Source organism: Myotis daubentonii, chromosome 11, assembly GCF_963259705.1.
Source record: "Myotis daubentonii chromosome 11, mMyoDau2.1, whole genome shotgun sequence".
Lineage (NCBI taxonomy): Eukaryota > Metazoa > Chordata > Mammalia > Chiroptera > Vespertilionidae > Myotis > Myotis daubentonii.
In genome coordinates this window covers 13,093,169-13,165,257 of record NC_081850.1, presented here as the reverse complement: position 1 = coordinate 13,165,257, position 72,089 = coordinate 13,093,169, and positions in this window count along the sequence as shown.

Below are 72,089 nucleotides of genomic sequence, written 5' to 3'. Positions count from 1 at the left end.
AAGGGGACAGAGTGGGTCTCTGGTGTGCAATCACTAGGGAATATGTGTTAGAAAGAATTTTCAGGCATGACAGCTAGATCCACAATATCCAGTGGTATTGCCAAGTCTCTAGGATAAAAGAGTCTATGTTCTGCCAACTGTAAACTAATCCCCTAAAATGTATTGAAATATCTAAAGTTTTCAATCAGCGATCAGCAATTCCCCCAAACAAATGTATTCTACATGATATTGTATTTCCCATAAGCATTTATTTAATTACGCATTTTCATGGATATACCTACAGCAAAATAATGGCTTATATTTTAATAGCTGTTACTTCATAAGGTCTTTGATATGGCTTCTATTTATTGAACACGTACTAGGTGCCAGAAAGAATTTTATGTGCTTTCCATCTATTATTTCTTATTTCAGTGGAATCTTGCAGCAACCTCATGGTACAAGTAACAGAAAAGGGAAACGAAAGTCAAATTTCTTGAGTTGTGTACCAGTTAGCTGTGAAGGAAGGATTAGCACTATTTTCACTAAAGTATATCATCAGCCAGGGCAGGGTATTTCATATAGGAAGCCTACTACAGATTTTCATTTCATAGCAAAGGTGAATGGGGAAATTACAGCGCAGATTTCTTGTTAGCTTTTCTATAACTTTCAATTTCTTTGAAACACTGTTATCTCTGTAACTAGTCAAGGCTTACAGAACTCTTTTCAAAAGCAGTGAAAGTATAAAGACAATTTCTTCACTTTGATTTTCTGTGTGAGGGAAGGCAATTATGACCCTTTTCTAAATGCCAGTTTAAACTTGAGGGTCTTGCCCTCGGCCTATGTTAATTCTTTGGCTCCTCACCTGTCACATGACAGCAGAAATAGTAGAGCTTAGAGTTAAATCGCTCTTGTTCCACTTATTAGCTTTGAGACCCTGGATAAGGTTTTAATTTCTCTGAACTCTGTTTTAAACAACGGTACTGCGAAGACAGTACTTACCTCCTCCAGCTGTGTGTTGACCTATTGACTAATATAATGTAAATACTATCATAGGACATTAATAGTAACACATTTGAGTTCCCTATTGTACCCAACCCTCTTACGGGTCCATAACATAATCATTGCAAAACCATGAAAAAAGTTGTCTTTGAATCTCAAACTTATGTATTGGGTTGTAAACCTTCATAATTTTGTTTATACACACACTTCTCATCACATTTTCCACAGGCAAACATATTAAGAAGCATTTCATCCTACCATAACATGAAGTGACTTCAATGTGGATGCTGCAACTTCATGTGCGTTACTTCACATATAAGGGTTCTACATCTTGAGAGCATCTCCAAAGGATTCCCTAAATGAAATAGAACAAAAGTGCTTGTGAACATGGGAGAAAACTTAGCTTCTTCCAATAGTGCTTATCTCAAGGTCCTTATGTCATTTTCCATCTGGCTGCTTTTGATCTGATTCTGAAAAAATAATCCCAAATGTATTTCCAGGTGGCAGATTCACAACCCCATCCAATGTATGACATCCATCCTTGATGGCACTATTGCTAGCATTTTCAGATTATTAATTTCATTATATTTGCTTTTCTAAACCAATGGGTATTCTTAAATAGATATTAGAAAGCAATAAGTAGGGTATAAAACAACTTCCACATCAAACTGAATACTTTCAGTTAATCAATGATTTAAAGCCTTTAGATGAAGAAAAAAAGTACAAGAGCAATCAAGTTACAGCAAGCGTGTCCAAGAAAAATAATTTGAATGTTATAACTTGTCTCTTTTTAAGATGTTGTGGATGTCATTTTAAAAGATTAATGCATAAAATAAAGCCATGGTATGATATTGAAACATATTTATTTATTGCCTTTAATAACTTTATTATGAAAAACATATAATATAGTAGCCTTGACAATTTAGCAAATGGAAACCTCATTCATGAATTTACCAGGTATTATGCTCTGTTGCAAAAGTGTAGTGATATTTAGATATCTCTCTCTCTCTCTCTCTCTCTCTCTCTCTCTCTCTCTCTCTCTCACACACACACACACACACACACACACACACACACACACACACTTTAAAGTCAAAATTATTGAAATAAATTACACGGAAATCACATAAAATACAATGAAATCACATTTTTTTCACCAGCCCAAGTCTCTTCTTTTAATAGCTATGTTGGTTTCTTTACAACGTAAGCCTTTAAAATAGATAGATAGATAGATAGATAGATAGATAGATAGATAGATAGATAGATAGATGATAGATAGATAGATGATAGATGATAGATAGATAGAATGTTGGTTGTGTGAATCACACTAATAAAAATACTGAAACCTGATTGTGTGAAACATCTCAAGCTTAAGGAGGCATGTTATAGGGATCCATTTTAAATTAGTCACTCAAGAACAAATTTCATCATTTTATTCTGGTGGCTTTCTGGATTTCTAATTCTACAAAAATAGTTATTACAATTGTGCTGGATGTCACAAGTGAGTCTCCCCAAAAAACTAGATATGAAAATGAGTCCACATGGTCCATCCAATAATACTCACATCTCAAGTCCTCTTGCTAATTTACTTCAGGTACATTCCTTGAACAAAGAAGTCCATTCTAATTTGCCTCTCAATAGGAGTTAGCTAAGAATTTTGACAGTGTTTAAGCTATTGGTTCATAGCCCCAAACCCAGCTTCTATATTCTGCACTGAGATTGCAGGGCTGGGTTGCTGCAGGCATTTCTCTTTGCCAGCTGACTTCCTGTTAGGTTCTGCAGTGGGGGCACCACCCAGAGGCTGGTTTGGGGGAGGCAGGATGCAAGGAGGGCGGAGCTTATTCCCTCACATGTATTTGCTGGCAGTGTTGTTTCCACAATCATCCTTTATCCTGGCAGCAAAAATTAGTCTGTCTACAGATTTTCCAAGTCCTTCCAGAACCGGCTCATTCTGCCCTCTCAGAGTTGCCAGCAATAGGCTGTTTGCATCCCTTCCTGAGAGTTCTTGAGTTTGAGCTCCCTAAGGCCTCTCCACTGAGCTCCTGAGTTACCAACACTGGCTGCACAGCACCCCACTAAGTGTGGACCTCAGCTCTACAGGGTCCTTTTCCAAGTTCCTGGTAACCCTGATTCTTCCTTTGGTCCCCAAGCACTAAGGGTGGGCCTGTTTCCTGGTGCCCACTCTCTCTATATAACCTCAAAGTCCCCCTTCTCCATTCCAGTTCTCTAACACCTGTTTAACCTGTCCTTTATATTACATTTTCTTTATCAAAACAACAGATATAGTTTCTGTTTCCCTCAAGCACTCTGTTATAGAATGTATATTTTATTTTCAGATTGAAGGTGAGATGCTGGAGAATGGGAAGAAGGAAAATGAAGAATCTAATATTCTTTATCTTTGAGATACTTTCCATTTAATTTATTATCTACTCTCCAATATATCCCATGAAACAGGTATGTTATCACAATTATGTATATTAATTAAAAGAGTGATAACATTTATTGATGTCCTACAATGTGTTAATTTTAAATTGGATCTGACAGGATCTACATTCCAGCAATCAGCATCTCCCTTACCACTGAGTAAAATGAGGCCCATGGCTTTAATTATAGTCCCTAAGCTTTAATCCTCAGGGAGGTTGAACTGCTGTGAGAGTCACTGAAAAAGATGAGAGAAGAAAGGAGAAGGGAGGGGAAGAAAGGGGAGAAGACAGGAGAGACAGGCTAATATGCGTAGCCCATGGACACGGGCAATAGGGTAGTGAAGACCATAAGGGGGGTGGGTAGTGGCTGGGAGGAGGAGGATAATGGGGTGGGGGGAATGGGAGATACCTGTAATACAAAAAAATATATATATAAAGTAAAAACATATAAAAAATTAAAACAACCTAAATGTTCAACAATTGATGACTGATTTCAATGTATCATAGAACAGTCATCCCTTAGAAAACTTTGTGTGTGTGTGTGTGTGTGTGTGTGTGTGTGTGTGTGTGGCAATATGTTAACTGTGGTCACTGTGGGTGTAGAAAAAAATGTGTAATTGTCATTTAAAATATTTTATATTAACTTTTGAATTTTTGCTATGAGCATAAGTTACACTTAGAGTTGGAAAAATGTTACATATATATATATATTTTTTAAATATTATTTCAAATATATATATAACTTATAAGAAAATGATTTCTATGTTCAGTTTTCTCCTAAATTATGTAAAATAATAATGACTGAAATTATCAAAACAGCTCATATTCTAGAATACGTTATTATGACAGACTTACTAGTCCCCTCATTGACTCACTTATTCATTCACACAATACACCTTTATGTAATATTCACTGAATGTGAAAATCACTAATCTCCAGGTACAGAGATGGAAGAAGCAGCATACCTGTACTCGAGAGCCATCACATCAGAAAATGATGGCACAGATTATGCTCATATAGATTTTTAGTTTAGGAAGCATTTTTTATGTTGCTAATAATACAATAGTACAACCCCAACTGTATACTATTAGGTTGGGTATAGAGTAAGTATAATTCTCTAGACCAGCGGTTCTCAACCTGTGGGTCGCCAACCTGTGGATTGCGACCCCTTTGGGGGTCGAACAACCCTTTCACAGGGGCCGCCTAAGACCATCGGAAAACACATATATAATTACATATTGTTTTTGTGATGAATCACTATGCTTTAATTATGTTCAATTTGTAATAATGAAATTGGGGGTCAGCACAACATGAGGAACTGTATTAAAGGGTCGCAGCATTAGGAAGGTTGAGAACCACTGCCCTAGGGCCTAACAACCATATTATCCTCAGCAGGAGTCTGGTCTGAGTCAAGAAGGGAACAAAGCACCACACTGCATGTGGGTCTGTCTTTCCCTGCCTCATTTGCTCACCTGGCAGACAGCGCCTCGCTATATAGCTCCAGCAGCCAAGTAAGGACCCTCAGGAGAGCCCCGTGGCACCGTGATTTCATTATCTGGGATTATCTGGTTCAGGATTTCATAGCCTGGGATATATGTAAAGTATCCATAAAAGACAGCCCATGATTGTATTTTGCACGTTTATTTAAAAGATGTAAATGAATCATCCATATCCTTTTGTCGGGGGGCAGGGGCTCAGGAAAAGATAGGGTATGTACTTAAACCACAATCTATAATCTTAGAACCTCCTCCAAGCCCAGTGGAGCCATTTATCATCTCAGTGTAAATGTAGCCCAGAAAGAGAAAATGAGGCTGTGTAATGAAAAGTCTGAACGTTGGAGCGATAAACAACTGCGTGGAGAGCTCTGTGCTGAGTTTACGCAGACTCCGACCATCGTTCAAGGTGAAGAAATCAATGACAGCACAAAAATCAGCCACTGAACCTCAACAGAAGCCTTGTTGTCCGTGCCTTGCTTTCCTATGGAGTGTCTCACTCCTGATCAAGTTCTCTCCCCAGGGAGTGCTAATAGGCTAACAGCTACAGAAGTCTGTTTTGTTCTCTAAACCAGCAAGATCAAAGGGTGCTCTGTGGAAACTTAATACTGCAGACTTCCAGCTAGGGCTGCTATCCCTCTACCATAACTTTGATGCCACTTCAGAGTCTCTTTCCCAAGCTCTTCAAAATACTTAACAAGCTTTAAGGAAAAACTACAGCTCATCAAAGAAGAAAGAAGAAGGTTCATCTCTTTTGTTCCAGGGATTAAAGAGTGCACCACCTACTAAAGAAACACAAATACTAGGTACTAGAGGCTGAAGGGGGAGTTGTTTGTGTAAAAATTATTTGCTAAAATGTCAATTTCCTAAAAATTTTAGCCAGTATTTTCCAGGTACTAAGCACTATCTTATGCACTTTACCTGTATTAAAACATCCAATCCTCACCCTAACCAGTTTGGCTCAGTGGATAGAGCCTCAGCCTGCAGACTGAAGGGTCCCAGGTTCGATTCCGGTCAAGGGCATGTACCTTGGTTGCGGGCACATCCCCAGTAGGGAGTGTGCAGGAGGCAGCTGATCGATGTTTCTAACTCTATCCCTCTCCCTTCCTCTCTGTAAAAAATCAATAAAATATATTTAAAAAAAAACAACAAACAAAAAGAAAACATTCAGTCCTCATGAAAACCTCAGGAAGTTGGTAGAGTTGTTAGTCACATTTTTCCAAAAAGGGAACTGAGGTATAGGAAAGTTAAGACTAAGTGATTTATCTAAAGTAATACCCATCTTTACTCTCCTACATCCTGAACAAGAATTTCTCATTTCTGAAGCAAACCTAGTTAAAACCTTTTTATCTTTATTTTTAAAATGTTCTTAAGTTATAAAAGCCATGAAAAATAAATATGTTTAACTTTTATTTCTAGCTCAAATATTCATTTAGGCCACACCCTTCCAGTTTTTCATATGTACTTAATACATAGCTGAAATTACTGTGTACACGCAAATTTTCAAACATTTTACTGCAAAAAGTTTAAACCATAAAGATAAATTAAAGAGTTTTTACAATAAGCATCCATCTACCAATAACTAAATTCTACTATTAACATTTTACCACATTCTGTTCATCACATATCTATCTACCCATTACATACAATTTGCATTTTTCCCCTCTTTTTTTCTGTATATGTCTTTATAAGAATTTCTGTTGTGCCAATCCATTTTAATTGTATGCCAGGCCTTCTGAATGTAGGAAATGGACCTCTGTGATCCATCTCCAGCATGGTCAGCTTTTGATGGAATTTACTGAATTTTCCAGGGATGTAGGGAGGAAGGAAGAGGAACAAAGAACTGTGCACGTGGGCCAACATAATGGAAACCCCTGAGACGTGTGCCTCAGCTTGACAGGGGAGGTAAAGATAGACAGAAAGGCCTCAGCCCTTTTTTTTTTTTTTTTTATGGCCCAATAGGAGACAGCAAGACCTAGGCGACTTACGAGGAAACAGGTGACCTCATAGTACTCAGCCAATGAGGAACCAGAGGAGGGACTAAATAAACAGGCTGCTCCCTGCCTCATGTATGTGCCTGTAGCTGTACAGCAGGATGGACACCCGCTCTCGAGATTGTATTAAAGATCTAATTTTTGCCATAATTCTGTCTCCTCAGAGTTCGCCATTTTAATTCTGACACATGAGCTATTTCTCACACTGAACATTCTTTAATGTGACCCATTCTCTTTATCTTATTTTAATTCTAAATACATTTACTTCCCTTAAAGAGATTTATCAACCCATTCATCAGCCATGCTCAGGCCTAATCCTGAAACTGTACTCAAACTCTGGGCACATAAAGATGTGCTTGTAAATGCTTGTAGCTGGATAATAGCATTGATCTGAATGACATGGATAGAGCCCGGATATAATGAATGGATTATTACTGTTATTATGCTATAATCTTTTCAATAATGGGCCATGATTATACTAAACACTACTTAAGTATCAATATAGTTTAATTATCAGATTTGCTATAAATATAAACGGTTTACGCCTGTTATAATACGGTAATAATACTTTAGATAATTAAAACGCATAAGCCTATGTGAGCAGAGGCCAATATTCTCACCAGATACCACATCTCAAGTTTGGGGAATATCAAAGGAATCTAAAATTAGAAAGGAAAGTGAGTGCTACTAGTCCAAATTTCTAATGCACATAGAAATCTTTTCTGGAGCATATGTTTGTCGCTGATGATTAAATGTGATCCAAAACACATCTGAAGGCTTCCCAGGAATAAGGCTTCCCTTCCTTATTCACATTCACCCAATAATGTGAATAAGGCATATATATATATATATATATATATATATATATATATTTGGCTGATCTGACAAAAAAATAGGTGTAACTTTGATCCTTTCACACTGGACAGCTATTATTGTGTTGGCTGTTGTCATATTTTATTTGAGGAAAATAGGTCAGTGCCCCTGACTAAATAGTCAGGTAGTGCAGGTTTTAAAAATTCTTGAAGTACACCAGTTGAAAATCCCTGGTTTAGAGTAAAAGAAGTTTGAAGTAAATTGAGTATAGAGCACTGAACTCTGCCTGTACATGGTCTGGGATAGGAGCAGGAAGCAGCTGGAAAGAACAAACTATTTCCAAGGTGGTTTGGGGACTTCTTTTCCTCACCATCACTTCCCACTATGATCGATGCTATGGTCTGGACATCTGTGTCCTGATGAAACGCCTATGTGGAAATCCTACACCCAAAGGTGATGGTATTAGGAAGAGGAGTCTTCAGGAGATGCTTAGGTCATGAGAGCTCAGCCCTCAGGAACGGGATCAGTGACCTTTATTAAAAAGGCTAGAGCTCCCTAGCGCCTTCCACCCTGGGACGTTACAGTGAGAAGTCGGCTGGCCATCAGAGAAAGTGGGCTCCCACCAGACACACAACTGCTGGCACCATGGCCTTGGACTTCTCTGCCTCCAGAACTGTTAGAAACAGGTGTTTGTTGTCTATAAGCCGTCCGGTTTATGGAATTTGTTATGGCAGCCCGATGGACAAAGACAATCAAGAATGCACATTTTAAAACAGAATGTAAACAGCTTAATCATCTCTCTTTTGGGAGTTAAGTTGCCATTTTGTGCATCAAATTTCGTTAAGAAGTAAAAGGACATGAGTTTCAACATAATATTAAAAGGAAAATATAAAATAAAACAGATTTCAGATTTTATTTAATTAAATCAATATTTAATATAGAAATTTAAAAGATAGCAATATGTTTGCCTCATTTAAGTGAAAATGATAATAAATTATTTACACAATAACCTGACTTGGATATTTTATTCAAACCAGAGTGTTCAAATCAGAATATTGAACTCAATTATTGAGAATATGAATCTTTCTTGATGTCTTCCTTTAGAAGGAAATACACTAATATCAGGATTTTATTTCAAGAAAGTCTATCAAAAAAAACACACAAAACAAATTCCAAAGTATAGCCAGGCATAAGAAAACATCCATTTCCAGCTCCTACATATTCAAATCACTAGACAATGAGGATTAACGTTCAGAATCATGATTCTGTGTCACTGCAAGTTTTGCAATGAGATGATTTAATTATTACTACATTATCCTTCCTAAGGAAAGGAAATTTATAAATGCACACTTAAAACAAGACTTCCTCACCGATGGTCACAACAATAGATTTCCATGATTACCTTGTACTTAATTAAATTAAGTAATGAGAACAACTCAGACTTTTTTTTAAAAATTGCTCGGGCTCCCTTGTCTGATTTGTAATACTTTAAAATACTTTTAACCTTTATAAATGTCCTAACCAGCTGCAACTAATAATCACCCTTCTCCTGATCAAAAAGGAAGTAATTAAGCAGATGAAAAAACAAACAAACAGACAAAAAACCAACTACTTATATAAGTAAATATATCCTTTTGTCAAAGGAATTCTCAGCCCTAAATGTGTTCTCATAAGGATTCCATTGAGGGAATTCCTCTAGACAGGATGTTTTTGTGAAGCCAAACTTGAAAACTCCCACAGCTAATTCGAATGACTAGCTTTCTCCCACTTGTGTGTCCCCAGGAGCTCAAATCCACAAACCTATTGACTTAGGCAACCTCTGGAGAGATGGAAACCCTCTTTTAGCATCTTCTCCAACATCCTGCCAGAGGAAGCTGATTGATAAACCCTGATAGGCTTCCTGACATAAAAATTGAGACTGAAAGGTGATTTTCTCTCAAGCTTCGGGTGCATGTCCTTATCTCCTGAAATCAAGAGTTCAAATAAAAAGGCTAGAGCACGGAGAGCAACATTTGGGGGAAAATCGAAAGGGAGGTTGAGAAGCAGCATAAGCCTGAAGGAACCTTTGCCTTTGAAAGACTAAGAACAAGTGTTCAGGGATCACAGGGTCATATTTACCAGTGTTGTTCCTACTGCTCATATGGGGACCCCTTTCCAAATGTTCTTGTGTAATAGGATCTGAACATCAATCTTGTCAGGTAAGCAGAACTGATTTTTTTCCAGATAAAGCAAGGTTGTAGACAAAGCTAGTATTTAAATGAGCAGGCACCATGTGCTGATTATATATTCATTCTTCGATTTTATAAATGTACTGATGTATGAGATACCAAGTGACTCAATAACTTAAATCATTCAGTATGTAACAGTGTCCTGACATATAGTGGTGTGTGTGTGTGTGTGTGTGTGAGTGTGTGTTTTATAGTATAACATCTTGCTTCTCATGAGCAAGTTTCATGTATTCCATAAAGGTAATGAAGAACTCTTTGAGTGAAATGTTTTTTGTTTATTTTTGTCCCCACTCTGCCTTTAGTACTTGTGTAGTAGATGTGGAACTCAATTTCTCTACTTGTCCCATGGAATAATTGGTCTTTTTCCAAGCCTACACGTCCATGATTGTATTATCTTGTGTACATGTCTGCTCTGCCCGGTTCTTTACACCAGCCCCAAGTCATTTAGCCACGTGGTTCTCAAAGTGTGGCTCCTGGACCAGCAGCATCAGCTTGGGTGAAATGTTTTCAATGTTGGGAAAAAATTCTTAAAATAAGAGACAAATGCAGAATTATTTGAAAAGAAGAAAAATAAAATATATTTGTTTTGCCTTTATCTAAGGTGGGCACATGTTGAATTACACTCACTCATTGATTTATCCCCTTGATTTTAAAGAATACAGGAGCTAACACATATGAGCGCTGATGTGCCAAGTGCTTGCGATCAACTGCCGGGGTCCAACCCCAGCAGGTCCAGGGGTTCCCAAAAGCGTAGACAGAGTCGGCGAAGAAGGAAGGACACGGAGACAGTGTTCAGTTGATCAGCAGCCTAGCCAGGATCTCTAGCCAGGATCTCCAGCCAAGTTCTGGTCTGGATCTCCAGAGAGGTTCTGCTTCAGATCTCCAGCCAGGTTCAGTCACCAGGTTCTAGTCAGGTTCTCTTGCCATATTCTATAGTCAGGTTCAGTCCAGGATCCCTTGCCATGTTCTCTCCAGCGAAGCTCCTCCATCTCCTGGTTCCGCGTAAGTTCTGTCTTCTGAGTTCTGTCTCTTGAGTTCTGTGTTCTAAGTTCTGTGTTCTAAGTTCTGAGTGTTTCTGTCTTGTTACAACTGTATTTATACCAGTTGATTCAATCCTATCAATCTCTATTACAAAGGTTAGGGCGTTTCTTATCTCCATTCCAGGGAGAAAAGATTATGTAGTTTAAGCATGATTGTTCATAGTTAAAGGGATTAATTACCCGCCTGGCACTTAGTTGAGGGGTTTTATTCCCTCCCTAACTTCAGGGGAAAATCCCTACCTGGGGATTCAACCTTTCTCGGAGAGGTGACCTTGGTTAAAACACAGCGCCAAGAAGGTGAGCAAACATATTAAGAACCGTATGCCATATATGCCAGGTCCCTTGAAACAGCAAGGATGGACCGGCTCCCGGCAAATTCCCCCTTTTTTATTTTTTAAAAGCAAGCATTAAAAAGAAAAACCTCAAATGCTCTCTTGTATCCATTTTAAGAGTAGGATTGGTGCTTTCTGCTATTACCTGAGTCCTGATCTATCACCCCAGGGAGAGCTTGCCAATCCTGCACTTTCCCGGGGTGGAAAGGCTGCAGTGGGGTTAAGGATAAGGCTCCTTGGGCCTACCTTCTCCCATGCCATTACATTTACCTTTCCTTCCTCAGAAAAGCATGGACATACTTCTTGTATAAAATGTTCTGTCTGACTGGGAGTAACCTTAATTCCTCTGCTAGCAAGCATATGTGTTAAAAGATCAATACAGAGTCTTATTTCTTTAGACTCAGTATGGCACATCTTCTTAATCTAAAGATCAATACAGAGTCTTCTTTCTTTGGACTCAGTATGGCACATCTTCTCAATCTAAGAATCAATACAGAGTCTTCTTTCTTTGGACTCAGTATGGCACATCTTCTCAATCTAAGTTCTGTACTATCCACCTTCTTACCCTACTTATCTTATATAGGGGGGTCTGTAGCACCCTGGTGGAGTCCTATCCGTCCCGAGTGTGGGGTTCTCAATGGGGGGGGGGGGGCTTACCTATGGGAATCCTGTTCCAGGGGTTCCCAAAGGTGTGGACGGAGTCGGCGAAGACTATCCACCCTCTTCCTACGGTGGAGTCCTATCCGTCCCGAGTGCGGGGCGCTTACCTAGGGTCCCTGTTCGGGCACCAGATGTTGGGGTCGAGCCCCAGCGGGTCCAGGGGTCCCCAAAGGTGTGGACGGAGTTGGCGAAGAAGGAAGGACATGGAGGCAGTGTTCAGGTGATCATCATAGCCAGGTTCTCTTGTCAGGGTCTCCAGCCAGGTTCGGTCACCAGGTTCTAGTCAGGCTCTCTTGCCAACCTCTGCAGTCAGGTTCAGTCCAGGATCCCCTGCCATGCTCTCTCGCCAGGCTCCGCCTCCAGGCTCCGAGGCCAGTCCCTGTCCAGGATCCTCCGGCATGCTCTCGCCAGCGAAGTTCTTCTGTCCCTAGAGAACGTTCTGTGTAGGTTCTGTGCCTAGGCTCTGTCTCTCTTGGTCCTGTCTTCCAAGCCCTTTGTCTGAAGTTCTGTCTTATAAGTTCTGTGTCTTGCTGCCTTGTTACATCTGTATTTATACCAGTTCATTTTAATCCTGTCAATCTCTATTACAAAGGTTAGGGCGTTTCTTATCTCCATTCCAGGGAGTAAAGATTATGTAGCTTAAGCATGATTGTTTGTAGTTAAATTGATTAACTACCCGCCTGGCACTTAGTTAAGGAGTTTCATCCCCTCCCTAACTTCAGGGAAAAATCCCTACCTGGGGAAACAACCTTTCTCAGAGAGGTGACCTTGGTTAAAACACAGCACCAAGAAGGTGAGCAAACACATTAAGAACCGTATGCCATATATGCCAGGTCCCTTGAAACAGCAAGGATGGACCGGCTCCCGGCAATCAACATTACTCGTCAGTAACTTACCCATTCACAAAGGAGAAAATGAGGCTCAGAGAGCACCCTGTCCATGGCTACACATGCCGTGGGACTGGAGTGGCCTCCAGCGCCCATCACCTTACAGTGGAATCTTCCAACACGCGGGCCCCTCTAGAGTCGGGTCCTGTTCCCACTTGTCTTAGGCAAATCTGCTGTGAGAACTCAGTGTCCTGATTTCACATTCCAAGTTGATAGCACAGCCTAGTGCTCAGACCTAACATGGTCCTCAAATCATTATTTTTTAACTGACTTAGGAAAATGTCATGATTTGGAGCCAAAAACCATTTTTCTGATAGAATACTGGAAGGCAAAACACTGTTGGAGATAGAAAATGTCCCACCACTAGGCCAAGGACCAGTTCCTCTGGGACTGAGGGAAATAAGAAAGCGGGAGCCGAAGGAAGGAACCCTTGTTTCATTTCTGGACATAAATGTGAAAACAATAAAAGCCAATGTGACCTGAGGCATTCCTCTACACCCCAGTCACTTTCCTCATCAGAAAGAGAGGCCTGCTCCTTGGGCCCATCATGATACTGCTATTTAATTCCTGACTTCTCGCCGCCTACATCATCCAGTTATGCTTTATCACCTTCGATCCCCCTTGGCAACAAGATCGACGATCAGTCTGAGCTGACTGTGGAGACATAAGAGAAAAATCTTGTAACCCACAAACATAGTCTTGTCAGACAGGGTTAGGATTTATTTCTGAGAGACATGAAGCATACAGGTGTTTTCATATCAGTCAAAATGTAAGATGTGTGGCATACAACCTATTTCCTCCCTTTTTCCCTCTTTACCTAAAACAATAGGGTAGATAGATAGATGGTAGATAGATAGAGATTAGAAAAGACATGCAATTTCTTTATTTTTTTTCCAGTAAGTTTTAGTAAAAAAAGCTTTATCAAAACCCTAAAGTTATTTTAAGTATACACTACTTTGCTTTATGCAAATAATATGCACGTAGTCATGAAATAGCATTCACCAAATTGAACATTGGATTCAACTCCTAAGTTTGTGCTACCCTGACATTCCAAAAGTGTTTTTAGTTATATTTTTATCTAAACATTACAATGGACTAATAAATCAGTAAGAGTATTTAACAATTAGAAACAAATTCGCAACATTTAGCTGATGATATACCATGTATCACAGAATGTTTCTTAAAGGTAAAAGTAAGGCTGCATCCATGCTTGTACCTCCAAAGCCCACACAGGGCCTGGATATAAGAGGCAGGCAATATATGTCTTCTGACTGAATCAGACCTCTTCAAGTATAAATTAAGAGAATGAATTAGATCTCCCAAGTTATTTCCAGGTGCTAAACTTCAGGGCCTTATGATTCTATAGTTAGTTTCATTTTCAAAATTGAGAATGTGTATATTACCCTTATGTTTCTTGGTACTATATTAATTCTGAATTACAAAGCACAATTTTAGTAAAGCCGACGACACCGCGAAAAACAAACTGGACATAGCAATTGGTTCTTTATTATTATCAAACCAGAACACAGTGTGATTAAGCCTGTGGGTAACAATTTTCCTGTAGACATGTCCTCCCAAGAGAACACGAATGACTCTTGTGAGAAATCAGAAATGGAAGAGAATATGGCCGCAAAGGATATTAACATATCCATTCTTTCATTCAATCAAGAGTTATATATACATTTTACTCATCAATGAACCAAGAGAAAAATGCCTACTCTTGTGAAGATCACATTTTAATTGGGGAATATAAATAAATAATAATCAACATAACAGAGTAGGAAGTTATTGATACATTAAAAGAATATCAGCACCATGGTAAAGATAATAGAGGAGACAGAGGTATACTGAAAGTCTAAGAGAAGAGTTGCAGTTTTATGAAATCTGGTCAGTGTATGCCTCTTTGAAAAGTTATCATTTGAGCAAAGTCATCACAGGAAAGAGAATTACCTGAGGAAAACATTCCAAGCAAAAGTAACAGCAAGTGCAAAGGCCTAGGGCAGCTGTTATGTCAAGTTCAGGCAAATGGAGCTGAAGTAGAGACCACAGAAGGAATAAAAATACAAGAGAGAGTCTAAAAGGTAATAGAATATTACAGGTCTCTGGCATTTCACCTGAGAGAAATGGGAAGCCATTAGACGGTTTTGAGGTGGTTTGAAATTCAACTAGATTACTCTGGCTTCAATGTTGAGAAAAAACTCTAAAGAGGCAAAGGTGGAAGGAGAGAGACCAATCAGAAGGCTGCTATCATAACTCAGGTGAGGACCAGAGTAGTAGCAGCAGGCATGGTGAAAAACAGTTTGGATATGTTTGCAAAGAACTAGAAGAATTCAGAGCTTTAAAACATAAGTTAAATTAGAGTAAAATATATTAATCGAGGGCATTATGTTAGCATTAGCTTAGAGGCCATGAGCAGTTCTCTCTCCTCCCCTCCCCTCCCCTCCCCTCTCCTCTCTCTTTTTCTTTCTGTCTCTCTCCTGATTCTAAGAATTTTCTTTATCCCCTGTTGCAAACCATCCCAATGGTGGAGAAGCCAGTAGCTTAGATGTGGGTATGAAGGAAAAAGAAGACTCAGGAATGATTCTGAGAATATTACGTATGGCACCCAAGAGTGGAGTTGCCATTAAATGAGATGATGTAGGTATTATGTAAAGCAGAATTTTTTTTTTCTTTTTCATTTCTTTGTTTTCTTTTTTTTTGTTTTGCTTAGAAACTTAGAAGGTCAGTTTGGGATATCTATCGAGCATTGAAGTAGGCAGTTGAATTTAGTAATCTGGAGTCAAGAGAAACTTTAAGCTAAATATGTATATTGACATTTACGAGCCATCAGAACATACTTGAGATTTCTAACAATGAGGTGATGTGCTCAGTGAGGAAATCAGTGTAGTGAGAAGAGAAGAAAAGGGAAGAAAGGAAGAGAAGGGAAAGAAGATAAGAGGCTCTAGTAGTAAGCCTGAGGGGACATCAAGGTTAGCAGGCCAGAGAAAAGTAAGAGTGGGGAAAGGAGACCTAAAGAAGTGGCCCATGAGACTGGTCCCTGGGTAGTCTGGAGTCCCAGGACCCAAATGGAGAAAGTGATTCCAGTAGAAGGAAACTATTTCATTGGCTGTTTTGAAAGTTAACTTTCATTTGAGAGCTTTAAAATATTCAAGGCATTTCAAGCCCATGCAGACTGCAGTTTCAAAGGAAAATACCGGGGATGTTTCATTTGCTCACGTCTTTATCTAGCTCACTCTTCCACAAAGTGAAAAAGTCTCAGTTTATTCGGACATGAAGACTGAGTGGAATTTTTCCCATCAGGACCAAAATGCTTAGGTTCCAGATCAATATAAAAAAACTTAGTTGTCTCAAATGTACTAGAAATGCAAGAGCAATCATATTTATATAACCTCCTTGCTGCATATAAATCTGCTCCCTTAATAAAAAACAAACAAACAATGTGCTTACTCCCAATTTTGGAAAGCAGTAGCATCCTGCTCCTATGATTTTTCAGACAGTTAAGTACAGTAAACTTTCTGGAGGAAGTCAGGGGGGGAAATAACAGATAATATTAAATTTACAAAGAAGACACAGTATATGGGTCATAACAACACTAACAACTGGAGTAGAAATAACATTTATTGAGGAACTCTTTGTGTATTTATATTATTTCATATAAAAAGTTCTTAGATATTATTATCCCTATTTTATAGATGAAAAAAAAATCTTGGGTCAGAGATTAAATGACATTTCTGTTGTTAAGTTTATAGTGAGTAACAGAGTCAGCACTGGAATTATTTTCCAATGGACTAGGAGTGAGAATTCCATGGATTACATTCCTTGCTTTGCTGCAAATAACCTGGAAACTCCATTGATTCACTTGGAATATGTGTGCTTTAGATTCATCACCTGTAACCATACGGGTGCTATCATCTTAAAGGATGATTGTGAGGGTGGGCATGGGCAATAAGATGCATGAGTAAGGCTTCACTCCTGAGACTGAAGAAAAGAATTATATCAAGGTGGAAGGTAAAGGGCTGCAGATAAGTAAGCATGGGTCTAAGATACTGGCTTCTCCACCACTGGGATGGTTTGCAACAAAAGGTAAATAAAACCCTTAGAATCAGGAGAGAGAGAGAGAGAGAGAGAGAGAGAGAGAGAGAGAGAGAGAGAGAGAGAGAGAGAGAGAGAACTGCTTGTAGCCTCTAAGCTAATGGAAACATGATACTTTAGTTAATATATTTGACTCTAATTTAACTTACATTTTAAAGCTGGAATTTACACTGACCTCTGAACCTCAGGTAATGACTCAGGCAATTAAAGCAAAATAAATCCAGGAGTGATAGTGAATTGCCAGAATGGAATAACCTAAACTTTGAATTTTAGAAGAAAGGACTACTGCCTTATAAATTCTGCCTTGCGGCCTGGCACCATGGCATATGGTTAGAAATGACACTTCCTCCTACCTGCAGAAGGACACACAGGTCTTATATTCTAAATTGTCTGCAACATCCAACCCAATGGAGCTCATATTCAACCTATGGCCTCGTGATACAAAACTAGAGGCCTGGTGCATGCATTCGTGCACGGCTGGGGTCCCTCGGCCGGGCCTGTGATTGGGGCTGATCAGGGCTGGCTGGCCAGGGGAAGGGACCACGCAAGGTTCGCTGGCCACAGGAGGTTGGTTGTGGGAGTGCACTGACCACCAGGGGGAAGCTCCTGGATTGAGCGTCTGCCCCCTGCTGGTCAGTGTGTCATCATAGTGACCGGTCATAACGGTCACTTAGGTATATATATATATATATATTAGAGGTCTGGTGCATGAAATTCGTGCACTTGGGGGGTGTCCATCAGCTTGGCCTGCACCCTCTTGCAGTCTGGGAGCCCTCGGGGGATGTCTGACTGCTGGCTTAGGCCCAGAGAGCAGGCCTAAGCTGTCAGTGGGTCATCCTTAGTGCTGCTGTGGAGGCGGGAGAGGCTCCTGCCACCGCCACTGTGCTCGCCAGCTGTGAGCCCGGCTTCTGGCTGAGCAGCACTCCCCCTGTAGGAGCACACTGACCACCAGGGGGCATCTCCTGCATTGAGCGTCTGGCCCCTGGTGGTCAGTGTGCATCATAGCAACAGGTCATTCCACAGTTTCGTTGATGTTCATATTAGCCTTTTCTTATATAGGATAGATTATGATGGCCTGAATATTCTATCACTCACTGGCTTCAATACTTTAGAAACCATTTAAGAATCTCAAGATTAGGCATTTGCTCAGACTGGCAAAAAAATGTCTCCTTAAGGACTCCATTGTCCCATAAAATTACACAAATGGATAATCTAAGCCAGCAAGCTTCTCAGAAATTTCAAAAGTATTCACCATGCATTTGTTAATCATCTATTGTCAGTAACAGGGATATGAATTACAGATGACTGAATGACATTTACTTGATCATATACAAATGGCTTCAGTAACTAAGTCTTCAGCAATCACCATGTCAATTAGGGAACATTTTAGGTGATTGCTTTTTATTGGGCTCTGTCTCAGTTAATTTTTTTAATTGTTTTTCTTCCAGGATCTTATTAGAATTGTTGTCAAACAAGGAAATAAAGTCCTTTGTTCTCCCATGACCTACTTGTAGGCTATGACCCTCTTTTGACAAGTCCAAATGCCTTTATCAGAGGATAAACACTAGGACTGAGACATTTTTAAAGGTCAAGAGGCTATTTGCTCAGTATTCCGTGAGTGGCCCTGTGTTCGTGGCCTTTGAGAACACTTGAGCTATGTAATTTTCTTCAAATATAAAGTAACAATTTAGAGTCCTAGAGCCAACCTAAAATGTACTTTCTATGCCTAATGTAAATGCGATTTCCAAACCATATCAGAGAGCTCATTCAATTTCATACCGTGATCTGGAGAAAATTGGAACTAGAAATCTTTACTTTGGGAAGTTCATGCCAATGGAAACAAATAAACAGAAAAGCCCACCAAATAAGGATGTAAACACACCCAACGCTGCACAACATCTGATTCTCAAGCACTAAGCCATGTGAATTGTATCTGTTTTTAGACACTTCTTACCAGAAGTGAAATTTAAAGTACATTTTGTGACAAAAAGGCAGCATCATGTTGAATTTCTCCACTGTGTTATCTATAGTGCAACCATTTCAAAAACACTGATAGAAGATCAGTTATATAAGATACTGGTGTTAAGTCATAAGAATGTTAAGCTATAAAAAATCCAAAGCACAGAGTTATTGGTATTTTCTAAGTTGCAGTTCAAGGAAGGATGCATCATTAAAAAAAAAGATGAAAAGAGTCCCTTTCAGAACTGGCATTTACTCTCAAGCTCTGAGGAAGAAAGAGACAAAATAGCCCATCAATTCCCATTAACCCACAATATAAAAATATCTGGTGAACTCAAGGCAGATGGCTTGAATTAGTCAGAAAAATGTGGGTTAAAGCTTAGCGGCAATTAACACTTTGTTAGGAAGACATAACCAGAGTGATATGGTGTCATTTTACTCAGTGCTTATAAATATCCTTTAAAAAGATGTGAACATTGAAAACTTGATGTGGGTCGATTTCCCTTCTTTTGCTGAATAGGAGGTCTTTATGTTTTATCAATAATTTATTATATAATGTTACCAATCTTCCTAAAACTCATATACAATGCACAGGAAAGAATTTTACAAACATGCATAAAATCCTAGGATCACTCACTTAGTAAGACTGTGGTCAGCAGTAATACAACAGCCTGATAAAGGGAGTTTGACTCTACACTGTAACACAACTGGAGACTGGCCCCTGTTTTACATCAGCCCCCTTGTCATACAACAAAGCCGACAGTCCTGATCTTCCAGGGGGGAGAATGGGCTGCAAAGTGGTTACTTCCTGATGGTTGAGGACTCTCTCAGTTCATCAGACAGTACGGATAGGTGTGTTACAGTACATTCCCCTTGTATTTAATTTAGGATTTTTAGAAAGCACAGACTGATTGAAAAATACTTTCTTTAATTTTACCATATTAGGGCCCTATGATTTATGCTATGGGATTTCACGGACACTATAGTGTTATGGCACAGCTTACTGTATTGCTCTGAGGCATGATTTCTAGACATTAAGATATGGCTAAATCAGAGTTCCAACTAAAATAAAGTTGTATGTAAGTATTCCATCTCTGCATATATATATAGAGATGAGGGATGGCAGCACAAGACACTATTTTTCCCCCAATGGATGGATATTAGTGAGTTTCGTTCCAGCCAAAATGTAACAGGACCAACTGCACCTTGACTCTGATGTTTTATGTTCTAGTGTAAAAGTTAGCTTGTGCCACATTCAGCTGAGCTGAAATCTGACAGCAGTTTAATCGGGAGCTGAGGTTCTGAATGAGAAGCACAGTGATGTGGGTGTCTTGAAACGGAAGCCTTCTGGATTCCCAAGCTGACAGGGCCCGTGGAGACCTGAAGAGGATGCAGGTCTCCACGGGCCCTCCCATGACCACAAGGCTGGGAAACCAGAACCGCCGAAGGGAAGAAGAAATTGACTTCATTCACTTAGCAATGACAGGAAGTTATTTTATGTCATATCGATGTGAAGAGGTGTTATTTAGACTGTGGTCACCCAATCCTTTCCACTCTATGCATAATGGAATAAAATACTCTTTGGAGAATTAAGAATAATATCAGAACTCTCTGAAACCCAAAGTCATTAAATGTTAGATGTATTGCATTGTCAAATATTGGGGTGAATTTTTAAGATGAATGTGAAATACACTGTTTTGGCAGCCTACATTAATTTTCATCTTCCTAGGGTGGGGCTGGTTCAATTTTAACTGCAAATAGTACTTTTGGACGGTATTAACAGTCAACAGAAGTATATTCATGCAACAACACCTGGAAAATGTGCGCCTGTGATCAGGGACATGGTAGTGGTTATTGGAGCTCTGCATCTTCTTTCCAGTCACCAGTGTGAAACCTTGAGGGAAGAAGCCCAAGTCCTTCTGTTTCCTCTGTTCATAAACTAGAAATATGATCTTTGAGACTGTAGACAAGATAATGGTATTAAAGTAGAATAAGTGAATTTGGGGTCTAAATACAGCGAGGACAAAATCCCAGAACCTTGTGTACCAGCCATGTGCATTTTTAAATGCTTTATGCTATACAGCAAATGCCATTCTGACATCGCCACATGGAAATCTAAAATTTATCATAACCCTCTCAGAACCACAATCTCTTGATATTTGTTTCTCCTAAACCAACCTATTCTTACAACAGTATTCCCAACTTAAAAAGGCAACTCTTCTTTTTTATACATAGGCAATAAAATAATGACCTGTTTTCTTTCACACTCTAGATTCAATCCATAATCAAAGTCCATGAGCACACCTTCAAAACATACCCAGAAATGATATTTCTCTCTACCTCCAGCAAAATCATCAAGGCCCACGCTATCATCATATCACCTGGAATATTACAGGAAGCTTCTATCTTATCTCACTGTTTCCATCTATATGTATCTATAATCTGTCTTCAATAATACCAGAATTATTTTTGTAAAAAAATTAAATCAGAAGATGTCAGGATTTTGCTCAAAACCTCCCGAAGTTTCTCATCTCATTCATACTCAATGTCTCTCATAGTCAATAGCCTACAAAGTCTTATTGTACCTTCTCTGGCCTCTCTAAAGGAGACTGTGTTAATCCCCTAATATTTCCCTCTTTGCTCACTCCATTTCAGCCTCATTAATCACCTTGCTGTTAGCAAAAACAGTAGGCATACATGCACCTCAAGGTCTCAGCACATGCTATCCCCTACATGATATGCTCTTCTCTGTATGTCCCAGGATCTCCTTTCATTCTTTGCTCGAAGGTGTACTCTAACTCCATCCTATTTAAAATTCTAGATCTTTAGTTTCTTATTCCTAACCTGTGCCTTATTTTTTCTGTACTATATCCATTTCTATGTGATACACTACATATTTTATTCACTGTCAGGATCTCCCTTCCCTACTAGAATGTAAACTCTAAGAGAATGAGTATATTTCAATCTTTTAGTCATTGTTGTATCATCAGTGCCTCAGATTATATTGCACATAATAAATGCTCAATAAATATCCTATATAATAAAGAGTTAATATGCAAATGGTCATCATGCCCTCACACTGTCACGCAGTAAGGCTCAGACACTCAATACTGGGGAGAGAGGAATGGGGACCAGCCAGGCACAAATGAGCTCGCAAGAGAGGAATGGGGACTAGCCAGGCACAAATGAGCTCACAAGAGAGGAATGGGGACCAGCCAGGCACAAATGAGCTCACAAGAGAGGAATGGGGATCAGCCAGGCTGTGGCACCAGAGAGGGACAAGCCACCTGCCCCACGGTCCCGGGCGCCAGTGGCTGCGCCTGTGCCTGTGGCCCAGGAGAGGGTCAAGCCGCACGCCCCACGGTCCCAAGCACCTGCAGCTGCGCCAGCCCAGGTGAAGCCAGCCGGGGTCCTGGGTGCCTGAGGCTGGCCAGAGGAGGGAATCCTGGGTTCCAGGTGTGGGGAGAGGCACAGGTGGTTAAGGGTGATCAGGCCAGCAGGGGAGCAGTTAGGGGCAATCAGGCAGGCAGGCAGAGGTGGTTAGGGGCAATCAGGCAGGCAGGCAGACATGGTTAGGGGCAATCAGACAGGCAGGCAGAGGTGGTTAGGGGTGATCAGGCAGGCAGGCAGGCGAGTGGTTAGGAGCCAGTGGTCCCGGATTGTGAGAGGCAATTGGACATCCCCCGAGGGGTCCTGGAGTGGAGAGGGTGCAGGCCGGGCTGAGGGACCTCCCACCGTGCATGAATTTCAAGCACCGGGCCTATAGTGTACTTAATAAGAGAAAACAGGCCAAAAATGGAGTCACTTCTTTTAAGCATTACATCAGCCAACTGAGACTTAGTACCTAACCTACAGCAGTTTCAGCCTCTCCCAGGAGTGTGATCCTACCAATCAGTCTGGAATTTCCTGGTCAGCACCAGTGAAGTAATCTGCCTGATAGACACCTTTTATTCCTTAAAGGGAGGTGACATTGTCTTAAACAATAACCTGTTTCCTCCCCTTCTATGTTTGCCTATAATGAGTCTCCTATGTTCACATCTCCTCTGATAATGCCCCATTCATGAATAAAGCAAAGCAGATCTTCAAATTGACTCAGCTGAATTTTTTTTCTTAACATATGTTTGCACGAATGAAGTGAGTACCCAGAAAGGAGGGGGAACGCTGGAGAATCCACAATCTGACAAGGCAGGGTTGCTGGCAAGGACATATTGATAATACGCAGGCCGCTGCGCTGCAGACCATCTTTCTCTGGCTGCCGTCAGCAACACAGTGCTTCACATCAAGTGAATGACCAGACTGGAATAGGTACTGTTCTGGGATCAAATGACTAGCTTCCCACTCAACAATGGATAAATGAGTGGTACTCCTGTAGGCAATGCTCAGTTTACCTTCCAAAGAACCCTAAGACCAATACATGGCCATCTCTGGCAATAAAAACGCTTGAGGTCTGTAATGTTAAATAATTTACCAAGGATCACATAGCTAGTGACACAGCCTGAGATGCCTGCTTTAAGTTAGGAGCGCCTACATTGTTTAAAACTAAATCAAGCTTACTTTTCATATCCTTCAGCTCCTTAGAGAGATTCTAAAACCACTTTCAAAAGAATACAGTGTGTATTAGCTGGACAACAGATTTTTTTTAATGTTCTCATGACATTTCACTGACTTTTATTTAAAACCACATCAGCCTGTGGAACCCCCTGCTGCTATGAGGGATGGGGTTTTCCTGGTACACCAGCTTCCCATGAAAGCACTAATAAGGAAGCCTCCTTCTGTCCCTCTCTTGACAAAGCCATCCTGCTACCCCTTGAGAAAGTACCAACTACTTTTGTACTATTTGGAGCGGCAGACAGGAGGGTGGGGCTAAGGGGGAGAGATCAACCAAAGGACTTGTATGCAAGCACATAGGCCTAACCAATGGACACAGACAACAGGCAGGTGAGGGCATGAGTGAGGGGGATGGGGGGTAACGTGGGGATACGGACACATCTGTAATAACTTAATCAATAAAAAATTAAGCCCTAACTGGTTTGGCTCAGTGGATAGAGCATTGGCGTGCGGGCTAAAGGGTCCCAGGTTCAATTCCAGTCAAGGGCATGTACTTTGGTTGCGGGCACATCCAAGGTGGGGAGTATGCAGGAGGCAGCTGATCGATGTTTCTCTCTCATTGATGTTTCTAACTCTCTATCCCTCTCCCTTCCTCTCTGTAAAAAATCAATAAAATATATTTTTAAAAAATTAAATAAATTAAATTAAAATCTCATTGAATCCAGCTGTACTTGGAAGGTGCAGTTTCCTGCCATACCACTCTGAATAGTACGTCATCGGATGGTGCTTTCCAGAGCCTCACCTTGTTCACTGAGTTCCTACTAAGTGCTACACATGGAAGACATGCGGAGATGACTAAGGCGGCTCCATGTCTACAAGGAGTTTAAGGACGTCTGAGGATGGCACATCCTGGGAAAATGCAGCATGGAATATTGCAAGGAGCATTGGAATGAAATTTGAAAACCCAGATGTGGTTTTCCCTTATTTAAGATCACACTTTCATCCAATGGCAGGCATCCATGTCACAGCAGAGAAGCAGAAGTAGGTATGGAAGTATAGAGAAAATAAATTTAGTTTTATTTCAGTAAGCCGGGGAATATAGGCATTATATAGGTCACAGCAGTGTTTCTCAGAATGTGGTGCTGTGTGCACTCGCGACGTGAAAAATGTCAAAAACACTTTAAAAAGTGCCAATTCCTGAGCATCACCCCCCATAGCTACTAAATCGGTGTCTGTGCAATAAGGGAAGGACTTAGGAATGTACATATTAATAAGGCCCTCTAGGTGATTCATATCCACTGTAAAGTTTAACAACTGCAGAGCTCAGGAAAGTGTGATGATTAAACTAAAACAAACTATCCTCTACACCTTTCAGTAATAATTGAAAAATTCCTTCGGGGGTAGGAAATGGAGGGAGATGTGCAGGCAGCTAGCTTGGACATTTCTGCTTCTAAGTCCATCATCCTTTGTCTCTTTGTATTTGGAGGATTTATGTCTGTCATACAAAGCCTTCAAAATTTGTCAAATAGGGATATTCTCACCTGTCTTTGTACAACTGTAAGAACTCTTTTGAGAAGAGGTAAAAAGCAAAACAAATAAACGCACATACACGCTATATTATCCCTTCTTCCATCGCTTCTCAATTTGTCTACCCAGAAAGTTTCTCTGTTATATCTGCAACAACCTTATACTGCCTGTGGTCAAAATGTTCTATCACCTGGTGCAAAATCCCCTCTCCAGACCCTGGCTGGGCCACAGAGAAGAATCTGTGCCAGCTGGGTAATGGTCAGGGATTTTTGAAATTTCCATAAGGGTGTGGGAAGCTTAGGAAAAAGCAACATGAACACAGGAGACTACCTATGTTGGCATAAACTTCTGCCCAAAATGCTACAAGTTATACAATAAATCAATGCTTACACTGATTCCTCTCAAACTTAAAAATGATATTTAACTGTTTAATCCTATCACATCACCTTTATCTGACCACTTTCTTTTATGATGCTTGAAAACCTTTCAATCACTAAACAGAATAACAATGATTAGCATCAGAAGGCAGTGGGATTCAACTGGAAAAGCTATAAATTACTATTGTACCATTTGGATGCTTTCCAGCAGATGGGAAAAGAAAGGAATGACACCATTTTTGAATCATTAATACTGAAATTTCAAAAGCAGTTAAGAAATAGAAATAAAAAGAGGTGTTCCTAATATATGATTGTCCTTTGTAAATTTTTATTTTTTATTTTATTCTTTTTATCGTTTTACTTCCTTTGTAAATTTTTAAAAGTATATTTACCATATTTATGCAATGCAATTAATATGTGATTCTTTTTTGTTTGTTTCTTTGTTTGTTAATCCTCACCTGAGGATATTTTTCCATTGATTTTTTTTTATTTTTTTAAGGGGAGTGGAAGAGAGAGGGTAAGACAGAAACATCAATGTGATGTGAGAGAAATACATCAATTGGTTGCCTCCTGCATGAGCCCCGACCAGGGCCCAGGTCGGGGAGGAGCCTGCAACCAAGGTACGTGCCCTTGGCAGGAATTAAACCAAGGACCCTTTGGTCCACAGGCCGACACTCTATCCACTGAGCCCAACTGGCTAGGACCTAGTGGTCGGCAAACTGCGGCTTGCGAGCTGCATGCGGCTTTTTGGACCCTTGAGTGTGGCTCTTCCACAAAATACCGACTTCTGTGCAGGGGCCACAAAGTTTCAATCGCACTGTACATGTGCGACCGCACGTGGTATTTTGTGGAAGAGCCACACTCAAGGTGCCAAAGAGCCACATGTGGCTCGAGAGCCACGGTTTGCGAACCACTGTTAATTACTAAGACTCTTAGTAACACTACAATGGACAATGTAACTAGATTATCTTTATTTAGCTCTAGTACTTTCAAAGTGAGCTAGAAAGCCTGTTACGTAAACTTCACTTCCTATCCAATTTGTTCAAAATCTTAAATACTAGCAACAAATAAATGAAAAATAAAATGTTTAAATAACTTCTAATTAAACAAATAGGTTTCAGCTGTGTCCATATTAGCAGTGAATCAAGAGGAAACAGTGTTTGTAAAACATCCTAAATAAAATTATATATATATTCGCTATTTCCATTAACTGCAGAACTGCTTCTGGGAGTGACTGAATGTGATGAATTGTATTATTACCGGATGACATATGAGAGAACATGCTACTGGTGACCAGAGCCTCCATCTCCTAGGATCTTCCACTAATTAGCAACATGGTTTGGGGCAGTCACTTAACCTTCAGAGTCTGTTATAGATTCACCCACTGTTAACATGTATGTGTGACTTCTTTTATACAGAATACTAGAGGCCCAGTGCATGAAACTCGTGCACTTGGTAAGGTCCCTCAGCCTGGCCTGCATCCTCTCACAGTCCGGGGGCCCTCCGGGCTAAGCCAGCAGTCAGACATCCTTAGTGCTGCTGCAGAGGCAGGAGAGGCTCCCGCCACTGCAACTGCACTCGCCAGTCGTGAGCCCGGCTCAGGGCTTCTGGCTGAGCAGCACTCCCCCTGTGGGAGCACACTGACCACCAGGGGGCAGCTTCTGTGCTGATCTTCTGCCTGCTAGTGGTCAGCGTGCATCATAGCAACTGGTCATTCCGTTGTTCAGTAGATTTGTGTATTAGCGTTTTATTATATAGGATATGCTTAGATTCTAGCTCCTTATATTAAAGTTACAATGTAATAGTGATCGTGGCAAAGACCACAAAATTTTCATCAGAATATACCACCTTCTCTTAGTCACAAGGGAGACCCACTTCCCTAGCAGTTATGGGTGTCCGTAAGACTGGGTTTTGGACAGTGAAGAATGAGTGGACATGATATAAAATCCTCCACTTTTCAGCGAGTTGATATGGAGATAGATCACTTTAACAACCCCAAAAGCAAATGACAAAGACTGTGTGGAGGAGGGTTCCCTCCTCACACCGTTCACTGATATAAGATCATGACCTGAATGAGAGAGAGTTTTCATTGTGACAAGTCACTGAAGTTTTTAGTATTTTTGTCATAATAGATAGCACTACCTTAACCAGCATCTCAGATTGGTCAGGCTGCCCCAACAGAACACCAAGACTGGGTAACTCCTGAACAACAGAAATCCCTCTCTCACTGTCCCCGAGGCGAGTCTAAGAGGGAGGGCACCAGCTGGTGGCCCTTGGTCAGGGCCCTCCTCTTATCTTACTTCAAGGCCGGACTTTCCTGCCCTGTCCTCACAGGGCCGAGGAGGCTAGGGATCGCTCTGGAACTTCCTTTATAAGAGCACTGATCCTATTCATGAAGGCTCCACACTCCTGGCCTAATCACTTCCCTAATCGCTGTGCACTGAGGGCTAAGGACGCCACTTATGCCCATTGCGGAGACTGTTGAGCTCTGTAACTGGATTTCAGAATTTTGAGGAAGAACATCAGGTCTTCTGTAGGCCAGGAATCATATAACTTTCTGGAGGATAAGTTTGAACTTACCATATGGAAAAAGGCCAGGAGCTAGAGGAACCACGTAAGGTATTACACTGCTTTTTGCAGGCTAGAGCTTATGATACATAGATTCCAGGTTAGGATCAGAGAAAGGCAGCTATAGTAAAAGTGGAACCCCCACACTTTCTAAGTCAAAATATGTATAATTTTTTTAGTATCCATTTCTTTTTTGTGGCCTTTGGTATGTATTAATGTATTAATTCTCAATTCAACTTGGTTCAGATAACCTAAGGCAGTGGTTCTCAACCAGTGGGTCGCGACCCCTTTGGGGGTCGAACAACCCTTTCACAGGGGTCACCTAAATACATCCTGCATATCAGATATTTACATTATGATTCATAACAGTAGCAAAATTACAGTTATGAAGTAGCAACAAAAATAATTTTATGGTTGGGGGTCACCACAACATGAGGAACTGTATTAAAGGGTTGCGGCATTAGGAATGTTGAGAACCACTGCAAGGAAGGAATTTGTGACTACCAGGGTTTACTTTCATATGTATCCCACAGTTCAAGGATACCTCCTGTCAGTATCTTAGAATAAGACTAGAGGCCCGGTGCATGAATTCATGCACGGGTGGGGTCCCAAGGGGGATTGGGACACGATTGGCCCTCCGGGCAGGCAGTGGGATCCAGAAGCAATCGGTCCTCCTTGCCAGCCTGGGTTCCGAATCCGTCCTGCCGACATTCACGCCGGTTGTGGAGAGCTACCTGGTGGCCACTTTTATATTGTTTATTCCTTATGGTGCATCTAGGGAGGAGAAGCGGCCACAGTGACTGAGGCCAACTTCCAGGAGGCCAGCGGCGCTGTCTGGATCATGCCTGCGGCACTGATCCATCAGTGCCTGGCCTGTTCTCCAGAGACTGGACCTGCAGGACTACTGAGGAAGTGAGGAAGTGACTGGCTGCCACCGGGCTGGTGGGCCACCAGGACAGGCCTCAGCTGAGCGGTGCTCCCACTGTGGGAGTGCACTGACCATCAGGGGGCAGATCCTGCATTGAGCGTCTGCCCCCTGGTGGTCAGTGTGCATCATAATGACCAGTCATTCTAGTTGTTTGGTTGCTTAGGCCTTTATATATCTAGCAACCAGTCATTCCAGTCATTCAGTTGCTGACGTGTGTGTGTGTGTGTGTGTGTGTGTGTGTGTGTGTATTTCCCTAGGCATGGAAGAAACTTGTACTATAGCAAAGCAAGGAAATTTTTTGAGAAGACAGAAGACAATTTTAAAACTAAGGTTATTGAGCCCTCAAACATTAAGGGGATGGGATGTGTGCTCTTTTAAAAGCTTCCTTCTGCTAACATGTCCTTTACCTTAGTCAGGAAAGGACTGCATATTAGATAATAGTGATCCCGAAAGTGCCCAATTCATCACCCAAAGTAATTTAGATTACTACTGCAACCAATGCATTGAAATGACTGTTCAATTTTGTTTGAAGATAAAGACTTAAATGGGAATCACATGGGGACAGAATGGTGGGAGGTACATTCATGACCGTTTTCAACAAATATTATTCTGAACCAAACATTAGCCAGGTATTGTATGAAACACTAAGTTAGGATTATATGGTCTCTACCCTCATGGATATTAAATGCTATTGGGATACTGACAATGACAAATAAAATAGTTTGCTAAATACTATGAAGTGACTCCCAGCTGGAGTGGCTCAGTGGTTGAGTGTCAACTATGAACCAGGAAGTCAGGGTTGATTCCAGGTCAGGGCACATGACAGGGTTTTGGGCTAAGTCCCCAGTGGGGGACGTACAGGAGGTAGCTGATCAATGATTCTCTCTCATCAATGATAATATTCTCTCTCTCTCTCTCTCTCTCTCTCTCTCTCTCTCTCCCTTCCTCTATAAAAGCAATAAAAAATATATATATTTAAAAAAATACTATGAAGTGATATGTACTGAATGCCTTGGTAATATATATGTGGATCTCCTAAGCAATAAGGCTATATCAGCTTTCCCAAGCGCTTGAATCTAGTGAGTAGCCAAGCTGATGTTTGAGCCCAGGCTTCCTAATGCCAAACCCAAGCTTAAGAGCCAGGGATAGCCAACCAGTAGAGGCGGCCTCAGATGTTACCTTGAGGATATTGAAAGGCTCAACAGGCAAGAGTGCTTGCTGCGATTTACTGCTAATGTGTGTTGTGTTACAAATGTAGAATAGAGGAGTGACAGCACAGACACCTTAACTGACATTTTCTTTGAAACCTGCTACCTCTCATGGGCCTACCCTTCAAACAAAATGTGAAGATGAGGAAGGAGAAAGGTGAAATATGTGTTATGCTTACAATGGGTGGGATTAGGAGATGAAGTTCAGATCTGAACTGACTCAAATGCTATGTTTGCCTTGACATCCCCCCCCCCCATTTTAACACCAAGAGTTTATTTTTGATAAGCTTTCTGGTCATGGGGCTAAGAACACACTTCACTGAGATGAACGATATCACAGCCAGACTGCCCTGCCACTACATACAACTCTAATATATTGGTCTAATATAAATGAAACCTTTTTTTCTTAAATAGAACACCAAGTGGGGAAATAAAGATATCCTTCTTGAAACAAAACAATTCCTTTAAAAGAAAATTGCACAGAAATACTTAAATTTACAACTTAGTTTAAGGATTTAGTTTCCTATATCACTCCAAACAGAACCAGTATATACTTGATATGAATGCTATTCAACTAGCTCTGCCTCAGGAAGTCAGGTAACTAGGTAACTCTTTGGTGCAAGTAGAAGCTTCTGAGTCATAAGGCAATGTATCTGAGTCACTGGCTTTGTTTTTTTTTTAACAGTCATTCTTAAGCAAACTATTTTATTTGTCATTGTCAGTATCCCAGTAACATTTAATATCCATGAGGGTAGAAACCAGATAATCCTAACCTAGTGTTTCATACAGTACCTGGCTAATGTTTGGTTAAGAATAATACTTGTTGAAAATGGTCATGAATGTACCACCACTGCATTAATACACAGGTTACCATTTCATTGCAATATAGCACAGGTCTTGGGGTAATACAGAGACATTCTAAAGTCAATGAAGATGAGATTTTTCTCTCACATATATGATTTTAGAATGCTTATGACATATGTGTACTTTATTATAGAACAGTTTTAAATAAAATAAAAAAAAATACTGCTCAACAATCCCAGGCGTCAGACACGGGGCTAGTTATTATGATATGCATGAACTCACATAGTTCTTAGCAGAGTTTTGTTTCCAGTAGCTAAATGAATTTCAGTGATTATTTATTCCTGAGGGTATCATAGATGGGATTATTATACATTTGAACAAGATTTTTAATTATGATATACCGTGTTGTCAGTGTACACAAGGTTTAATCACATTACTCAGGAAGTAAATACAAAACCAAGAGTTAGCTGTCAGCACAATGATAAGTCTATCTGATCAGAGCCAAACATATGACTAATTCTCTTTGTTTAGCTCTGTCAGATATGGAAGCACCTCTTCTCTAGGGGTGACGGGGTTGCTTGCAAACCGTCAAAGAAGCCAACAGGGAACATAGTAGCATACCTTAAAATTTCTCATCTGGTTGTGATTCTTTTGGATAATAGAATTAATAACTGAATTGGCTCTGTATATCTGTTTATGTAGTGTAGTGCCTAGATAGAGAAGTTAAATAATTATTTTGGAGTAATAAACTGTTTAAGAATTCATATGGTAACCACATAATGTATGAAAAGAGTTCTTCCCCTACTTCCTCCAACCTGTTATATCTGGAATTGGAGATCTGGGTAGGAGCCCATTTTCCTATTAAATCATCCCCCAAATCCAAAAATATACTTCTCAATACTTGATACAATACAGTACAAATATAAGTGAAAAAGTAAGAGTATGCATGCTCAGGAAAAAAATTGGAGGCAATTTTTATTGATCATGCAGCTTGATACACATTATAAACTGTTTCATGCAATCTAAAAGAAAAAAAAGATTTTAAAAAGAAAAGAATTCCCCATAGAAAATACGTTCAGGAATGTTTGCAAATCTGAAGCTTTCTTCTTCCCGCTGTGATGCACTCTAACCCTGTGATAGATTCCTGAACAAGTGCACACGTGTTTTTGCTCTGCTTCCACTCAGGCATCCAAGAGCCCCGCGTACTATGCACATCACCCATCTAAAACTTCTTCCTGAGAACCTGGCAGGAGATCCTGGCTGTAGATCCTGGCTAGAGAACCTGGCTAGGCTGCTGATCAACTGAACGCTGTCTCCGTGTCCTTTCTTCTTCACCGACTCCGTCCACACCTTTGGGAACCCCTAGACCTGCAGGGGCTGGACCCCAACAGCCAGGATGATGTCTTAATAGACTTAATCTCTGGAACTTTTGAATCACACATGACAAGGTTTTGGAGGGACTTGGCATGTACGGCAAATCTGGTCAGACAGGAGAGGATAGTGAGGAGTGAGGGGTAATGCAGGAAGGCTGCCTCTAGTTCCTGATTTCAGGTCTGTACAGGAGATGGCACCTTTATACTCTCTTCCATGTCTGTGTATTCGTCAGTAGGGAGGGATTTCTCTTATTCTCCTATCACTTTGTGGTTGGTTTTATTCCAGTAACTATCAACAAATATCAAAGGTCTAAAACAGAAAAAAGAGCAAATTGTCAATAATAAAATCTTCTGTGTCGCCCTAACCAGTTTGGCTCCGTGGGTAGAGTGTCATCCTGTGGACTGAAAGGTTCCAGGTTAGATTCCAGTCAAGGGTATGTACCCAGTAGGGGGTGTACAGGAGGCAGCTGATTGATGTTTCTCTCTCATCAAAGTTTCTAACTCTCTATCCCTCTCCCGTCCTCTCTGTAAAACATCAATAAAATATATTAAAAAAAAAAAAACTTCTTCCCCAACTTCCCTTTTCTTTTGTGCTTATTTCAACTAGATGTTAAAAGAAGGGATTATGATTTTACTAGTACCCATTAATAGGTGCATGATAAATAAGGCAATTTTCCAAGGAGTGTTTGTTTTTCTGGAGAGTTGCTTGCTCACACACCAATATATCTAATCAAAGTTTTAGGCATCCTAAATGACAAGTATTCTTGGATGTGGCTCTGTTAATATAATATACCTCCTCTTGCTATGAATTAATCTGGTCCTACAGACCTATGTGCTTATATTTTCTATTAATTTTGTGATGATATATTTAAAAAGAGACCAGCCGAATATTAATTGGAAGTTCACTATGCACTACATTATAATGCACAATGTATACATCTATAGTTTAAAATTAACATCTTTCAGGAAAAGTTTATCTGGAGAGCAAACACTGGCACACACTATGTATGATGTGTATTTTTAAATTACCTTTATGAAATTTGAGCACACCAATTATCCTCAGCAAATGAATTTAATTAGTTTATACAGTTTATCCCTATTGAAAACAAAACTGCTTCAAAATTAGAAGAGATTAGAGCCTTAGAGTGCTCATCATGAAGTTAGTGTGCATTCTTGCATTCTGAAAATACCTCCATGCTGGCACATACTGAATGAGCAACTTCATCAACAATATAAGGAATCCAAACATGGACCTTTTATTCCTCTCAAGTACATTTACCACCTTTCTCCCCCATTGATTTTAAGAAATTAATCTCCACAGATACTTTCTTCCTTTTTCTTATCTTGGGTACATTCTCCTTCACCCTTTTCAAATGTATAACTCACTGCCTTTTGTATGCCTGCTGTGCAAAGAGCCTGTGTTAAACTTGAAGAATATTCACAAGAAGGTACATATTATGTTCCATGTCTCCTGATAATGTGTAATACAGTGTATCACAAACTAGGAAGTTGTAGTTTGAACCATAATGGGTTATAAAATCAATTTAAAAAATGATTACAAAATTTCTTAAAACATGGAATAGAATGGAACTGAATAGAGCAGAACACAATTTTAAAAAAGAGAGCATTTCATGTATAAGGATAAAGAATAATTATTGTTCAATGAGACTTTTGATTCACCGTGTGTGTTTGTGTGTGTGTGTGTGTAGTAGGTGGCAATGTGAAATATATCACTTAATCTGGATCACAGGCAAAATTTTTTGAAAGCTACTTTAATACAACAAATGAGATCCAGTTGTAGTCTTCATGATGCTCTAGTATATGTAATTCATCATCATATCCAAAGTACTACTCCCACTTCATAATCTAATATAATGACAGCAAGCTTTCCCCTCCTATACCTAAGCATGCCATAATATAATTTTTATAGTTCATGTGACTAATTGTTTATTCATCTACTTTTATATTATTTTTAAGCATACACTTCTCTTAAAGTCTAAACAAAAAGGGGGATACTACATAGTTTACCATATTCATGAACAGATCATAAATGTGAGGATCTTCATTTTGATTATAGTAGAAGCTGACATCAATATGATATTTAATAACACATGATCAGCAAATTCACTTCCTTGCTTCTTAGGCTGTTTGGTCAAGAAAGAGTAGAACAGCAGCCACTGAAACTGCCCAAAGAGCAGCAGCCACTGCGACTGCCTGAGGAACAGCTGCTGTTGCAACCGTGAAAACCACCACAAAGCCCACTGCTGCAGCCACAGGCCCTGCACAAGTTGACACCTAGATCCTTCAGTGATAGCAAAAATGGGGAGACAAAAGAACCACCCCAAAGGAAAGAAAAGGATGAATCACCAGAAAAGGAACTAAATGAAATGGAGATATGCAATATGTTCAGAAAAAGAATTCAGACTAAGGGTCATACAGTTCATAAACCAGATGGATGAGAAAATCAACAACATATACAAGAATCAATATGAAATAAAGACTGATATAGCTACAATAAAAAACACTATGGAAGCTTTCAACAGTAGACTAGGAGAAGTGGAGGACCGAATCAGCAAATTAGAAGACAGGGAAGCAAAACACACCCAATCTAAACTACAATTGGAGAAAAAAATTCAAAAGACAGGAGGAGAGCATAAGGGAGCTTTGGGACAACACGAAATGAAGCAACATACATATAATAAGTGTTCCAGAACAACAAGAAGAGGAGCAAGGGTTAGACAACCTTTTTGAAGAAATAATGTCAGAAAACTTCCATGATTTGGGGAAGAAAAAAGTGACACAAGCACAGAGTCCCAAACAAGATGAACCCAAAAAGACCCACACCACGATATGTCATAATTAGAAGGGCAAACATTAATGAATAGAGAGAATCTTAAAGACTGTAACGGAGAGAGAGACAGAAAGTTACCTACAAGGGATCCCCCATTAGATTATCAAATGACTTCTCAAAAGAAACACATCAGGACAGAAAGGAACGTAAAGAAGTATACAAAGTGATGCAAAGCAAGGGACTGAATCCAAGCATACTCTATCCAGCAAGGCTATCATTTAAAATTGAAGGGGAAATCAGGAGCTTCACAGATAAAAAAAAAAAAAAAAAAAAAGGCTAAGGGAGTTTATAACTACTAAGCCAGCAATGCAGGAAATGCTATTGTCAAAGGGGGGTGTGGGGGGTTGAGAAGGAAAGAAGGGACACAGGCACAACAAATAAAAATGGCTACAAACAAGTAATTATCAACAATAACTTTAAATGTAAATGGCATAAAGCTTCAAGCAAAAGGCATCAAGTAGTTGAATGGATAGGAAAACATGACCCATATATATGGTGTCTGTAAGGGACCCACCACAGAACTAGAGACTAACAGAGACCAAAAGTGAAGGGATGGAAACATATCTTTCAGACAAATGGAAATGAAAAAAAAAAAAAAAAAAAACTGGGATAGCAATAGTAATATTTAACAAAATAGACTTCAAAGTGAAGGCCATAAGAAGAGATAAGGAAAACCACTACAGAGTGCTAAAGGGATCGATAGAATCCTATCTAATAAAAGACAAAGATGGTAATGACCGTACCTTCGCTATGCCTCCCATTGGCTAATCAGTGTGATATGCAAATTAGCCACCAAGAAAGATGGCAGCTAATTTGCATACTGCAGGCAGGGCGGGACAGCGCGAGCCACCATCCAGGCCCTGTGTGCAGCTGCACCACCAGCCAGGACCCCTATGTGCCACCTAATCCCCGCGCTGCCTAAGCCCCGTCCCCAACCAGGACCCCCGTGTGCTGCCTAAGACCCACCCCCATTCAGGACCCCTGTGTGCTGCCTAAGCCCCGCGTAGCCTAAGCCCCGCACCCAGCTGGGACCCCATGGCAATTAGAGAGCAGGAAAGTGCCGCCCATAGGCAGCACCCAGCAGGGCCTGACCCCGGGGTGCTCCGGCGATCCAGCAATTGATGAGCAGGAAAGTGTGGCCTGTAGGCCACACCCAGCAAGGCCTGCTCCTGGGTTGCTGCAGTGATCCCAAAGCAGGAAAGGGCGGCCTGCAGGCAGTCCCTGTGTGCGCCTGCCCCTGGGTCACCGCAGCAATCCCAGAGCAGGAAAGGGCAGCCTGCAGGCAGCCCCCGTGTGCACCTGCCCCTGGGTCACTGCGGTGATACCAGAGAAGAAAAGCATGGCCTGCAGGCAGCACCCCACCCTGGCCACAGCTCAAGGGAGAGTACAACATACAGTGGAGGCCAGGAGCCTGAGAGATCAACAGAGAGGGGCGCCTGCTCCACGCCACCATGGTGTGGCTGGGGGCAGGCCCCCATCAGACACACACACACGCACACACATACACACATACACACACACAGAGCACCTTCTCTGAGCCTCCAATGTGGCTGGGGGCAGACCCTCAGTGGGGACGGACACATACACACACACACACACACACACACACACACACACGGCAAATGCTCTGAGCCTATGTGGCATGGCTGGGGGCAGGCCCCAGCAGACACACACACACACACACACACACACACACACACACACACAAACACGGGACTCCTGCTCCGAGCCCCTGCTGCCAGACTGTGGCTGTCAGTAGGACATCCACTGAGGGTTCCCAGACTGTGAGAGGGGCAGGTGGGCTGAGGGAACCCCACCCCCCAGTGCACGAATTTCAAGCACCAGGCCTCTAGTAAGAGGATATAACTCTGCTAAATATATATGCACCCAATGCAGGAACACCCAAATACATTAAAAAAACACAAAAAAAAAATATATAAAAAAAACTTCTAGACGATATCAAGGAGAGATCAACAGCAATATGATCATGGTAGGGGACATTTTTTTTATTATTCCTTTTTTTTTTGTAAATATATTTTATTGATTTTTTTACAGAGAGGAAGGGAGAGAGATAGAGAGTTAGAAACATCGATGAGAGAGAAACATCGATCAGCTGCCTCCTGCACATCTCCTACTGGGGATATGCCCGCAACCCAGGTACATGCCCTTGACCAGAATCGAACCTGGGACCTTTCAGTCTGCAGGCTGACGCTCTATCCACTGAGCCAAACCGGTTTTGGCATGATCATAGTAGGGGACTTTAATACACCACTAAAATCACTGGATAAATCATCTAGACAAAAAAATCTGCAAAGAAACAGAAATCCTAAATGACTCACTAAATCATATGGACTTAATTGACATCTTCAGAACATTTCACCCCAAAGCTACAGAATATACATTTTTCTCAAGTGGACATGTGACATTTTCAAAGATAGACCAAATATTGGGTCACAGGCAGAGTCTCTCCAAATTCAAGAAGATTCAAATCATATCAAGCATCTTCTCAGACCATAATGGCATAATATTAGAAATCAACTACAATAAAAACAATAAAAAATTTCAAATACTTGGAGGCTGAATAGCATGCTATTAAACAATGATTGGGTTACCAAAGAGATCAAAGAAGAAATTTAAAACACCTTAGAAACAAATGACAATGGAAACACATCAATCAAAAACCTATGGGACATAGTGAAAGCAGTCCTGAGAGGGAGGTTCATAGTATTACAGTCCTATGTAAAAAAAATAAACAAACAAAAAACAACAACAAGAAAAACTGGTAATAAATTATCTAACTTAGCGGTTCTCAACCTGTGGGTCGCGACCCCTTTGGGGGTCGACCAACCCTTTCACAGGCGTCGCCTAAGACCATCCTGCATAACAGATATTTACGTTATGATTTGTAACAGTAGCAAAATTACAGTTATGAAGTAGCAATGAAAATAATTTTATGGTTGGGGGGTCACAACATGAGGAACTGTTTTAAAGGGCCAGAAGGTTGAGAACCCTGATCTAACTTTACAACTTAAAGATTTAGAAAAAGAGCAAGAAGAAAAGCCCAGAGTGAGCAGAAGGAAGTAGATAATAAAGATCAGAGCAGAAATAAATGACATAGAGACCAAAAAAAAACCAAACAATACACAAGATCAATGAAACCAAGAGTTGGTTCCTTGAAAGGATAAACAAGATTGATGAACCTATAGTCAGGCTCCCAAGAAGCAAAGGGAGAGGACCCAAATTAAAAAAAAAAAGTCAGAAATGAAAGAGGTGAAATAACAACATATTCCACAGAAATACAAAGGATTGTAAAAATATACTATGAACAACTCTAATGCAACAAACTAAACAAACTAGAGGAAATGGACATATTCCTAGAAAAATACAACCTTCCAAAACTCACTCAAGAAGAATCAAAAAATCTCAACAGGCCAATAACTAAGGAGGAAATTGAAGAACTCATGATAAAAATTTCGAGCAAACAAAAGCCCAGAGCCAGATGGCTTCACAGGGGAGTTTATCAAACATTCAAAGAACTAAAACCTGTCCTTCTCAGACTATTCCAAAAAATTCAAGAGGCAGGCACACTTCCAAGCTCTGTCTATGAAGCCAGCATTACTCTAATCCAGTGATGGCGAATCTTTTGAGCGCGGCGTGTCAGCATTTTGAAAAACCCTAACTTAACTCTGGTGCCATGTCACCTATAGAAATTTTTTTATATTTGCAACCATAGTAAAACAAAGACTTATATTTTTGATATTTACTTTATATATTTAAATGCCATTTAACAAAGAAAAATCAACCAAAAAAATGAGTTCGCATGTCATCTCTGATACACATGTCAGAGGTTCTGCCCTAATCCCAAAACCAGATTAAGAAACTACAAAGAAAGAGAATTACTGGCCAATAACTGTGAAAAACATAGATGGTAAAATCCTCAACAAAATTCTAGCAAAATCAGACCCCATATTACAGTAGAAAGATCATACTCCATGACCAGGTGGGATTTATTCCAGGGATGCAAGGATGGTACAATATCCACAAATCAATAAATGTGATACATCACATAAACAAATTGAGAGACAAAAATCACAATAATATCAATAGGTGCAGAAAAGCCATTTGACAAAATCCAACACACTTTCCTGATATAAACTCTCAGCAAAGTGGGAATGGAGGGATCATACCTCAATATAATAAAAACCTTATATGACAAACCTATAGCCAACATCATAATCAATGGGCAAAAAATAAATCATTTCCCCTAAGAACAAGACAGGGATGCCCATTTTCACCACTCCTGTTTGACATAATACTGGAAGTGCTAGCCAGAGCAATCAGACAAAAAGAAATAAAAGGCATCCAAATTGTAAAAGAAGTAAAATTGTCATTATTCACAGATGACATGATATTGTACATAGAGAACCCTAAAGGCTCCATAAAAAACTACTAGAATTAAAAAATGAATTTGGCAATGTAGCAGGATTCAAAATTAACACCCAGAAATATATGGCTTTTTTATACACCAATAATGAACTCACAGAAACAAAACTAAAAAAAAACAATCCCATTTACCACTGCAACAAAAAAATTAAGATAACTACGAATAAATTTGACCAGGGAGGTAAAGGACCTGTACTCAGAAATTATAAGACGCTGAGAAAAGTGATAGAGGAAGACAAACAAATGGAAGAATATACAGTATTCATGGACTGGTAAAATCAACATCATTAAAATGTCCATACTACTCAAAGCAATTTATAGATTCAATGCAATCCCCATTAAAATATCAATGTAATCCCACTTCTAGGAATACATCCCAAGAAAACAGAAACACCAATCAGAAAGGATAAATGCACCCCTATGTTCATAGCAGCACAATTTATAATAGCTGAGATTTGCAAACAGCCTAACTGCACATCAGCAGATGAGTAGATTAAAAACGGTGGTACATCTACACAATGGAATACTATCTAATCTAATAAAAGACAAATATGCAAATTGACCATACCTTTACTATGCCTTAAGCCACACCCACCAGCCAATCAGAGCGACTATATGCAAATTAACCCAACCAAGATGGCGGCCAGCAGCCACAGAGCTGGAGCAAGCAGGAGCCTTGGTTGCCCCAGTGATGGAGGAAGCCAAGCTTACAGCGGCCGGCTCTGAGCTCCACTGAAGGCAACAAAGTTTCAATTACAGAAGACAAATAAACCCCAGGTACCTGCTTTCAGCTGGCTGTGGCCACAGAGCTGGAGCAAGCAGGAGGCTTGGTTGCCTGCTGCAGCCGGCTCTGAGCTCCACTGAAGTCAACACAGTTTCAATTATAGAAGGTAAATAAATCCCAGAATTAAAAAAAGAAAAAGAAAAAGGAGAGGCTGGGATTTTCCATCGCTGGAGGGCTTGGCCAGCCTGAAAATGGCCCTCAGCCCCTCACCCAGACTGGCCAAGCCTCCATGGGGTGAGGGTCCCCACTGGGAGCGGGGGCTTGACCAGCCTGCAAACAGCCATCAGCCCCTCACCCAGGCTGGCCAGGCAGCCCAAGGAGACCCCCACCCTGAAGGGGGTGTGACCAGCCTGCAAACAGCCATCAGCCCCTCACCCAGGCTGGCCAGGCAGCCCAAGGAGACCCCCACCCTGAAGGGGGTGTGACCAGCCTGCAAACAGCCATCAGCCCCTCACCCAGGCTGGCCAGGCACCCCAGTAGGGATCCCCACCCTGATCCGGGACACCCTTTAGGGCAAACCTGCTGGCCCCCGCCCGTGCACCAGGCCTCTATCCTATATAGTAAAAGGGTAATATGCAAACTGACCCTAACAGCAGAATGACAGGGAATGACTGGGCACTATGACACACACTGACCACCAGGGGGCAGATGCTTAATGCAAGAGCTTCCCCCTGGTGGTCAGTGCGCTCCCACACAGAGAGCTCTGCTCAGCCACAAGCCAGGCTGATGGCTGCCAGTACAGCGGTGGTGGTGGGAGCCTCTCCTGCCTGCTCAGCAGGACTAAAGTTGTCAGACTGCAGCTTAGGCCTGCTCCCCACTTGCAAGTGGATATCTCCAGAGGGCTCCCAAGTTGCCAGAAGGATGTCTGCTTGCCAGCTTAGGCCCTGGGAGGGGCCTAAGCCAGCAAATGATCATCCCCTGAGGGGTCCCAGACTGCAAGAGGGCACAGGCCGGGCTGAGGGAGCCCCCCTGAATGCACAAATTTTTGTGCACCAGGCCTCTAGTGATACTATAAAAAAGAAGGAATTCTTACCATTTTCAACAGCATGGATGAACATGGAGAGCATTATACAAAGTGAAATAAGCCAGTCAGAGAAAGATAAATACCATATAACCTCACCCATTTGTGTAATATATTCTACAACATAAACTGATGAACAAAAATAGAACCAGAGTCATAGAAGCATTGAACAGATTGTCCACCTATGAGGGAACGCGGGGGGTCAGGAGGGTAAGAGATCAACCAAAGAACTTGTATGCATGCATTTGAGAATAACCAATGGACACTGACATTGGGGGTGAGGGTATGTGTTGGGGGGTGTGGGCAGCTAGGAAGGCTTGGGAGGGTTGGGGGGGTAAGAGATCAACCAAAGGACTTGTATGCATGCATATAAGCATAACCAATGGACACAAGACCTGGGGGGTAGGGGAGGCTGAGGGAAGGTCAAGGGGGGAAAGAAGGAGACAAATGTACTACTCGTTGTAATATTTTAAGCAATAAAAAAGGCAAAAAAGATATTACACATAAAAAAGAATAAATAATAAGATTTAAACAAAATTCAAATTAGTTAGATTTTAAAAATATGTATGTATTTCAAGCCACACAATTATTCATGAGTCTGACCCAAAGATAAGGATCTTTATCATATTTTCTTTCAAGATGTTTATTTACCTAAGATTATTATAAACATACTAGAGGCCTAGTGCACAAAATTCATGCACTAGCGGGGTGTCCCTCAGCCCAGCCTGCAGCCTCTCCAATCTGGGACTCTTCAGTGGATGGCTGACTGATGGTTTAGGTCCAATCCCTGTGCCTAAACTGGCAGTCAGACATCCCTCTCACAATCCGGGACTGCTGGCTCCTAAACACTCGCCTGCCTGACAGACTGCCCCCTAACTGCTTCCCTGTCGGCCTGATTGACACCTAACTGCTCCCCTGCTGGCCCAATCGCCCCCAACTGCCCTCCCCTGCAGGCCTGCTTGCCCCCAACGGCCCTCCTCTGTTGGCCTGGTCGCCCCCAATGGCCTTCCCCCTCAGGCCCTGTTGCCCCCAACAGCCCTCCCCCCCAGGCCCGGTTGCCCCCAGTGGTTCTCCTCTCTCTCCTCTTCTGGCCTAGTCGCCCCCAACAGCCCTACCCTGCCGGCTATCTTGTGGCGGCCATCTTGTGATTAAGTGGGGGCAGCTATCTTGTGACAATGGGGCGAAGGCCATCTGGTGATGACGTGAGGGCATCGCGTGAGGGTGTGACACCACCTAGGCTTTTATTACATAGGATATAATATATAATATATAATGATATATAATATATAAAATATAATAAATATATAATATATATAAAACACTACATGCACATAAACTAACTGGAAATAAACAGACTTCCTTGGCAATCTAAAATAGTAAATCTATTTCCATACTACATAACAGTGGAATTTTCTTTATTTTTTTACTTGGGTATGAGAATGAGCACCTACTTGATTTGGCTCCTAGCTATATAATTTTCCTGGGTTTTCCAGGCAAGTATTAAATCATGGAATTGTTTTAGAATTCCTTCTAAGATTTGTCTTGGCATAACTCTTGTTTTTCTTTTTCACTGGCACTTCATTTCCCCGTTTTAATGGCTTAAATTACATTCCCTTATCATTCCTTTTCCTGGGGAGATATGATGTAACATCATCAAGTCTCCATTGCTTTTTCTGTATCAAAGAGAGTTGTTCCTACCCCACAGAATCCTCCAGTATCTTCATTTCCTGTCAAGTCCTTAATCTCTACCTTCTATTAAATTCTTAAAGGAGTCTTTAATATTATGTTTGTGCGTATTTGTGTGAACATAACTATAATGATTCATTTTCTTTAAAAAAGGAAAATAATGAATTTATCATAGATATTTCTGTTAACCATTAGTATTTAATAAGCAGGGCTGTATTTGTGGAAATATGCATCCTATTGATTTTCAGGTAATTTAAAACTACAGTGGGGCCTTGACTTATGAGTTTAATTCATTCCGTGACGGAGCTCGTAACTCAAATTACTCGTATGTCAAATCAAAAAGTGAATGAGTGAGACACGTGATGCTGGGCTGATGTTGTGGCGTTCACTGTGACGTTCACTGTGCCAACTAGTGGTGGGGTATCTGAAGCTGGCTCGTAACCCGAATTTTAGCTCGCAACTCAAAGCAAAAAATCGGCCGAGAGACTGCTCGTATCTCGAAAAACTCGTTAGTCGGGACACTCGTAAGTCAAGGCCCCACTGTATGGACTTTGAGTGATGGTGTGTCCGTGTAGGTTCATCAATGCTAGATGTTGTTAAGTGGCTGTGTATGTCTGGGGAAGTGGGTATACAGGAACTCCCTGTACCTTCCACTCAATTTTGCTGTGAACCTAAAATTTCTCTAAAAATTGTAACCTATATAATAAAGAAGTGATATGCAAATTGACCATCACTCCATCATGCCATCACAAGATGGCTGTGCCCACAGCGGAGGCAGGGTTCCCGTAATGAGCGATCAGCAGGGACCTGAGGCTGCATGGTACTGGGGTGGGGGACCTGAGGCTGTGGCCCCCACCTGTTGGGGCTTGACGAGGGACCTCAGGCCATGCCCCCACATCTGGCGGGGCTTGACAGAGACCTCAGGCCATGCCCCCTGCCCCAGCACCAGTCCGGGTGACCTGAGGTTGTGCCAGGGAAACTGAGGCTGCGTCCCCTGCCCAGTGGGACTTGATGGGGGACCTGAGGCTGCACCTCCTGCCCGGTGCCAGGCTGGGGGACCTGAAGCTGTGCCCCCCCCACCCGGCAGGGCATGACAGGAATAGGGCCAACTGGGTCTGGATCTCACACAATTTCGATGTGCACGTGGGTGGGTGAGGACTTGACTCTGGGTCCCGGGGTGTGCCCCAGACTTTGACAGGAGAATGATTTTCATATACATTTTACTAATTTTCTTTCATCTCTGACACTTCTATTATAGAGAAATGGCAAATAGCAATATTACAATATTTCCTCTAATTAATTCCCTTTTAACGTGCACAAATTTCATGCACCGGGCCACTAGAATGTGTGTGTGTGTGTGTGTGTGTGTGTGTGTGTGTGTGTGTGTGTATTGCTAAAAATAAAGAAATAATAAAAAGTTTAAAGTTATGTGTTACTTTGTTATGGAAGCCCTAGAAAACGAATACAGGTGTGCATTTTTACAATATACTAATTTTATTTGCTCTTCTCAATGACCTTATGGCTCTGCCCCATGTGTAAGAAGGTCAGGATTAAGCAATTGCCATCATTCTACAAGAACTCAGAATTTTGACCATGTTTATAATTATATAGACATGAAAGAGACATTGGATTAAAAAGACCAATAGAGGACTGAAGGGGAAAGTGAGGGGGGGAAGGACAATAAAGAGCAGAGCCCAGGCCGGCATGGCTCACTTGGTTGTGCGTCAACCCATGCCCTAGAGAGGTCACCGGTTTGATGCCCTGTCAGTGAACATGCCTGGGTTATGGGCTCAATACCTGGTAGGGGCCATGCAGGAGACAGCCAATAGATGTTTCTCTCTTCCTCTCCCTTCCTCTCTCTCTAAAAATCAATAAAAATATATTAATTAAAAAAAAACAAGAGAGGAAATAGCTTGATAACTTTGAACAAAGAAAAGGTTGCTCCCTCCCCTGCCCTAACTGGTTCAGCTCAGTGGATAGAGCTTCAGCCTGAGGACTGAAGGGTTCCAGGTTTGATTCCAGTCAAGGGCATGTACCTTGGTTTCGGGAACATCCCCATTAGGGGGTGTGCAAGAGGCAGCTGATTGATGTTTCTCTCTCATTGATGTTTCAAGTTCTGTATCCCTCTCCCTTCCTCTCTGTGAAAAATCAATAAAATATATTTTAAAAAGAAAAAAAAAAAAGAAAAGGTTACTCCCTTCTGGAGGTGATAATTGGGAAGGTGATTGTCCTCTCCTTGACGAAGATGCTTAAGAATAATAGTGATTATATCTGACATACTTAAGGATCTTATCAGAATCTAATCCAGGATCAAGCAGGAAAGGTATAAACAGCAGCTCCATAAGATTTCTAAGCCTTTGCCTTCTCTTCTCTAGTCCCAAAGCCAACCTTGTTTATGCATTGTGTAGGTCAATGTCAAGGCATATAGAAAAAGCAGCACACTCATCTGAAGGAGAAAACTGCTCTCACCAGGTTTTATTTTATACTGTTCTTTATTATGTGCCTAAAATAGTTCCCCTTGGAAAAATCTCCCTGATAGCTTCAAGTATATATTTCATGATCTACAAAATCTGAATTGGCTCCATTCCTATCTAAAATGACACTTTTCTCCCCTTTGGCTTCCATCTCAAACTTCTTATGCCTCATTTTATAAACTAAGAAAAACTAGCCTGAATTCTTGCCCTAAAGTACCAACTCAAATATTTCCATAAATATCTAATTAAATAAGAATAAAAAAAATTATTTCATGCATGTATCTGAGATTATCTTGTATTTTAATTTTTAATTTATGTGACAATCATGCTCATGTTACCCTTTTAATATGATTTCTCTCTTTCCTTCTCTATCTTTGATTTTTAACAAAAATAATTTAAGCTAAAGAAAAATAAAAGATAATCCCATAATACACACACACACACACACACACACACATATATTGTTACATATATAACATATTTAAAAGATAGATTTTAAGTACCAATCTAGAATTAAAAACTAGTACACTGCTGGTGGGAATGCAGGCTGGTGTAGCCATTATGGAAAATAGTAGGGAGTTTCCTCAAAAAATTAAAAATAGAACTTCCATCTGACCCAGTGATCCACTTCTAGGAATATATCCTAAGAAACCCAACACACCAATTAGAAAGAATATTTGCACCCCTATGTCCATAGCAGCACAATTTACAATAGCTAAGTTGTGGAAACAGCCCAGGTGCCCATCAGCAGATGAGTGGATTAAAAATGTGGTACATTTACACCCTAGAATACTGTACAGCTGATAAAGGAGATCTTAGCTTTTGAGACAGCATGGAGGGTCCTGGAGAGTATTATGCTAAGCAAAATAAGCCAGTCAGAGAAAGTCAAGCATCACATGATCTCAGTCATGTGAAATCTAATGAACAAAATAAACAAAATGAATCCAAAGCATAGAAGCATAGAACAGACAGTTGAATCTCAGAGGGAAGGCAGGGATGGGGAATGGTGAGAGATTAACCAGGGAACTTATATGCATACTAGAGGCTCGGTGCACAAAAATTTGGGCACTAGGGGAGGACAGGGGGTCCCTCAGCCCAGCCTGTGCCCTCTCGCAGTCTGGGACCCCTCGGGAAATAACGGCCTGCTGGCTTAGGCCTGCTCCCAGGTGGCAGAGGACAGGCCCAATCCCTAGGTGCAGACCCCCGTTGGGCTCAGAGCAGGGCTGATTGGGGAGTTGGGGCGCCACCCCCTGTCATGCACAGAGCAGGGCGGATTGGGAGGTTGCGATGCCACCCTCAGTCACGCTCAGGGTAGGGCCAATTGGGGGGTTGGGGCACTGCCCCCTGTCACACTACAGGCAGGGTCGATGGGGAGGTTGCAGCGCCACTCCATCACGCACGGAGCAGGGCCAATCAGGGGGTTTGGGCGCTTCCCCCTGTTAAACTGATCCAGGTGCTGGGAGACCTCGAAGCTCCACTGAACCCGGTTCTGGGAGGCATATTACCCTTTTACTATATAGGATAGAGGCCTGGTGCATGGGTGGGGGCAGGCTGGTTTTCCCTGAAGGGTGTCCTCAATCAGGGTGGGGGTCCCCACTGGGGTGCCTGGCCAGCCTGGATGAGGGGATGATGGCTGTTTGCAGCTGGTCACACACCCTTCAGGGTGGGGGTCCCCACTGGGGTGCCTGGCCAGTCTGAGTGAGGGGCTGAGGGCTGTTTTCAGGCTGGCGGGTGACTGAAGCTCCCAACCGCTCCTTTTTTCTTTTTTCTTTTTTTTATTCTGAGCCAGGTTTAGCTCTGAGGCTTGGCTCCAGCTCTTAGGCCTCCACTGCTGAAAGCAGGTATCTGGTTTGTTTGGGTTCTATAATTGAAACACTGTTTCAACTCCAGCTCTGAAATCCCGGCTGGCTAAAAGCAGGTTTCTGGGGTTTTGTTTAGCTTCTATATTTGTAACAATGTTTCAAACTGCAAGCTCAGAGGCCGGCAAGGCAGGCGGAGAATGTGGGAGTCCTCCGTCACTGAAGCAAGCAAGCCTCATGTTCGCTTCAAGCTGCCTTGCAGATGGCCGCCATCTTGGCTGGGAGTTAATTTGCATATCGCCCTGATTAGCCAATGGGAAGGATAGCAGATGTACGGCTAATTACCATGTTTCTCTTTTATTAGATAGGATAGGAATAGCCCATGGATACAGATGACAGTGTGGAAAAGGTCTGAGAAGAGGGAGGGTATGCAGTGGACAGGGTCAATGGGAGAAAAGGGGGATATCTGAAATACTTTCAACAATAAAGATAAATTAAAAATAAACAAATAAAAAACTTTATTGATCCTGCCATGGAAACCATTTCAAGAAATTTTTGGTTAATCAATGGTTAGAGTGCCTATTAAGAAATACCACAGCCCTGGCCGGTTTGGCTTAGTGGCTATAGCATTGGCTTGTGGACTGCAGGGTCCCAGGTTTGATTCCTGGTCAGTGTACTTCCTTGAGTTGCAGGCTCGATTCCCAGTAGGGTATGTGCAGGAAGCAGCTGATCAATAATTCTCTTTCTTCATTGATGTTTCTATGTCTCTCTCCCTCTTACTTCATCTCTGAAATCAGTAAAAATATATTTAACAAAAATTATTTAAAAGTTTTATAAAAGTATCACTAATTAAAGGAAGCATGGTTGTTGACTATTATTTGGTACAACACCATGTTTTGCACATTCTACCATACAAACAAAACGCATAAAATCCTAGAAGAAAACATAGGCAATAAAGTATCAGGCATCTCATGTAGCAGCATTTTCATGGCTATATCTCCTAGAGCAAGCGAAATAAAGAAAAAAAAATAAACAAATGAGACTACATCAAACTAAAAGAAACCAACAATAAATAAAAGAGAACCCATTTGTATGGGAGAGCATATTCACCAATGATACATCTGATAAGGGGTTAATATTCAATATATACAAAGAACACATACAACTCAACACAGGTAAGACAATCAAATTTTTAAAAATGGGTAAAGAACTTGAATAGACACTTCTCCAAAGAGGACATACAGATGGTCAGCAGACATGAAAAAATGCTCAATGTCACTAATCATAAGAGAGATGCAAATTTAAACTACAAAAAGGTATCAACTCACCGATGCCACAATGGCTATCATCAATAAATCAACAAACAAGTGCTAGCGAGGATGTGGAGAAAAGGGAATCCTAGTACACTGCAATTTGGAATACAGGCTGACGTAGCCACTGTGGAAAATGGTATGGAGTTTCCTCAAAACATTAAAAATGAAACTACTATTTGACCCAGTGATCCTACTTCTAGGAATATATCCTAAGAAACCTGAAATATCAGTCAGGAAGAATGTATGCAGCCTTATGTTGATAGCAGCACGATTTACAAAAGCTAAAATCTGGCAACAGCCCAAGTGGACATCAGTAGAGGAGTGGATAAAAAAAAGCTGTGGAATACACTATGGAATGCTATGCAGCTGTGAAAAAGAAGGATCTCTTACCCTTTGAGACAGCATGGAAGGACTTGGAGACTATTATGCTAAGAGAAATAAGATAGTCATAGAAAGATAAGTTCCCATGATCTCAGTCATGTGGAATCTAATGAACAAAATAAACTGATGAACAAAATAGATCCAGAGACATAGAAGCATGGAACAGACTGAGGAATTTCAGAGGGAAAGCGTGGCTGGTGTGGGTGGGGAGAGATTAACCAGGGAACTTATATGCATATATGCATAGCCTGAGGACAGAGAAATTAGTGTGGTGAAGGCCTGAGAGGGGTGGGTACAAGGTGGAGAAGGTCAATGGGAAAAAAGGGGGGTGGGCATCTGTAATACTTTAAACAATTAAGATAAGTTTATAATATATCACCTGTATATTGTATTGTGTGTTCACCACACCCAGGAAGTCTCCTTTCTTCTCCATTTATTTCCCCTTTAAACATTCTACCTCCACCACGTCCCCTTTCCCCGGGTAGTCACTATATTGCTTTCTGTGTCTATGAGGTTTTTTCCCTTCACCTTTATCACCCAGACACCAAACTGCCCGCCCCTTGGACATCTGTCAGCCAGTTCTCCATCTCCACGAGTCTGTTTCTATTTTGTTTGTTAGTTTATTTTGTTCATTAGATTCCATATATAGGTAAAATCATATGGTACTTCTCACTGGCTTGTTTCACGTAGCATAATAACTTCCAGGTTCTTCCATGCTGTTACAAGAGTTAAGATTTCGTCCTTTTTTATGGTAGAGTAGCATTCTATTGTGTAAATGTACCACATTTTTTTTTTTTATCCACTCATCTACTGATGAACACTTGGGCAGCTTCCAAATCATGGCTATTGTAAGTAATGCTGCAATGAACATAGGGGTGAATGAACTAAATTATTTTACACAAGAATGGCATCATCAAAGAAATCAAATGAAAGTGCTAAGTAGTGTAATGATAAAGGAAGAAGGGTCTGTAAGGAATTGGGGTTCAAACCCTACCTCTTTGTTGGACAATAATCAAATTACTTAATCTACTTCAGTTTCAATCTCTTCATCTATAAAATGGAAACATGTATCTTCAGAGTTCTCAAACTAGTTTCAAAACTCAATTAAAACATTCATTTCTTTTATATATTTTAGCGATTTTTACAGAGAGGAAGGGAGAGAGATAGAGAGTTAGAAACATCGATGAGAGAGAACCCTCTATCAGCTGCCTCATGCACACCTCTTACTAGGGATGTGCCCGCAACCAAGGTACATTCCCTTGACCAGAATTGAACCTGGGACCCTTCAGTCCGCAGGCCAATTCTCTATCTACTGAGCCAAACCAGTAAGGGCAAAACATTCATTTCTTAATCTACAATGTGCTGCAGTTCTGATGAGCAAGATCACTTTATTTTTCATATATCTACATTATATTTGCATTACTGTACATATATAAACTTTAGAAGCAAAATTAAATGTTTCCCAATAAGTGGATTCAAACTAAATAGTACTTTGTATTCAGGAGCAGCTGAATCTAAGCACCATTTGCAGGTGGGCTAATTTCTCTTTCAATAGTCCCAGTCATGTGTCATCTTCATACCTTGGTCTGGTACCTACTGGAACACATTCACCACTATCTCCAGGGTCTAATAACTGACATCTTTACCTCCTCCCCCTTAGTCATTACAAGACACAAGCTTCAGTCAATTTTCTTTAGAAAAAAGGATATTCTTGTCTTCTGTTGGTCTATCCCAAGATATTTACAATTATGGAAAGTGAACAGAATGAAACCATTAAAAGAATAATGGTCACCTTCCATATTCTAGCAAATATGCCTCCAGAAACATGTGACCTCCAGAAAGATCAACAAAGCATTATTATTTTCATAAATCATTGAATATATAAATGAATTTAATTATCGGCCATGATCCTTTGGCCGCTGATCACTAACCAGATCTTCAAATTATCACCCATCATCTACATAGACATACTTTGTGTTTCTGTTCGGTAAGCAAATTAGGCTGAATTCCTTTAGCACTTTATCATTCATTTGCCAAAACTTGTAAAAGTAGGAAACATTATACCTCATATAGTAATTCTTCATATAAAGGCATTAGCTAATATCTTTTCATTAGATAAGAAACTGAAAATTAATTTTTAATGAACTCAACCAACATAAATGCCCATGACAATTGTAAACAATGATAATCATCTATGGGGAAAAGAGACAAGAATAAAAAATGTCATTACCATGACATTATTAGTTCACATTTATTAGTGCTGCCTACTAGTATATGTCAGACACTGTGATAAGCATTTCAACTGCATCATTTAATTTAATGGCCAAAAACAGCTTAAGAAGTATTATTGAATCATGCTTAGTTAAGGAAACAGAATTAATAAACTTAAACAATTCCCCAAGTTTATAGACTGTAAACGATAGAACCCAATTTTCATCATAAGTGAACCAAGTCCATAATTTGCATTCTTAATCACTCCAGCCTACTATCACCAGTTGATTTCTGTCATTGTCTTTCATGTGGTAAAGGATATTACCTTGCTAACATTGGTCATCAACAAAATGATAAATAATACTAATTATCTGTAGCACTATCATTGCTATTCCTAGTAACAAAGATATAATTAGGACCTTTCCTAAATATGGAAAATAGAAAAATATAATATTAGCTTTAAGAAAAACAAACTTCATGGAAGTTTTTTAAAATGCAATTTCACATATATCTAGTAAGTAATTTTTTAAAAAAATTTGAAGTAATTATAACAAAATTTCCACTTTTGTTTTTAGCCATCTGAAGTTATCTTTCATAGGTTTGGTTTGGGAAAGTGAATAAATCTATTCATATCATATCATGGCCACCTGAAAACATAAAATTATAGGTCCGGATATCAGGAAAGGATTTTTTCTATTAGTACAAGATATTTAACTCTGGATAAAATTTTTACAGTTCATCCATCCAGTTCATCTTCTTGCTTCCCGAAAGCTATGCCAAGATGACTACAGTTAAAATAGCTTTTGGCCAGGGACGCCTTAGGCACAAGTTTTAGATTACTTTTCCCGACTCTATGTGGGGAAATCTTGCATTGACTGAAATTGTGCTGCTAATACACAGGGAGGGAGAAGTCATTTATTCAGCCAGATATTTCTAACTTCAATTGTTCCCCAGAGTAAAAAACAGGCACTTTGAGAAACTCACTCACTTTTTCAGACCTCTGGGAAGGTTGCAAGAACTGCTCCAATGTGCTAAATGGCACCCCAGTGAGCTCTGAAAATGCATGTAGTTAACAGAGTATCCAACTCACTTTTCAGACTTAGCTTATACTTTAGTGGGTGCATCTAATTTAATATTTTATTATGAGATTCTTTTGGTGGCTCACTTTATAGCTATTTAGTTGCCATGGCTATAAAATGATCTAGAGTAATATAGAGCATCCCAAGACAATAATGTAAAGAACTCTAAAATGTTTTCAACAATGGTATAAATCCTGAGAGTATGAAACATGGAAATATAGCCACTTGAATGCTAGATGCCTTTGAAATAGGATGCTATCTTTACTTTTGTTATGGGGGGAAAAAAGAGAACTCATAATGAACTTGTCCATTGGCTAACAAAATGAAAAGGACCTCAGCCCCAGAGTCAATTAACATATTTAATATATTCTTATTAATGTGCAAAAATGTACTGACTTGTGTTTAAATAAGTCGCCTTTTATTTCCAATGGGTGAAGAGAAATTTCAACATATTATATGGATGTGTATGACATATTTTTACTAGCACGGAATATTATAACAAGCAAATTTTATGTGCATATTAGTGCCTACTGTGCTCTTGACTAACTAGACATCTTAATATTAACATTCATTCCTTGTCAGCCACTTCATTCCATTGCTAATGCTCCCGTGTCCTCTCCTCAAATTCTGCATTGCTTACTTGACTTCTTGACATTTCACATTCTCTTACTTGTTCTTTCTTCATTTCTCCTTTCTGCCTCTTACTGTTCTTCTCTCTTAAACCATATGTCACTACAAATTTATTCATTCTTTCTCCTGAGTCATTCCTTTACTAAAATGAATGACCTACTGTAATTTATGCAGCACTCATCTTATGGAGGTCTATGTTTTTTATTTCCTCCACACATTTTTAAAGAAGATTATAGAAAAAGCCATTACACCTAATACCATGTGAATTTGTCTTAACACATTGTGTACTGCTCAGGAGTTTCCTCGTGTTTCGCGCGCCATGTGTAATGGACCACTCACGAGTGTTCTCATTTTTCACATGCCATCTGTTATAGACCTTAGATGTCAACACATTGTCTTGTCCACTGTGGGGCACGGTTACAGTGTTTTGGCCAGGTTCAAGTCTCGGACTAATGAAAGGACAGGGTCCTCTCACTGCCAAGTGCAAGTCCCAGCTGGAGGGCAGGGCCCTCCCAGCACACTCATAACCAATGGCTGTGGTTGTAAGCTTGAAACTATGGTCCGAACACGTAGCCCCACGTGCCTTGTGATAGAGTTCAGGTGCATGTAGTTGAGTAGGGTTGAGACTCACAAGAATGCTGTAAAACATTGAAAAACAACACCTAAAGTGCATTATGACCTGTAGTTATGATGATTTAAATAACGTGCAGTTTGCCCAAAAACATGCGGTCCCTGGCGGATGTCTTAGAGATTTCTATGCGGTATGCAATGTGTTAACCATGGTCATGTCTGGTGACCAATTCAAATTTGATGTCTAAGTCACACTAAAATGGACAAAACTCAATTAAATGTCTTGTCCCAAAGACTCCCCAGAACAAACTGTCCTTAGGTAAGGCTAGATCAGATGACATCACCACTTTAGGCTTTAGGAGGTTAGCACCTCAAGACTATTCAAGTCCTAGGTGTCACTGATATAAAATGATAATAAATTATGAAATATCAACTATATTTTATTGGTGCTTTATATTCTTCAAAATATTTCTACATAGTAGAGCATCTCACTTCATGTTCATAAAACTATGAGAAGTAAGTGATTCAGGGAAAAACTCCCTAAATGGTAAAGCCATCTATTATACAAGGAAACAAAGATCAAAAAAGAATAACTTGTTCAAACCTCAATTAGTAAGTATTATGGCCTAGACCCTAATCATGGTCAAATATTGTTAACACAATAATACTGTATAATTCATACAAACATGCTTAGACATAACAGAACAGGAATAATCAAAATATTAGTCATTTTCAACAGATGGAACCAAGATGGCGGCATAAGGTATAAACCTGTGCGTGCTGCCCCCCATAACAACATTGAAACTACAATTATAAGACAAAACAGCTATCATCCAGAACCACGGAAAAGCTAGCCGAGTGGAAGTTCTACAACAAGAAGGAAAGAAAGAAGTGCATTGAGACCCAGTAGGAGGAACAGAGGCGCCAAGAACAGAAGTATAAAGGCGCGCACGAGGCGAGATGCACCTGGATGCGCAGTTTTTTTCAATTGGAAGGAGATACAAGCTCTCAAATGCACTGAGCTCGTTTAAGGAGAGATTCTGGGATCCCAGACTCCTACGGGGAGAAACTGGACTGTCTTGCAGCGGGTCGGAAAGCAAGGGTGGCTTTCTCCGCAGAGCTGCTTTCAGGGATCATTGTTGCTGCGGGGGTGCGGGACTCGGGGATGCAGAGACGAGGAGTCCTGGAGAGGCCAGGAGTCCTGCTGACCACAGCCATTGTTGTTTGCTCCACCCTGTTGATTCTCTGAGACCCTGCCCCACTCAATTTACATCCCCTCCCAAGCTGTGAGCAGTGGCACAAAGGAATCACCTCGGCTTTTGCAGCCTAATCTAACAAACTGCAGCTGGGTCAGAGAGCTCCAAAACTCCCAAATCCCAAACAAAGAGGAGAAATCTGCTGGTATCGCTGTAGCTCCTGCTGAGTGGACTCACACAGTGGTTGACTTGGAGATCTAGGAGCCAGGGTACCCCTGGTCAGATACCAGATTTCAACTCCTCACATCCATAAGGGACACACTCAAGAAGCAGACTCAGTGAGCACCAAAGCCCCACTGAAGCAAGTCCTACCCCATAAGGGTGTCTCCAGCACAGCAATTCTTCCACTATAGACACAGCGGGTCCTCGCAGTCAGCCAAAAATGTGGAGACAAGAAACATGTCACAAATGAAAGAAATGGAGGAAAGCAAACTAATGGAGGACATAGAGTTCAAAACCACAGTTATAAGGTTACTCAAGAATCTTCTAAGAACCTCTGAGGAACTTAAGGAGACCTTAAAGGATCTCAATGAGAATGCCAAAAATATGGAAAAGGACCAGTCAGAAATTAAACATACACTGACTGAAATTACAAATAATATACAGAGATCCAACAGCAGACTAGAGGATCCCAAGAATCAAGTCAAAGATTTGAAATAAGAAGAAGCAAAAAACACCCATCCGGAAAAGCAAAATGAAAAAAGAATCCAAAAATATGAAGATAGTGTAAGACGGCTCTGGGGCAACTTCAAACATACCAACATCTGAATTATCTGGATGGCAGAAGAAGAAAGAGAGTAAGATACTGAAAGCCTAGTAGAAGAAATCATGACAGAAAACTTCCCCTACCTGATGAAAGAAATAGACTTACAAGTCCAGGAAGCAAAGAGAACCCCAAACAAGAGGAATCCAAAGAGGACCACACCAAGACACATCATAATTAAAATGCCAAGGGCTAAAGACAAAGAGAGAATCTTAAAAGCAGCAAGAGAAAAAACAGTTAGTTACCTACAAGGGAGTACCCATACAACTGTCAGCTGATTTCTCAACAGAAACCATGCAAGTGAGAAGGGAGTGGCAAGAAATATTCAAAGTGATGAATAGCAAGAACCTACAACCAAGATTACTCTACCCAGCAAAGCTATCATGTAGAATTGAAGGTCAGATAAAGGGCTTCACAGACAAGAAAAAGCTAAAGGAGTTCATCAGAACCAAACCAGGATTATATGAAATGCTGAAGGATATTCTTTAAGAAGAGGAAGAAGAAAAAAAACTTAAAGATAAAATTTATGAACAACAAATAACTACCTATCAACAAGTGAACCTAAAAATTAAGTCAGAATAAACTGGTGAATATAATAGAAGCAGGGGCATATAAAGGGAGTGGACTGACAATTCTTGGGGGGAAGGGGGTGTGGGGGGTGCGGGAAGAGACGGGACAAAAATCTTACACCTATAGATGAGGACAGTGGCAGGGGGTAAGGACATGGGATGGGGTGGGAACCAGGTGGAGGGGAGCTATGGGGGAAGAAGAGGAACATTTGTAATAATCTGAACAATAAAGATTTATTAATTAAAAAATATTAGTCATTTTCTCACATCAGGGGAGCTGGTGGGAGTGGAGAGGTAACTTGTGCTTGTAAGTCTCAGGGGGAAAGAGGAGCAGAGCTGCACCATGGATTATATATATATATAGACACACACACACACACACACACATATATATATATATATATATATATATATATATATATATATATATATATATATATATGGAGAGAGAGAGAGAGTGCCTCTGATTAACTTCTTGCTTTTACTTTGTTTCTCTAATATCTTTAATCAGAGTCCTCTTCAGTTTGCCCCAAATTATTATAAAGAAACAAAAGAAAACTATTTTTAAGAATGTGTTCACCCCCACAATAGACAAGACATGAAAAAACCTAAATGTCCATCATGAATGAATGGATAAAGAAAACCTGAGATATATAATATTATTCAGCCTAAAAAGAAGGAAATATTGCCATATAAGAGAAATAAGCCAGACACCAAAAGGAAATATTGCATGATCGCTCTTACATGTGAAATCTAACATAGTCAAACTCATAGAAGCAGAGAGCAGAACAGTAGTTGCCAGGGACTAGGAGATGGAGAAAATGGGGAGGTGTTGGTCAAATGGTACAAAGTTTCAACATGCAAAATAAATACTAGTAAGTCCTGGCTATCTACTATTAAAAAGGGACTGTGCTCCACTGCTGCCCCTGCTGGGCACCCTTGCTACACTTCCCAACTTCTCAACTGTCTTAATCCTATATAATAAAATCCTGATATGCAAATTGACTGAACGGGGTAACAACCAGTCGCTATGACGCATACTGACTGCCAGGGGGCAGATGCTGAAGGCAGGAGCTGCCCCCAAGGCAGTGCTAAGGAGCAGAGAGCTGGGGAGCAGGCCTATGCTGGCAGTCGGACATCCCCTGAGGGGTCCTGGACTGCAAGAGGGAGCAGGTGGGGCTGAGGGGACCGCCCCCCAAAGTGCACGAATGTGGTGCACTGGGTCTCTAGTAGTGTATAAGCATCTTTCACTGGTTTGTTTTGGTAATATCCCTCACCCCACATGGATCAATAGGAGAATCTGGAGTCCACTAGACTTAATAATTCTTGAAATGTCTGTCAAAATATTACCCTTTGCATTTGTGTATGAACATTTAACACGTGCCCCTTGCATTGTTGTCTGTATCACCAGTCAGCAAATATTTTAAGCTTTTCAGACATAAGGTCCTTGCTGCACCTACTCAACTCGGCCATTGTAGTACAAAAGCAGCAACAGACACTATATAAAGAATGAGTGTGACTACGTTTCCATACCACTTTATTTACAAAACAGGTGGCAGTTTGAAATTGGCTGATGAAACACAATTGGCTGACTCCTAGTGTATATGAGTCAATGCCAAGCACAGTACATTTTTCTCCACCAGGACAACCTATAAATTTTTTAGAAATAGGTTCATGCATCCTTGTGAAGGTCTGGATTCCTCCTGTTTGTGAGCCTAAGACTGATTTCAGAAGGAAGCTGTCTGCCTTTGCTCACCATCCTCCTAAGTGGAAATGCCAATTGTCAGTTGCTTTATTACAAATTCAGTTTTTAATTTTCTATGTAGTATTTTCTTTACTCAGTTTAGAATTTTTTATTCCCTTTCATATGCTAATGCACACAAGATAACTCCTCAAGTCCCTTCATCATGTTCTCAAGCATGGTCATCAAATTACCTTCATAACACACTGGCCCATTCAACTTTCCAACTTTCAACTCTCCACTTTCTTCTTATATGCACCTCAGCAACTCAGCAGTGTGCCATGCCTAAACTATGCATAACAGTAATTCTTGTCAAAATATTATGCTTTACACTGTGGAATACTATGCAGAAGTAAAAAAGAAAGATCTCTCACCCTTTGAAACAGCATGGAGGGACCTGGAGAGTTTTATGGTAAGCAAAATAAGCCAGCCAGAGCCCTAGCTGATTTGGCTCAGTGGATAGAGTGTCAGCCTGCAGACCAAAGGGTCAAGTTCAATTACAGTCAAAAGCATGTACCTCGGTTGCAGGCTCCTCCCCGGCCAGGTCCTGGTCAGGGTGTGTGCAGGAGGCAACCAATCAATGTGTTTCTCTCACATCAATATTTCTCTCTGTATTACCCTCTCTCTTCCACTCTCTCTAAAAATCAATGGAAACGGGTGAGGATTAAAAAAGAAAGAAAGAAATAAGCCAGTCAGAGAAAGACAAGTATCACATGATCTCACTCATAGGTGGAATCTAATGAATAAAATAAACTGATGAACAAAATAGATCCAGAGACATAGAAGCCTGTGACAGAGTGTTGAATCTTAGAGGGAAGGCAGTGGTGGGTGGGTGGGTGGGTGGGAAGAGATTAAAGGAAGAACTTGTATGCATATATGCATAGCCCATGGACAAAGACAATGATGTGGTGAAGGACTGGGGTGGGGGGACAGGGCTGGGCTAAAACAGGTCAATGGGGGGAAAAATAGGGACATACATAATACTTTCAACAATAAAGATTTTTTTAAAAAATATTATGTTTTAGAGTTTCTGGTTCTGGCCTATAAATATTTATTAGTCAAATAACTAGGCTCTTTCAATGATTTCTTTTATTTGTCGAATTATAAAGTGTCTACTACACAATGTTTGGCACATAGTACTCATTCCCTTGTCCCAAATGGTGCTGCTACCACATGAAAAACCATTAGAATTCCCAGGGTTCCCAGACCGGGTGGAAGCCAGATGGACAGGGATCCACAGCAATCACTCTGTGCAGGGTTTGTCATCTGGGAGAGCATAGCTCTGCCAATGCAGAGACTTCCATCAAACAGTTCCTGTGGGCGCCATCCTTCACAATGTATAGAGTAAGAATAGTGAAGTGGAAAACCTAAATATTTGAAGTTATAGTAGCTTTTCTCCATTCCTCTACTGTAGATCACTATGGAAAAAAAATTAATCCAACAAAACATTTTATACTTTCACTCAAAACTATCAGCAAGAGAAAAATAAACTAGTATAGTGATTTTCACTAACTACTAATGAATTCTGTGATTCATAACCTGATAACAAATATAGAAAATTTTACAGTAAGTCCAATTCTCAGGCCAACAAAAATCATCTGTGGCTACTTCATAAATACCTCCCAATCTTATTTTTAATGGATATATTTTTCCATAAATCTAATTTTTAAAAGAATAGTTTTATTGATTTCAGAGAGGAAGGGAGAGGGAGAGGGAGAGAAAGAGAGAAACATCAACGTGAGAGAAACATTGATTGGCTGCCTCCTGCATACCCCCACTGGGTATGGAGCCTGTAACCTGGGCATATGCCCTTGACTGGAATCAAAACCGGGTCCCTTCATTCCACAAGCCGACACTCTATCTGCTGAGCCAAATCAGCTAGGACCAAAAATCTAATTTTTAAATGGCACAAAAAGTTAACAAAATTAGCTTCATATTAAAATGTATGTAACAATTGACTAATAAATCTGAGTAGCTCAAAAAGGCAAGTATTGAATTATCAAACCTATAACATAGATAAAGTGTCTTTATATGGCTTCTTTATATGGCTTTTGTGACCTAAATCTCCCAGGAATCCCAAACTAAATCACTTCAAGCACTTATACGTAAGACTCCCATCCTATACAAGTTACTCAGGTTGTCTCAGAATATGACTCCAGGTTTTGAAGTCAAAACAGAAACATGATTTTCAATGTTCTTCATTGAACTATATTATTCATTAAGGGAGTCAAAGAAATGTGTGCAATTTCATGGCGACAGTCATAGCAATAATAACAATTACAGAATGTCATGTGCCAGTCACCTTATATGGATAAACTTACTTAATTTTCACACTGACTGCAGGTAGTCATTATTATCCCCATTTAAGAGATGAGAAAACTGAGGACTAAAGTACAAAGAGGCTTAGTTACTTACTCAGTATTTTTTAGCTGGTAAAGCAAGTGAGTTGAGATTATGAACAAAACCAGTCAACATATAAAGATGTTCCACAGCATCTCTTACCACTTTGATCTGAAAGAATTGCCTGCGGTATTACAGGGAAGACTAAGGGATGAACTAAAAGGTATTTATCTAGTAATAAATGCATAAGGCATGGGTAAGCAAGTGTTTCTAAGCCATCTCTCTGGCCAAGGAACAACGCAGCAGCAAAAGTTGCAGGAACCATGGAGAGGCTTAAGTGGGGCTGGTATGAGCAAAAAGACTTGAAGCTTTTCAAACTATGATTCCCTGAAGTATGTGCTCCTCAATGGTAATCTTAAATCAGGTAATTAAGTGTATTTCTTCAAGTATAAAACTGACTAAATCAGCTATAAAAGTGATCTGAGAGGTGTTTTAACCTATATTAAAAAAGTGCCATGTCATCATTGGTCAAAGAACATTTGCACGGTTTGCACATCTTTGCTATGGTGAATAATGATGCAATGAACATAGGGGTACCTATTCTTTATGAATAATGTTTTCAAAATTTTGGGGTAGATACCCAGCAGAGGGATTTCTGGGTTATATGGTAGCTCTATTATTAATTTTTTTTGAGGGCTACACCAATTTCTATTCTGACTATCTGTGCACAAGGGTTCCCTTTTCTCCATACCCTCTCCAACCCTTGTTATTCCATATATATATAACCCTAATATGCAAATAGACTGAACGGCAGAACAACTGAACAACCGGTCACTATGACATGCACTGACCATCAGGGGGCACGCGTGGAATGTGGCAGACGTCGGCAGCGGGTGGCAGAGTGCGGAACATGGTAGGCATCGGCCTACGTGGGATGCTGGAGCTGGTGAGCGGGGGCACCAGACCAAGGGGGGGCACTGGTTGCTGTCATTGGGGCAAGCCTCTGGTGGTTACTTAAAATTCTTTGCTCCTGTGTGCCGCGGTCCCACCCAGCACTTGCACCTGCTGCTGACGCTGGGCCCACTCACACCTGCTGCCGGTGCCGGAGCCACTGCTCACACCAAGTGGCACCATCAGTGTGTGTGAGTGGCGGCTGCCAGCCCCGATGGCCTCTCAGGGCTTCTCCACCCCTTCCTGCTCCTGAGGGGTGATCAGGGCCAGCAGCCACATCTCACACCTGCTTTCAGTGATGGCCCCGCTTACACCAGCTGCTGGCGCCAGCCCCAATAGCTCCGTGCCGTCCTTGGGTGCGAGTGCGGCCAGCGATGTCAGCATGTGGGAGCGGTGGCTGCTGGAGCAGCACTGGGGGCAGACAGGGAACCAGGGCAGCGGTGGGAGGGGCCAGGCAGGGGCATGGAGGATGGGCTGAGACCCACCACTATACCCACTGTAGCCTCGCGACCCATAGTTCCTTTCAAAGTGCACAAATTCGTGCACTGGGCCCCTAATCTTACTGATAATAGCCATTCTACAAGAATATGCATATGTACAAAGGAATACTACTCACCCATAAAAATGGTGAAATGTTGCCATTTACAAAAACATGGATAGATCTTAAGAGTATAATACTATGTGAAATAGATGCAAACACAAGAACCATATGATTTTACTCAGATGTAGGATATAAAACAGAAAGCAACATACAATCAAAACAAATTCATAGACACCGACAACAGTATGGTGGTAGGTAACAGAGAGGAGAGGATGCGGGGAGGATGAAGAGGATAAAGGGTGTCAAATATAGGTGATAGGAGGAGACTAGACTTGGTTATGAGCACACAATGCAATGTATAGATGATGTATTAAAAATTATACACCTAAAACTTATATATTGTTATTAATCAATGTTACCCTAATTAATTTGCTTTTAATAATTTCATGGGTTTTGCTACCTACCAACAAATTGTGCTGGCTTTCCACACATCCAGACATATTTTTAAATCAAAACTAAAAAAGTAACCTGATGCTCTGCTCCATTTAAGCAATGTAAATAAAGCCTTGAGACAAAAGAAAAAAGAGTGCAACATATAACACAGGACATACGTTTTACTCTGATTAAAATGATATATAGTAATAACTTAGGGTTTAGACTCCAAACTGTGTTTTCCAGTTTTTGTGGTAAAGGGAGAAACATACCATTTCTTCAGGGGGTGAAGCCACACATGTGATACACATTCCACCTACAAATAAATGAGCTTTATATTTCTTAGGAGAGAGGAGGCATTCCAGTTTTGAGTTTATTGGATAACCTATGGCACACTTCTGTTATTTATGTGCCCCATTAGTGCAAGGTGGCTTGATGAAAAGGTGACTGAGGGATGCTTTAGCAGAACCAATTACCCCCTCTCCTGGTCTTCTCTCATACTGATCATCTTACTTTGATATGAGTCATATTTTATTTAGTGCAGCTGTATAGTTCAGCCCAAGTCTGCCACTTACTCTGCTTACTGAGGAGCAGCAAGTATGACCTATTGCTACTGGTGATTGGTGTGATACCTTGACCATAATGGGTGCTCTGGAAATGTTAGTAGTACTGGATTAAAAGTTAAGCATTTACATTTACTTCTAGGATGCAAGCAAACAATGGTCAATACAAAAACAAAACAAAACAAAAAGAAGCACCCACATTTTTTTGTGGTACAATAATGTTTCTGAGCACCAATTACCAGGTATCTCCCTATTTCTTAAGAATCGAAGAAGCTTAATCCTTACTATACAGGTTGAACCATCCTATATAATAAAAGGCTAATATGCAAATAGACCAAACTGTGGAACAACCAGAACAATTGAACAACCAAACAACCAGTCACTATTATGTGGGCTGACCATTGGGGGGCATATGCAGAACATGGCAGGCATTGGCCACAATGGGATGGTGGAGCAGGTGAGCAGGGGTGCCAGACCAAGGCAGAGTGCTGGTTGCTGTCATCAGGGAGAGCCTCTGGTGGTTACTGAAAATTCTTTGCTCCTGTGCGCCACGGTCCCACCTGGCACATGCACCTGCTGCCGGCGCTGACCCTGCTTGCACCCGCTGCCAGCACGGGAGCCAGCGCCACTCGCACCCAATTCCAGAACCGGCCCTGCTTGCACCCGCACCTGGTGCCAGAGCCGCCACTTGCACCTGCTGCCTGTGCCCGGTGCCAGTCCGATCACTCAGTGCCATCAGCGGGTGTGAGCGGTGTCTGCTGGCCACGAATACCCCTGAGGGCTTCTCCACCTCCCCGTGCTCCTGAGGGGCAATCGGGGCAGAAGCTGCCACTCACACCACTGCTGGCACCAGCCCCAATGTCTCTGCATAATCAGCAGGTGCAAACGGGGCCAGCGCCATCAGCATGTGGGAGCAGTGGCAGCAGGAGTGGGGCTGCCGGCAGACAGGGAACCAGAGGCTGTGTTGAGAGGAGCTGAAACCCGGCCCTGTGCCTACTGCAGCCTCACGGCCCACAGTTCCTTTCAAAGTGCACGAATTCGTGCACTGGGTCCCTAATAATTAATAAAAGAAGTTATGACATAAAGCAACAATGCTTAGTAGGGATATTATTCAGTGGATTTGCTGGGATGATAAAAATCCCTGAGACAGAAGTTGCAAATTCAGCAACCTATATTAAGGGAAGAATGAACTTAAGGAAGAGATGGCACATGATTGCTGAGGACATATGTTTAACAGCCCTGTGTTTTGATGAATGCTTCCATTCAACGTTTAATGGGAGATCCATATAAAATTCCACTTACACCTGAGTGCTTAAGGTAAAACACGGAAATGGCAAACATATGTTCAAAATGATTTACACACTCATCTTCTTGGGTATATACACATCTCCTGGCAAGAAATGTATTATGGCATCCAGAGAACTGGAACTAATGGACCAACCTATGGAGGGAAAATTCAAACACAAATATACCACATAGTACAGATACAGGTAAATACTTAAACATTGGGCTACTTTTTTAAACCAACAACATAGGTGAAAATCTCAATCCCTTTTACTTCATAATGCACTTCCAGAAATCATGATGGTACTGCCAAGTAAGTCTACAAAGAATCCCTGCTTTGTCAGTTTACATAAGTATAGTCTTGGCAAAAAAAGGGCAAGCTCTAATGTGGTTTTATTCATGCGTGAGCCCTAGTAAGTTTCTCAAGGGATGAGAAAGGCAGAAAGCCAAGAACACGAGCTCCACACAAAATTCATCATTAGTAGGCAGTTATTAGATCCATTACTTGGCTGCTAGAAGCGAAAAGGGAGACTGGTCTTGGAAGAGTTTACACCGAAAGGTAAGAAAGTGCTGGACCTATAAAAATGGCACATGTTTCATTAAGAGAAGAATAAGATAGGAGTAATGGCATAGGAGTGAGTATGGCAATGAGAGTTAAGGAAGCCAGTGAGTAGTGATGAGACTGGGCTAATTGGAGTAAAGATGCATTGGGGGTGGGGGGGGAGATTGCAGTTACAACAGGCAATGTATAAGCTTTAAAGTAAGGCAGAAGAATTGAAATTTAGGTGAAGATAATAGTAAGTCAAGGAGGCAATACAAATTTTAGGCAGAGGCATGAGAGCAAGGAAGCGTTTTGTTTTGTTTTAAAGGAAGATTAGCCTAGTAGGTGAATTAAAGAAGAGGAAATTCGTTAACTCAGAGGCTCTTTTGGAAACACTGGCGTATGTGCAGTTATTTGCTATGATCTCTACTAGCCTGTATACTGCACACAAACAGAGACTGTTTGGAACAATTGTCTGATCCAAGAGCAGCACAGTGCTTTTCTTCTTTTTGTAAAAAAAAATCTTTATTGTTGAAAGTATTACATCTGTTCCCCTGATTCCCCATTGACCTTTTCCAGCTTCCCCCTGCCCCCCACCCCCAGGCCTTGTCTGAGTCCATGAGTTTTGCATATATGCATAAAATTCCTTTGGTTGATCTCTTCCCACCCACCCATCCACCCTCCCCTGCCTTTCCTCTGAGGTTCAACAGTTTAGTTTGTTTGATGCTTCTATGTCTCTGGATCTATTTTTGTTCATCACTTTATATTGTTCATTAGATTCTACATATGAGTGAGATCTTGTGATACTTATCTTCCCCACTTCTAGGAATATATCCTAAGAAATCAGAAATACCAATCAGAAAGGATATATGCACCCCTACGTTCATAGCAGCATAATTTACCATAGTTAAGGTTTGGAAACAGCCTAAGTGCCCATCAGTAGATGAGTAGATAAAAAAACCGTGGTAATTCTACACAATGGGATACTACGCTGCTGTAAAAAAGAAAGAATCTTACCATTTGCAACAGCATGGACGGACCTGGAAAGCATTGTGCTAAGCCAAAGAAGACAGTCAGAGAAAGACAATGCTTTTCTTTATGTAGGTCAAACTCTAGGTTGATTTTTACAGAAGGGAGGGAGGGAGGAAAGGAGTGTTTAAAAAAGACTGACAGCCGTAACCAGTTTTGCTCAGTGGTTAGAGCGTCAGCCTACAGACTGAAAGGTCCCAGGTTCGATTCCGGTCAAGGGCATGTATCTTGGTTGCGGGCACATCCCCAGTAGGAGGTGTGCAGGAGGCAGCTGATCGATGTTTCTCTCTCATCGATGTTTCTAACTCTCTATCTCTCTCCCTTCCTCTCTGTAGAAAATCAATGAAATATATTAAAAAGAAAAAAAGAATGACAGTTATAATTTCAGGGTGAGAAGTAAAAATAAAAATATTCCCATTTTTTTCCTTTTGTTGCAGAGGTAGGTGCTCCTTCCACCCACTATCAATAAAACCCTCACTTGCTCTGCTACAACTGGATCAAAAATCTTTAATCAAACTCCAGCATCAATAAAACCCTTTCAACCCCCCAATCGGCCCTACCCTGAGCATGACTGAGGGTGGCATTGCAACCTCCCGATCCGCCCTGCTCTGTGCATGACAGGGGGCGGCGCCCCAACTCCCCAGTCAGCCCTGCTCTGAGCCCGACCAGGGGCTGCACCTAGGGATTGGGCCTGCCCTCTGCCACCCGGGAACAGGCCTAAGCCAGCAGGTCGTTATTTCCCGAGGGGTCCAAGACTGCTAGAGGGCACAGGCCGGGCTGAGGGACCCCTCCCCCCCCCCCGTGCACAAATTTTTGTGCACCGGGCCTCTAGTATGCATATAAATTCCTGGTTAAATCTCTCCACACCCCCCACCCTCCAACCCGACCTGAAATTCCTCAGTCTGTTGCTTCTATGTCTCTGGATCTATTTTGTTCATCAGTTTATTTTGTTCATTAGATTCCATATATTAGTGAGATCATTTGATACTCTGACAGGCTTACTTCAATTAGCATAATACTCTTCAAGTCCCTCCATGCTGTCTCAAAAGGTAAGAGCTCCTTCTCTTTATTGCTTCATCGTATTCCATTGTATATATGTACCACAGGTTTTTTATCCACTCCTCTACTAATGGTCACTTGAATTATTTCTAAATCTTAGCTATTTATAAATTGTGCTGCTATGAACATAGGGATGCATATATTCTTTCAGATTGTGTTTCAGGTTTAATAGGATATATTTCTAGAAGTGGGATCACTGGGTCAAATGGGAGTTCCATTTTTTATTTTTTGAGGAAACTCCATACTGTTTTCCTTAGTGGTTGCACCAGTCTGCATTCCCTAGGAGATCTATTCATAAACATATTGCTATGAGAGATTTTGATGCCTATGGTTTCTCCTAGGATTTTTATGGTTTTACAACTTACATTTAAGCCTTTTATCCATTTTGAGTTTATTTTTGTGTATGGTGTAAGTTGGTGGTCTAGTTTCATTTTTTTGCATGTACATATCCAATTTTCGCATCACCATTTAGTGAAGAGACTGCCTTTTCTCCATTGTATGCTCTTGCCTCCTTTGGAATATTAATTGAGTATAATGGTTTCGTCCATTTCTGGGTTCTCTGTTCTCTTCCATTGATCTATATGTCTGTTCTTGTGCCAGTACCAGGCTATTTTGAGTATAGTGGCTTTATAGTATAACTAGATACCTGGTATTGTGATTCCCCCAACTTTGTTCTTCTTTCTCAAGATTTCTGCAGTTATTCAGGGTCTTTTTTATTCCAAATACATTTTTGGAGTGTTTGTCCAAGGTCTGTGAAATATGCCATTGGTATTTTAATAGGGATTGAACTGAATCTATAGATTTCTTTGGGCAGTATGGGTAGTATGGACATTTTAATGATGTTGTTTCTACCAATCCATGAACACGGTATATTCTTCCACTTTTTTATCTCTTTTTTCAAAGTCCTATAGTTTTCCAAGTACAGGTCTTTTACCTTTTTGGTTATGTTTATTCCTAAGTATCTTAAATTTTTTTTAAATGAACGTGGTCATCCCTATCTTACTCATTTTCTTAGGTGAATTGGTTTTAGTTTCTGCTCATTGAGTATGATGTTGGCTGTATGTTGGTCATATATGGCCTTTATTATGTTGAGGTATGATCCCTCTATTCCCACTTTGCTGAGAGTTTTTACCAAAAAAGGGTGTTGGATTTTGTTGAATGCTTTTTCTGCATCAATTGATATGACCATATGATTTTTGTCTTCCAATTTGTTTCTGTGATGTATCACATTTATTGATTTGTGAATATTGTAACCGCCTTGCATCCCTGGCAGAAATCCCACTTGGTCATGTGTATGGTTTTTTAATATATTGCTGGATTCCATTTGCTAATATTTTGTTGAGGATTTTAGCATCTATGGTCATCTGGGATATTTGCCTGAAATTCTCTATCTTTATAGTGTCTTTATCTGGGTTTGGAATTAGGCTGATACTAGCTTCATAAAAAGAGCTAAGAAGTGTTCCTTCAGCTGGATTTTTTTGGAATAGTTTGAGGAGGATAGGTGTTAGTTCTTGTTTCAATATTTGTTAAAACTCCCCCTGTGAAGCCATCTGGACCAGGGCTTCTGTTTGCTGGGTATTTTTTTTTCTAACTGCTTTAATTTTATCAGTAATTTTGGGCCTATTCAAGTTTTCTGATTCTTCTTGATTGAGTTTTGGAAGATTGTATTTTTCTAGGAATATGTCACTTTTGTCCAGGTTGTACAGCTTGTTGGAATATAGTTGTTCATAGTATTTTTAATGATCCTTTGTATTTCTGTGGGGACAGGTCTTACTTTGCCTCTTTTGTTTCAGATTTTGTTTATTTGGGTCTTCTCTCTTTGTTTCTTGATGACTCAGATTACCATTCTAGTAAGACCATTGCCTATTGAGACAAGTTCAATTTTAGAAAATGATCAATCTACTGTAACAACCTGGTGCTTCATGAGAGTGGGAGAAATAGAGGCAGAGAAAGGGAGGGAAGGGGGAGCATTATTGAAATGTGTTTCCTACATTATGCCACAACTCCTAACCCATTGAGGTACATATTGTGATCATTTCCAACTACAGATAAAGAAATTAGCTTAGCAGTAAATCAAACTTTGATGAAATATGTTTTAATCTGTAAGACTCCTGTTCAACTTTATTATAAATCTTATTTCTACCACTTTGTTGTTGCCTTTAGTTGTATTAAACCTGTCTGGTGGCAAAATGGATGAGCTCCTCCCTTAGTAAAGCCATACGATGACTCAGATTGTTCACCAAGAAGAAGAGAGTTCTTTTATTAAAAGAATACCAATTATAGTTCCCTGATGCCCCATTCACAGTATTGACTCTAACAGATAAGAAAATGTTCCCTTTAGATTGCATCTGTTTTTCAAACATCTGTGTGGCCCCAGCCTAAAACAAACAAACAAACAAACAAATAAACAAACAAAACCACATGAAACAAGGGATAAATTTAAAAACCCCTGATGGTGGAGAGTAGGAGCAAAACAAAGAATGAAGTGAATCTCATACCAGGTCAGTGCATGTTACAGCTTCCCTTTGCAAATACTAAAACTGTGAAGCTCTGGGACTTCATGAAATATTAGGTTATTTTTTAATGTATTACAGTGATAACTCATATTTAAAATATTGGTATGTTTAAATGTCAAAAAAGTGTACATATGATATCACAAAGAAAATCCTAAGTCTCATTCATTGTTTGATAATAACCAGTTCCTCAGATAATATTCTCTCCACTTTATTATCAAAAGAATACCATAGTTACCTCTCTTATTCCTAGTCTATCGTGAAATTAAAATTTTACCAGCCTGAGTTTCATGCAGATATGGGTTACATTTCCATGATTGTACCAATGACAAAACGGTAGGTTTTCTATAAATTATAATTTGGTAAGTGATTAAATAAAGTTTAGAATTTTTCATTCTAGTAATGATCTTAACACAATGTACTTGTCTTCTTTCATTCCTTGATTTTCTAATTTCTTTATTCTATTTATATTAAAACACATTGATGTTATATGTAGAAAAAATAGTATATACATTTATATAGAGTGTGATATCCACCATGCCATTTGAAAAAATAATGAAAGGAAGTGTACCAAAAAATTAGGAATAATTTCTAAATTTTGAATCTCTGGAACTTATTTTCCTTTTGTCATTAATGTTCAATTATTCTATAATTAATATGTAATAATTTTGTGATTAGAAAAAAGCATTTCTTAAAACGCCCCATTATAATTCGTGTTTATCTAAATAACATAAGCTCTAATAGGCACCTACTCCTATATGAATAAGACTTGTGTCTTAGTTTCCTATAGAGTCATATATTCCTGATTCATAATAAATACAGTCATTACAAATCCATGTATCTGGACAATATGGCTAAAATATATTCCACCATTTAGTAGCATTATATGTGAACTGAACAAAATAACCAGAAAATAACAAAACAAAAATAATCTTTTCCAAGCATATCAACATCCAAGAAGTGAGGCTTTTTTCAATAAAGGTATAACTATTATGTCATGTTTCAACCAGTATCATAAATCACTGCTTAGTTTATAAAGAGAAAATGCACAACCTAGAAAGAGGATTAAAAAGATAACTATGCTAACACCCTATATAACATGCAGTAAACAATACAGGAAAAATAAAAGAAGACTAAAAAAACTAGGTAGAATAACAAGTCAGCTAATTGCCTGGGGAAGTTGAGGCCTAGATCTTACTCATCAAGTGAAGAATTATTTTCAATCAGAATAACTTATGAATCTGTAAGACAGAGGTCATTTATATATATATATATATATATATATATATATATATATATATATACACACACAGTACATATATACATATGTATGTATATATATAATACATATATACATATGTATGTGTATATATATGTATTATATATATATTATATATATGTATATAGTCTTTCTTGAACTGAATTGTAAATGACTCTAATTGTTTAATTATTGTAAGATTTCCAAAATACAACTTCATTTTTAGAAAATGAACTTTTATGTTAAATAGATTTGGGTTCAAAGTCTGCTTAAAAACTTAACTGTGTCCTGGACAATTTATTTAACTGCTCTAACCTTTACTTTTCCATAAAAAAAAATTGGTGATGCTGGAAGGAACACATGAACTACTGTATGCAGTGTAACTAACACAGTGCACTTAGTAACTAAGCAGGTTGGACAGGGGAAGACCTTCCCTTGCCACTGTCAAAGAGAGATTAAACTGGAGGAATGTAGATGATACCAAACTTTCCTGATTTTTAGGCAAACAAGCTATACTAAAGTCTTAGAGAATGTGTGACCCCTAACTGTGAAGTGCAGTGTATCTTAAATATGGCTATCCAGAAAGCCTTCTCACTCTCAGCAAACTCACGAACTTGCTACATGTGAACATCTGAGACTATAGTAGAAACCAATCAATCTTCCAGAGCCTATCTTCTAGCTACTCACATAAAAGTTACAACTGCAAATTGAATCGCTTCATCTGTGTCAAGAAGGCTGACCAGTATTTGCAGACTCCCAGAAGCAAGAGACCTCTAAAATATGTGTGCACAGACACATGTGAAATGGAAATGTGTGCAGTCACTGAGGGAGTGTGAGGGAGTGTCTCAGGTGATAAAATCATAGAATTATTCATGCAGAAGATAGATACATTGTGTGTGTGTGTGTGTGTGTGTGAGAGAGAGAGAGAGAGAGAGAGAGAGAGAGAGAGAGAGAGAGAGAGAGATTACAAATATATCCCAAATTCTTCATAGCTTCTTTGAAATGTGACTTCAGTGCTCTTTCCATCAATAAATGGAATGTATTTATCCTTTAAATCTAGACATGCCTTACGACTTGCCATGTCTCATAAAAATGGTAGAAATGATGATGTGTCTTTTCTGAACCTCAACAGGCCTTGCCCTCATTCTTAGAGTCCTGCTCATCAGGGGAATAAGGCCAGGTCGCCCAACAGTCAATAGCCAGACTTGTGAGTGAAGCCACCCAGAATGACTGCCGGCATAAAAACAGAGAATAACTGAGCCAGCCAAGGTGAGCCAAAGCCTGGATGACAACAGAACTATCCAGCAAACCCACATATTCTTGGGGAGTGACAAATGCTTATTATTTGAAGATAAATTTTGGATCATTTTGTATGCAGCAATAACTAGATACATGGTGTGAGGTTTATAGCAGGGCCTTGGATGAAATGAAGGTTCTAGTTCATTAAAAACACAGCCTTCATTATTTCCTTGAACTGGTCCCTATGGAAATGGGATTAATCTCTCATCTCTGAATTCTTTAAAAGCTAGATGATTGTTTTTATCCATGTTTAAATGCTCAACTCCTGTGTATAGTACAGTGTAGGGGTTAAGAACATGGGTTTTCTTTGGTCTATCTTTTTAATTTTTATTTTTATTAAATTTTGGGGGGTGACATTGGTTAATAAAATTCCCTAAGTTTAAAGTGTACAATTCTATGATACATCATCTGTATATTGCTTTGTATGCCCACAACCACCTAGAGTCCAATCTTCTTCTGTCACCATATATTTGACC